The following is a 71,667-nucleotide window of genomic DNA, read 5'->3' as shown; positions in this document are numbered from 1 at the left end:
GCTCCACTTGGACCGGCCGAGCCCGTGCGCCCTCTTCACGTCGTTCCAGTCGGGCGGCACGAGCGACACGGCGTCCTCCTCCAGGGGCGTGGTGGACACGGGCGTGCGGGGCGACGCCACCACCACGGGCAGCGGCCCCGTCTCGTCGCGGAGCTCCACCACGTGCAGGCCACTGCGGTCGGCGGCCTGCTGGTGCGTCTCCTGCACGGGGGCACACCGCGTATCGTCGTCGGAGTCGTCACCGTCAATACATACATTTTCACGTGAAAAGCCACCACCACCGTCCCCAATTTCCACGACCACCATCCCCAATTTCCACGACCACCATCTCCAACGCAACAACTATCACCATCATCGCTGCCACACCCACCACAATCGCTACCACCACCGCCTCCGATACCACAATGGCCGCCACCAGCACCGCTTGCCATCGTCGCCCCACACCGTCACGGCGCAGTGCTCCCACCTGCGTGGTGAGGCCCAGGAAGAAGGCCTTGGTCATGTTGATGAGGTTGACGGAGCCGGTGACCTTGGCGTACATGTCCTCGATGCCGATGAGGCGGCACATGGTGATGATGGCGCGGTGGCAGTGCAGCCCTTGGCCTGCTCGACCGGGAGAATGGGTACGCGTCACAGCCAACGTCGACAGCTGATAGCTCCCCCCCCACAACTACCTTGAGTTTACCCGTGCCGCTCACTCCGCCCCGTTACGCGCGCACAGCAGCCGATGCACTTCGGGATGAGGCTGTCCCTCCATGCCGTGCTGCGGCTCCGAGAGGTTACTGGACCAGCATAGAATTACAACACGGCACTGACCTCTGCTGCCTGTAACGTAGGCCCCGTAGCAGCCTACGACAACCTGCTAGGCATGGTGGTCACCCGTGCAAGCAGTGTTCAGGATCAATCCTGGTTTGGGATTTGGTCACGGATCTAACGAGATTGGAGTGCATTCCGGGTGATTTGGTCATTGGTTATTTTGATAATTAATCTCCTACAATACAATACCCTTCTCCCATTCACAGATAAAGACAAAGATCCCCCGTATAGCCTGAACAGACTGCTGGGGAAAGTGCTCTCAGCGAGCAATACCTATGAAGGCCGGAACATCACATGAGGGCGTGGGTGGCCAGCACCATGCCTGACCGTCTTTGTCTCCCGTGTGGCAATATTTATTACACACCGCACCAGCTACACAATTAAGGCTGAGTCGACCTAGGCGAGGCCCAGGACCAATTCAGATAAGTCAGTGGTGTTGGTGGCCGTGAGTGGGAATTGAACTCGTGTCTCTGCTGGGTTCGTAGCGCAGCGCACTAACCACTGCTCCACCGCTCCCCACTAACATTCACAGACACACACACAAAAATGTACGCGCACACAGGAATCAGTGTCGTACCGCGCGGCATCTTCTTCACCGTGATGGCCGTGTGACGGTACGTCGTGTTGAAGTTTTCGTAAACTGCAGCACAGACGGACGGGTCAAACGCTCGACTCAAAACGACAACAACGACGACATCACCACCACCACCACAACATGAAGCCATCAACTTGCACAACGAGGCAGCGACCTGCACCGGCTGCGACGGTTGGCAGCGTGTGAACAAGAGAAAAATATCATGCCGCGGAGCGTGGCGCTACGCAGTAACGCTATGCAACACGTTAGGCTGCGGTGAAACCACGGTGGGGGGTGGGGGGGGGAAGCTTTGGATAGGGAGGACACGGGCAAAGCTTTTTTATTAACATGGCTGGTATCCTTCAGGGCGAGTCCCGAACAACGACGCAGCTTTCCGCCGCTAAAGTTCTGTTCATACTTGACCACCTTCCACGTGCCCCTTTGCTAGTGTTGAAAACAAAACCGAAGAAACGAACGGCTCTTATCTTGTACAGGTAATTATGTTTGGGTGAGAGACTTGCCAGGGAATACCAGGTGTTATAGACTTGGGGCTCTGACGTGGCATTCGGGCAATAGACTCACAAATCCATCTGTGCAAAAACTCTACCCCCCTCGTGCGAGCGGGTTTTCTCTGGCTACCCCCTGTTTTTCTACCACGTGTCAAAAATACTAGTTGGTGAAAATTGGCCAAACATCCTCAATGGCAGGACTCTATTGAAATAAAAGTCTTGGGACTCGGGAGAGGTGTTTCCAGATAAATGAAGGCATTATTAATTATTTTCGATACACACCGAGGCTGTGGGTGTGTTGTGATGTCTGACAATAGTTTTCGATGCTTCACCAATTAGAAAACTCGCTTAAAGCGCCTTAAACGTAGCATCCAAAATCGTGGCACTGTCCAGCTGCTTGTAGCTGGGGTAGCGTTGTTCTCTTGACGAGCGCCTCCGATTAGAACGGTCGGCTACGTACGGTGCAAAAGAAGTTCAACATACGTACTAACATACTATCATACGTCCATGCATACCAACGAAGCGCGTGGCCTTACCTGTGTGGTCGTTGTAGCGCTCGATGTAATAGAGGTAGTGGATCGCCATGTTCTTCGCCTGCACAAGGGACACGGCGGTGAGGAGTGCTTCGGTGAATCGGGCGAGCGAGCGAGCTCATAACGCAACGCAGGAAAAGATACTCCTCCCCAGGGATGCGGTGATTTGAGACAATTCGGTGGTCGCCAATGGATCCTCTCAATCCGCCTCGGTTTTTACCGCCTCGTTAGTTTTCGACTCGCTTCTACCGTTTTGTCCGACCCAGTGTGCCTTCAAGTGATGTGAGCATACCAATTTGCGAAAATTAGAATCAATTTGATGAATCTATGCATCGTTACCTGTCAGGTACATACCAGATACCAGTGAAAAACAACTCGGAGGGGGAGTGTTAATCGTATCCCATCGGCCACCTACTCACCCATTCACCCACCCGCTCAAATCACCCATGCAGCAACTCACTCGTCCACTCACTCATTCTCCCAGCATTCCACCCGTTTTACCTTTCTCAGTGCCGCTGTCCTTTCCGGAGCTTTTCCGATCGCGAACCCTGCAGAGGAAAACATTTTAGAATGCTGCGAGTAACAATCCACCATGGCGAACCGTTGGGCACGAACACCCAGCGCGTGTGTGGCTGCTGCGCTGCTCTGTGATGACGGGGGCTTGCGCGTGCATCTTTGTGGGCAGCGGTGGCACGGTGATTGGCACCCTGCACGAAGAATCCAGCGACCCGAGTTAAGATTCCCGCTTACGGCCAAAGTCGTTGTCGATTATCTGAACCGGTCCAGTGCTTACGCTAAATCGACTCAAGCATTAAATGAGGACCTGGTGCTGTGTAAACATTAGCACTGCAGGGACAAAGGCGGCCGGGCGTGGTGCTAGTCACACCACCCCTCTTGTGTGCCATGTTGGCCTCCATAGGTGGTCGCCAACAGCACTTTCCCAACTTAAGTTAAAGGCTACCTGTGGGATCTTTATCTTGTGTGTTGCCGTCAGAACGTACCAGCTGCGCCCTTCTTGTTGCCTACAACCACGAGAGCCCGGCACGACTTCTTGCGCCCTTCCTTGCCCGTCATGTGAAACACGTTTCTCACCTACGCAAGCACACAGAGATGCACACGCAGAGATATGCACACGCGCGCACACACACAAACAGTGGGAATCCCAAGGCATGGAACCAATAGGACATGCTACTTTATAGGCAGAAAGAGGCCATCACAGGCAAACGAAATAAAGAAGATATTGAGCTTGAAGAGAGGGGCAGGGAGTCAACAGCTATGGGATGGGAGTTCCAGACGACGGACTGCAGGGTGCAGCGTTATGCAAAGAGCTTACCTCGATAACCCTGGAATCAAAGTCTTCGTAAGTGTCTGAAAAGAAAAAAAAAGACATTCAAAAGGAAACGTTAGAATCTCAAACACGGGAAGAGTTTTTAACAGTCATTCTCATACACAACTCTTTCGAATTCGAACTAACGGTACCCTTCCGGAGCACAATTCTCCGTTAGAGGAAAAAGGGATTCGAATCCCCTATCAAAACCGATCGGATCGGCTACACCAGGATGTGAAGTTTCATCCATCACAGCACCCCCCCATCATCACCACCACCACCCACCTCCGTTGGGGCTGGGGTCGGGTGGGCCGAGGCTGATGCCACCCCAGTTGCGTCCGGACCAGCCGCGCTCCGTCTTCAAGCGGAAGCGCTTCTTCTTGTCCCACTCGTCCCGCTTGAGGAGCATGTTGGCCTGCATCTCCAGCTGCTCCGCCGCGCTGCGCCGACTCGGCTTCTGGACGCCGTCCTCCAGACGGATCGGCATGTTCAGGCCCGGCCACAAGAAGCCGCCCTGACCTGCGATAAAATCGCTCGTTCTTTCAATCGTTCGGCACTCGTTTCATTGACCCGTCATAGTTGATTTGCAACCAGGTGACAGCTCGTCGAGGAGAAACAAAAACAAGTTTTGCAATTCGTTCAACGAAACGCCGGTTCTGAAAATGTAAGTATGCATACATTTACTGCAATGTGAGCGACAAACATTACCCGAATCGCAGGGCGTGCGCTGTGTGTGTGTGTCAATTGACACCCCAGACATCCTTGCACGGAAGATGTTCCACACCAAGTGTTTTCCCAGATGAAATATTTTAATTTTAAAGAGATGTGGGAAAAGTGCAGCGCCCCCTCGTGTTTGGATTACAAAAAAATCACTTGAACGGATCTCAGAAGTAGTTGTGATCTCCTTCATCAGACAATTGTTTAACAAACAGGATGATGCAGTGCTTACTGCGTAAGTTCCTCAGGGATACGTAATCGTATGACATGCTGAAAATAGCACAATTGGAATAAATTTGGGGAAAGGACAACAAAATAATGAAAACAAAGTAGCACATGAACAACGGTCTCCGACCGTCCCTTCCGACAGTTGTAATCCTGTGGACCGTCTGCTAAAGAGATGAAGTAATGAAATCAGCTCATGTGGCGGTGCTAGGTAGAATATCGCATTGCAGGATCATGAAATATGGCGATGGCTTGGGGAGGTTTTCATCCAGCAGTGGCTGATAATGATAATGTATATGTTTCTCTTTACTGCGATTCTTAAATGTTGTTCTTAGTTTTAATGTTAGGTTAGTAACAATTAAGTCTGTGCTTTCCAGTTGCCTGGGTAACGAGCTAGGTTTTTCCCAATCCTGGCCAGCTGGCTTAAGAACTTAACAAATGAAACGACAATCAAGGGGATTGCCCTGTCCCCAGACGACCTGCTTGTCAGTTTTGATGTGGTTTCCTTGTTCACCAAGGTACCTGTGCCTGACACCATCGCAATCATTGAAGACTTGGTTCATCAAGGACTGAATGCTGGGGTACCCCCCCTGGTGAAACACTGCTTAACCAATACATACTTCACCTGGAATGGAACCTTCTACAAGCAAATTGAGGGCACCCCAATGGGCTCCCCCCTATCTCCGGTTGTAGCCAACATCTTCATGGAGAAATTTGAGACGGACGCTATCCAGACTGCCACTCTACGCCCGACCTTATGGAAGAGGTACGTAGACGACACTTTTGTCATCTGGCCACATGGCCGGCCTGCTCTAGACCAATTTCTCGACCACATCAATTCCATACACCCAGCCATCAGATTCACCATGGAAGTCGAAAATGATGGCAAGCTACCCTTTTTGGATGTCCTAATCAAAAGGAGACCTGATGGTTCAATGAGCCACTCTGTCTACAGGAAAGCCACCCACACGGATGCTTATCTAAAACCGGATTCCCACCACCATCCATCCCAGAAGAATTCCCTCATCAAGACTCTATATCATAGAGCCCAATGCATCTCCGACCATGAACACATTTCCAGTGAACTCAAACACGTACGCCAAGCTCTTAAGGCAAATGGTTACTCCGACTATACAATCCGCAAAGCCATCACTCCAACCATCAAGAAGGATCCTGTTGAGGAGCCTTTCAAGACCATCACCTTACCCTACATTGCTGGGGTCACAAAAAAGATCTCCAAAATCCTGATTAAACACAAGATCCAGGTCCGATTCAACACAGTACATAAAATCCGTGATCTGGTACCGTCTGTAAAAGATGTGGTTCCAGACATACAGTACCCTGGCGTCTACAAACTAAGTTGCCTCTGTGGTAGCAGTTACATTGGGGAAACCAAACGACATGTCTCGGACCGCATCCGTGAACATAAAGCTGACCTGAAACACGGTAGGACAAACACCTCAGCCGTGGCAGATCACTGTTACAACTCAGTGGGCTCACATGATATCGACTTCTCCAAGACAGAGGTTCTCTGCAAGCCATCTGGCTATCATGAGAGATTCGTTCATGAGGCGATCCACATATACAAACACATAGACAATTTTAACCGAGAAGATGGATTCTGGCTCAGCAATCATTGGAAGGACGTAATAAACCATTTCGATACACATTAGGGTGTGTAGAATAATACATAGTGTTATATTAAATGTATAAGATATAGGTTGGTTTACAGCAATACAGTATATAATTTAATGTTGGGTTTATCTATGGCAGTATATAGTACGGTATATGCTCGTGTGATATAAGAGAATAAGGTTTAGATGGAAGCATATTATAGAATTTTTACGAGGTAGAATTGTAATGTATTACTTGCTGTTAGTAACTCAGCTTATTATAGAGTATAGTAAGTATACTGATGGTGCGATGCAGTTTATACTTTAGTTTTTTATGTAGTTTATACTTTAGTTTTCTACGTGGTTGTTGAGTAACTGCAGCTACATATCATTAACATTCCTTTCCTTTGTTACTGCTAATCCCTGCACCCCCCTTGGTTGCTGCTGATCCTGCATAATGCATGGGCATAATATGACTTTGACACCCCCCCGCCCAACGCCTACGCATTTTCCATGAATATGCTAAATTCCTCTTCACATGCACATTCTTTTTGTTAAGGCGCTCTTCAACCCCCAATGCAGCTTATATATAAGCTCCTAGTTTGGTAGTGTCTCATTCTTCACCTGAAGACGGCTGCTTGCGTTGTAGCCGAAACGTCGTGAGAATTGTTTTATTATGTTTTATTTTTATTATTTTGTTACTTCCCTTCTACGTGACTTTACCGAAAGAAACAAGAAGATAATTTAGTGCTATTTCTCAATCCACTGCTGAATGATGTCCTCCTTACACCACGTCCGTCACGTGGGTCATTTGAGATGGTGGTGGTATGCAGAGGCCTTCATCCAACAGTGTATTGACCGTAGTGACATGGCCATGAATTATAGCTCAATGAAGTGGCTTATCACCTGGACATTTATAGTAACCAAATACTCTAAACGCATGTTGATTCTAAATTGGGAGGGGAAAATCGGAGGACCCAGAGAAAAATCCACGCAAACTCCACAAATATACAAGAGTCGGGGTTAGGAATTAACCCACGAACTTCTACATAACCAGGCGAGGTGGTTAACATCTCGCAACCGCGGCGCCCAACTATAAACGCTGTGGCAATGCTCCCATGGCACGCAAGCGCGACACACCGGTGCACGAGCGAGTCACTGCATACCTTCCCCGATGGTCTGTCCAAAGTTGAGGTTCTTCTTGAACTTGCGCTTGGCCCTCTTTCCTCGACCCTTGCGCATCGCCGACCCCGAATTGGCCACGACGCCTTTCCACAGCTCGTCAGCCGTCACTGCAACCCAGCGGACAAGAGCGTGAAACCACAGTGGTGGCAACGCAAAGTGTCTTGCAATCGGAAACCCGGTCTCTTGCAAACTTAGTAATCTGCAACTACTGTACGTAGGTTGTTTTGCGGTGGTGCTGCGTAGTTGTACGATGTTTGTTCGTGTTGTAGGGCGTGCAGTTGGGCATGATGTCGGGCACTGTGCTGGATAACACGGGGTACAATTCGAAAACACGTCAGAAAGGTAGTGATCTGCATCTAGAAACCCAATCTCGCGTAGACGGATACCCAGTTTCTTCACGCCAGAAAGCCATTCATGTAACAAGAAGCCTAGTCACCTACAATTGGAAAAATGGTCTCCAGTAATTGGAAGCCCTGACACCCATATGTACTGTGACTTAAGATCCATCTTGTCTTATTCAATTTTGGATCGTACGATACAATTGTAAACTGCCATACCCACTACTCTGTAGACTGGTATATTACAATATGAACAGCGCATTGAAAACGCGTACAATTTCAAGGACTGTTTACAAAGTGTGTTCACAAATCCACACTAAGTAACACTATGATTGACAGAGGAGCGTTAATTATTTTTGCGATAGTGCATTTAAATAGAGGTACTGCAGGTAAGTAGTTTTCAGTTTTAAAGGCACTAGTTTAACAAGACAACACACTTGCCACCATCCTTCAAACCCACCGGTGAAAAAGAGCAAAGTTTTTGTTTACATTATAATATGTTTATGCCTAGAGCCGGGGCTCTTGCATAAACACTAAGGTCAATTTAGGAAAGCACTGCAATTACAGCTCGTAGATAATGTTCAGTCCTCTCGGCCCCCCCACCCTCCCCCGGTTGACCACAACTGTCAGCCAACACTGGTATAAACAAGGGCATTTTCGTTCTCTTCTATCATGTGCACCAACAGGCATGTCCACGTACACGTGCACCCCGTGCTCTCTTTTAGCCCCCCCCCCCCCTTCCAATACGTCATCATGTGCACCAACAGGGACTTGCGCACAAACACGTCGACGTCTACGAGCACCTCGTGCTCTCTTTTAGCCCCGCCCCCCCCTCCCGATACGTTCCATTCATTGGCTACCACATTCTGATAAGCTCCCCCTCCCTCTCCTCCCCCTTAACTTGTATTTAAGAGCTTGCATCTTGGAATCCCTGCCTCACTTGATGCAGCAAATCTGGCTGTGACGGTCCCACTTGATGACGGAGACTTGTGTTGCCTCCGAAACGTCGTGATTTTATTATTTTATTTTTATTAATTTTCATTTCATTTTTTACCCACGTGACTTTACCGAAAGGACTAAGAGTATGAATCCTTGCAGTCACGAAAGCTTCAAATCTAGAATTGACCACAACTGCACCAGTCGTCCCCTCCTGCTGCTGCAACTATTGCTCACGTTTGTTGAAAAAGCTGCCGTGACGCCGTGGCTGAGTGACGACGGGGGCGACCGCTGCACCCCGAGGGGTCAGGGTCCCCAGGGTCACGGTGGAGAAGAGCGACCTGGGGCATCGCTGAGCCGCACAGACGCCCTCTGTGAACGAAACAATGAAATGGCAATCAATGTTAACGAACGACAATTCAAATGTTCAATTATATTTTTTTTAAACCCTGAGCTACCATAGTGGTGTAGTGCCTGTTTGGCATGGGCCCTTGATGCAAGGAATGAAATGGGGACCCCTGTTTGAGGAAGAAATGAAATGGGGACCCCTGTTTGACTTCGCACCCAGAGCCCATGACCCCCTACGGGTCCCAGTGCATCTCCAACTGCGAGTCGGCTCGCTGGGTGGAATGTCAACTGCGATTGTCAAAAGTGGGGGAGTCAGTCTCCCGCCATAGGAACGTGGAATTTCCACCAGTGGCTCAGGACAAGCGGAGCTCGTTTGACTGGCACTCGGCCACACGCCTATCGCTAGTCATCATGAGCCGTGATCAATCCACTGCTGGATGAAGCCGTTGCTGGTACCTTTCACATCTCGCATGCAAAAGAGTTTATCAAACATTTCATCGCAAGCCGCAGAAACAACAACGCTCCGTAACTAGGCGTCACACCTGCGAATCGATACAATTGTTTTCCAAACGCGTCTCGTTTAAATTAAAATCATTCAGCACATTCTTAGGTTTTTTTCGGCAAAGTCACGTAGGTAAAAAATGTAAATTAATCAAAAGTAAAATAAAAAATGTAATAAAAATCACGACGTTTCGGAGGCAACACAAGCACTCCGTCTTCAGGTGTAACCGTCACAGCACGATTGCTGTACAGTATCAAGGTCTAGAATCATTCAGCAAATCTAGAATCATTCAGCAAATCTAGAATCATTCAGCAAATCTAGAATCATTCAGCAAATCTAGAATCATTCAGCAAATCTAGAATCATTCAGCAAATCTAGAATCATTCAGCAAATCTAGAATCATTCAGCAAATCTCGAATCATTCAGCAAATCTCGAATCATTCAGCAAATCTCGAATCATTCAGCAAATCTAGAATCATTCAGCAAATCTAGAATCATTCAGCAAATCTAGAATCATTCAGCAAATCTCGAATCATTCAGCAAATCTCGAATCATTCAATCTCGAATCATTCAGCAAATCTAGAATCATTCAGCAAATCTAGAATCATTCAGCAAATCTCGAATCATTCAGCAAATCTAGAATCATTCAGCAAATCTCGAATCATTCAGCAAATCTCGAATCATTCAGCAAATCTAGAATCATTCAGCAAATCTAGAATCATTCAGCAAATCTCGAATCATTCAGCAAATCTAGAATCATTTAGCAAATCTAGAATCATTCAGCAAATCTAGAATCATTCAGCAAATCTAGAATCATTCAGCAAATCTAGAATCATTCAGCAAATCTCGAATCATTCAGCAAATCTCGAATCATTCAGCAAATCTAGAATCATTCAGCAAATCTAGAATCATTCAGCAAATCTAGAATCATTCAGCAAATCTCGAATCATTCAGCAAATCTAGAATCATTCAGCAAATCTAGAATCATTCAGCAAATCTAGAATCATTCAGCAAATCTAGAATCATTCAGCAAATCTAGAATCATTCAGCAAATCTAGAATCATTCAGCAAATCTAGAATCATTCAGCAAATCTAGAATCATTCAGCAAATCTAGAATCATTCAGCAAATCTAGAATCATTCAGCAAATCTCGAATCATTCAGCAAATCTCGAATCATTCAGCAAATCTCGAATCATTCAGCAAATCTAGAATCATTCAGCAAATCTAGAATCATTCAGCAAATCTAGAATCATTCAGCAAATCTAGAATCATTCAGCAAATCTAGAATCATTCAGCAAATCTAGAATCATTCAGCAAATCTAGAATCATTCAGCAAATCTAGAATCATTCAGCAAATCTAGAATCATTCAGCAAATCTAGAATCATTCAGCAAATCTAGAATCATTCAGCAAATCTCGAATCATTCAGCAAATCTAGAATCATTCAGCAAATCTAGAATCATTCAGCAAATCTAGAATCATTCAGCAAATCTAGAATCATTCAGCAAATCTAGAATCATTCAGCAAATCTAGAATCATTCAGCAAATCTAGAATCATTCAGTCAGCACGCCAAGGGGTCAAACGAAGGCGTGGAGGAGGAGGAGAAGGGGGGCCCGCAGACAGGGAGAGGCCTTATTCTGTGGCCGCAGCCGCTGCCACTGACGATGGCAGCGCCGTCTTCTCCCTCGGCCGCGAGCGGAGAGCGAGAGACTCTGAGCGGGGGAGAGATGCGGAGTGGCTGTGAAGAAGGACGACTTCGACTCACCCCGCAGAGCGACCGCCCTCAGCAGACACGAGCCCAGCCGCCAGGAGGCCGCCATGATGAGCCCAGAGCCGTGATTGCATTCCCTAGTGCGGATAGGGGGCACCGTTTGGTTTCCATAGAGCGGATAGGTATGCGCGCGGTAAATTATCTAGTGCGGATAGGAGCCGCTAGGGGGCACTGTTTGGTTTTCATACAACTTATAAGTATGGATGTGCATTGTATTCTCTAGTGTGGATAGGAGCCGGTACTGGGTAGTTTAGTTTTCATACAACTGATCAGTATGAACTGTACAATTAATTCTCATAGTGCGGATAGGAGCTACTAGGGGGTACGGGTTAGTTTCCATACAACTGATAGGTATTGATATGCAATACATTCCCTAATGCAGATAGGAGCCACAAGGGACATTGTTTTGTTTTCATACAACTGATAAGTATGGATGTACAATTTATTCCCTAGTGCGGATAGGAGCCACTCGCGGGCATGGTTTAGTTTCCATACAACTGATAAGTATAGGCGCACAATACATTATTGAGAGCGGATTGGAGCCGCTCGGGATAAGATTTGGTTATACGGTAATGTATTGCTCATAATAAAGGTGTTTGGGGTTAGATCGTGTCAATATGAATGTGTCGTTAACCCACCGCCACCCGACACAGCCAATTAGTCAAGTTTGTCATTTCAACAAAGCCCACAACGTTTGCAATTTGAGTACGACGTTTCGCTGGTGATTACAACAACCAGCTTCATCAGGCGATCTCGAGTTCAAGTTCATTTATTAGGTATAGCCCTGTGAGCCATTCGGCTCTTGAATCGGGTGCAACCGCAACAAACAAAAAACAAAAACATGAACAAAAATCATCTTAAAGTGAATATGTGACTAAGTGCAAACAGAAAATCTAAGAAAAGACAGCAACATATTGCAGGAAAAAACACCGTACACCAACGCTGTGTGCAAACATCCCAGTGGGATGCAAGTCAAACAACAACAACAACAAGACAACTTAGATTAAGGCCATCAGTCTAACTCTGTACTACAACAAACAAACATGGATAAACCAATACACTTTTTGAAATCACCAAAATAAAGCCATGATCTGCCAGGATTGTGAAGAAGTCTTCCCGTTTTTGGTCTTAAAGAGACCACGGTGATGTTATGCCTGTGAGCCGATCAGGCGCGAATATCAGAGGGGCATTAAGGGGCCGTCCATAAATGACGTCACGCGATGTTTGACGATTTTTGACCCCCCCCCCCCTTCGTCACACGGCGTCACAAGAAGTCAGACCCCCCCCCTCAAATATGACGTCACAAAGCTCTGCCCCCCCCTCAAATATGACGTCACAAAGCTCTGCCCCCCCCCCCTCAAAATATAAAACATGCTTCAAATCGCTTTAAACGATTGTCATTGTAGTGCGTATTTAATGTGGCGCTGCACTCTGATGTTGTAGGAGAAAACATTTATTAAAACGTCTATTTAATCAAGCAGAACGTGTTGTCTATATTTATTTAAAGTTGCGCATTTTGATGTGACGTCACAAATGTCTGACCCCCCCCCTAGGTGCGTGACGTCATTTATGGACGGCCCTTAATATATAATCGTATACATTAATCTGAGAATATGCAATGCCTATTAGCGGTTGGGTTAGTCAGTTAATCAACATATGATAGTCTGAGAAGGCATGCAATTAACGAAGCAGCGATTTGAATCAAAATGTTGGTATCGAATTTTCAGCCTGTGCTATATTTGAACATTACTTTCCATATTTGATCTAAATGCTTCTAATTAGGCTGGAAACTTTTAGTTTTTTTTATGAACTTACTTTTGCCCAATTAAATATTTTTTACATCGGTTTAAACGTTGGTAGTGGTGGCAGCAATTTCAAATAACTTCACGTTAAAGGGCTGTAAATTGTTAAATGGTTTACAGAAGCGTTGTTCATGCAAGGGGCGACGACCGGTGATGGAGAAATATCTGTGCCAGCCAAAGAACGGAATGTGTCGGAGAGTTACGTCTACCCAGGAGATGGAGCAATGAAATCGCACCTTCGATTAGCACGGTTGGCTACGTACGGTGCGAAAGAAGTTCAATACGCGTACAAATCCATTATTCATCGCAGGATCATGAGAGATGGTGACAACTTGAGAAGGACTTCATCCAGCAGTGAATTAATCATGGCTGCTGCTGCTGATGATGCTCATACAATGAACAAGGCATTGCCATAGATATCGAGTGTGAAGATGCCAGACGGAGGCTGCTTGAAAACGGATGCCATAAGAAACTGGGGGTGCGAATTACACCTCGGAGTGAATCATTTGAAAGGTAGATTTCGAACACTTTGCCATCTGCGCTCGAAGCCTGGCACCGTTCCTAACGTAATTATGTTGATGAAATGCTACAGCACTTTATGACTCCAGCATCTGTTCTGCCTCGTAAAGCAAGCCCCTGTCACGATCCACGTGCCGGTTATGGATGCGCCACAGTCACGCGATCAATGATGGCACAGGAAATGCGAGCAATGTGTTGCTCGTGCGTATTTTTGTCATTGAATTAAGCACCCAACCCTCTTGTGGAATAATAAAAAAACAAAACTGCTAGGCAGACCTCGACATTAGCACTTAGCTCCTGAACATATTGCGGCCCTACGCAAAAATATAACTGGCAGTCAACATACACAAGCCTTTATGTTCCTCGCACTAGTAATTCACTAGTTTATGCAATTATTAATTACTGCACTGCATTGAAATCATCCATTGCGCGCAGCAATAAAATGAGCCATCTGTGCCTCACTGCCATACAGTATATGTTTAAAAACCACAGTAGATCACGTAAGCTGTGTCTTGTGTCAGATTTCATAGTACGTTCCCAGAGAATTTACAACCAAGCTAAACAAAAATGCAATGCAACACTTTACAGCTGTATATCTTCACAGGGAGGGCATTTAGCCAGCTATAAGATGACATTTGCAAATGCATCTGAATATAAATAGGCCTTAATTATATTTGTAAATCAACGTGGCACTATGGCAGAATTCTACATTGAAACTATTTTTTTTAAACATAATTTCACATCCTTGCATGCACCCTGAACAAGGTTAAAGGATTTGCTGTGTTTTAAAATGCCCGATGGTTTTTGGATGACATTTCACTCGGCGCATTTCTTCAGGTGCACGCCACCTCGTGTCTCGTCGCTTGTGTGCTACTGATGTTGCGTTTTTTTGTTTTCACCTTGGCATGCGCCACATAGTTTTTTTTTCTAAAGCGAAAAGGACGTGCTGGTGTGCTTTAAATATCAAATGTCAACCCTTTCACCGGAACAGTTATGAACAAGTGCTATTTCAGAAAGCTAAACGTTACATTTGCTATTTAAAGCGGTTTTGTTGATTTATTTATTTGCACGATTATTATCAACATAGAATTTCACTTACCATTGGACGTTTAAGCCGCAATGCGTTACAGTACTGTGATCCATATTTGTCTTTGGATAGGCCACGTGGTAGCTTGCCAATTATTTTTTAACTCACCCTCCACCACCCGACAAGATTGTACAACGACGTTATTTGTACGTGCCATGGTATCGATCAAATTCTGATCGATCAATTTCTGATCGATACAGCTCCTCTCGCCGCTGGCTTAAGGCTTTTCAAATCGCTTTGAGCTTCATCAGGTGGTGAACTCGTAAATTGAGTGCGGCTGCTTCATCTGACTCTGTGCTTAAAGTATCCGCCGGGACATCTTCAACGGTCGTATCAGTTCGAGTTGTGGGGGGATTACTGCATCCAATAGTGGATTGATTATTGCTTATGAGATTGACGTATCGAAGACACTGGTGTGACCGTCAACCTCCGATTAGCACGGTTGGCTACGTACGGTGGCGAAAAAATTTCACCATACATCAGAATATGCATTCATACTAGAGGAATCCGATGAGCTACAACGCTCTACTTCACAGATGTCCAGCAGGGTGGCACGTGGTCAGGACGTTACACACAATCTCAACAGGCAGATGCCCACATCTCCATCACGATTGTGGTCACACTACACACACTATATGGACCATACGGTGAACCACTGCGGTCTGCGTTTCTTCAACGGAGGAGGAATAGCAAAACGACACGAGCCCTTCTCTCCTGAGGGCCCTTTCGTCGCGGATAGCCAGGGATCAATTCTAGATTTGAAGTTTTCGTGACTGTAAGGATTCATACTATTTTTTTTGGTTTATTTTCGGTAAAGTCGCGTAGGTAAAACATTAAATAAATAGCCAGGCATCGACAACCTGGGCTTGCGGTCGGAACCGCAGAAACAAAGGCAGTATACGCCGGTTGTCCTCATTCATACTCTTAGTTTTTTTCGGTAAAGTCACGTAGATAAATAATAATAAATGAAAATAAATCAATTAAATCACGATGTTTCGAAAGGCAACACAAGTCTCCGTCTTCAGGTGGGAACGTCACAGCTAAATTTACTGTATCAAGTGAAGAGAAATCCAAAAGACAAGTTCTAAAATACTGGTTAAGGGGAGGGGCTTATCTAAATGTGGCAGTCAGATTCAAGATCTTGTCTTTTGGATTTCTCTTCATTTGATACAGTAAATTTGGCTGTGACGGTCCCACCCTGAAGACGGATACTTGTGTTGCCTCTGACACGTCGTGATTTAATTGATTTATTTTCATTGCTATTATTTTTTTACCTACGTGACTTTACCGAAAAAACCTAAGAGGATGAATCCTTGCAGTCACTGAAAGCTTCAAATATAGAATGTCCTCATTCCTGTCGACCCATACGATTTACCCCATATTATTGTACAGGGGAGATTTTGTAGGATGAACGTTGATAATTGGGTTTTTACCCTTTTATCTGGCAACAAAACTGACACCTTTTTAAAATCCTTTATATTAAGTTCGCTTGCTTGCTTGCTTGCTTGCGTGCTTGCTTGCTTACGACCGTGCAAATCTTTCGGTCGTTTTTTATCCCACTTCCCGTGATCCAATCGAGCTGACATTTTGCACACAGACTCGTTGTGCGAGACAATTAATTTTCGTGAATTTTTTTTTCCAAAATTTTACACTGTTTAGGGAAAACAAATTAAATAATTAATTACCAATTGCTTAATACTGGCAGACAATCATCTGACCCATAGGTGGCAGCCATCTCAAGCCAGAGGACGAGAGGACTCTAGCCACCACGCATATAAAGGATTTATAGTGAAAAAGTTTGTTTTTACGGGTTTACTTGTGACAAGGAGTCATGTTTGCATTGACCACAATACCAGCAGTCGGAATGCAAACAAAAAACATAACTCTGATAATGAAATGTATTGGTCCACACCCGAGACAGCTTTCTTTAGAGCCTAGTCTTACATGGTGTTGGACCAGATGACGCCAAAAGGCGCACAACTCAAGGACAATGCACCATCAGAGTATGAGAGCTCGGGCTAAGCATTTACACCATTGGAACATGAAATTTGATATTTGCAAGGGGTGACAAATAAGGTCTGAATTGTTTTGTAATAAAGTAGGCGACTCATAATGATTGATGAGTAAGCGTCCTTATATGAGGACTAATCGGCAGTAATCGCCACCAATGCTACTTTTCTCAATGGGCGTTTTCGAATTTCCCGCGTATTATGCAAAGTTATGCTAATTAGAAGGCGGATTGGCCAATCGCAGTCGCCCATTTGAGATGTGCGGGGACCCGTATGCAAATTATATTGGAAGAGATCTCGCAGGGTCACGTGGTGCGTCCGCCATTTCTCCGTCTTCACCACCCGGGGTATTGTTGCGATCGCCCAAGTGTCGATTTCCAGGACAAATGTCTTCTTCGCGCTACTACGAGGGCCACCAGGCCAAGCGCCAACGCACCGACGACGGCCACAACGGACGGGTGCCTATTTTTTTAAAATATATATTACAAAAATGTTTTAATTGTGTTTCATTTCCCGCGGTCCGTCACGCCGCGGCCTACCTCAGGCTTCTTTTAGGGTCAGGCCTGCATTGTTTGGCGGGACGGATACGAGAGAAAGATTATACGCGCGTGCCTTTGCCATCGTGTAAATGTTGATATATCTACGTGTAATTGCATTTTTTATTATCCTTGTGTACGTGGGACGGTAAATGAGTGAGGTTTTTTTGTGTGTGGGTAAGCCTCGGGTGTGGTGAAGGACTTGAATCGGACCAGGCCGCGCTCCGTAACACGTGTTGATGCAGCAGCGGAGAATATACGATTGTTAAACAACTTAACCTTATTTTAATCGTACATTTGGCATCGCATCGTGCAAACACTATTATTTGACTGCAGTGATGGGCCATGTAGTGTATCGCGCCGTGAACCGTGGTTATTAATACTCATGCGATGGCAGACAGCGGAATCTTACGTTTGTTCGGGTCATAGAATTGTGGAAGGACTGCAGAGATCGTAAGGAATCGCAGATCGCCCTAACTTTGCTCTATATATAAGATATTAGCTCTAATATAATGTGTTTTTCAGAAATCAACGATTCTAGCGCCTGTTCGCCGCGATCAGTCTCGGAACTTTAAATTATGTAATTTTAATTGGAAAAGGTCAGGGCTCAACATATGTCGAAAGCAACCTTCATACTAATGGTGAAACATGCTCTGTATATTTACAAATCTGTTTTAAGACGCACTTAATGAGTGAAAAGGCATAAACTGCACAGCTAATGGGGGGAGCATACTGTGAACATATATAAAATCACTCCATCTACATGGGCTATGAGATAAATCCTTAAGATATCACTAGACTCGTGTGAATTAAATATGGCAATTCCGATCGAGTGTATCTTTGTGGAAAGGCAGTAATTAAGTATATATTTTATTTTTCTACCTACGTGACTTTACCAAAAGAATCAAAGAGTAGTAATTAAGTAATTCCGTAAAACACACATTTGGGTAGATTGGACGATATGCGTTGAATGGCTGAATGTGATGAAGTATTTTTAATGTGAACAAAAGTTAACGAATCTTGAGTTCCACTATGAATATCCGTCGCTCGCAAAGTTTCCCCACCATCCCACAATTGTAAGACTTTTTAGTTACCCTGAGCGTAACCAAAAAGTTGCTCCTGATCACGGGACCCGGTCGTTGCTGGGGTGCGGCTTCGCGAGGATTAGATATATCTTTGGCCACTAGTCTTTGAGGATTCCTATAATAATAATAAACAGCAGTAAGTTCGGACGTGGGGCGCACACTTGTAACACAACTGCCGGTTGTGTGTGTACCTAGTGATGCTTTGTAAGGATATATGTAGTTCGCATGCACGTGATTATAATATCGAACGCAACGGGTTGGAAAAATTAAGAGTTCACGTGAGTAAAATCGATACAAAGAGTTATTCTTGAATATAATCGGTACTTGGAATCTGGTGCCGAATAGGTTTTTTTTGTTCCTGTTTGGGGACAAACGCGTATATACCGTACTGTGTAAACAATTTGCGTTTATGCAAGGCTGGTTTAAGATTAGTTCGCATTGGTAAAACTGTTTGAACGTGCAAGACGCGGTTAAGATAACACGTGTATCGATAAGGAATAACACGAAAAACGTACACCCAATATTTACATATGGCAAGTGCCGTGCATTTGGCAAATGTGTTAACACTACAGGTCCAAAGTGCCCGCACAAATAAAAAAGCAAGAGTTGTTTAAAGTGGAAAATTGCAAAACCTCTAATCTTGGCCATGGATAGTTAACATTAATTTAATGACTTGTACATTGCTCTACTGTGCATTAGATATTTAACCTGAAGACATTAATAGTATCGAGGTACATCATTTTGTTAATATAAATACGCAATTCATATGTAACAAACAAAGCAAAAACATTCCGGCATATTTTTGCTGCCTGTGGCTATTTAACGAGCGACTAAGTTTCTCCAGCCATGCCCATGTCTACATGCAGAAAAGCTGTGGGTGTGTCAGAGGTCGCAAACGGGTTTTGATTCCTTACCCGTACCCGGCCGCACCAGGGTCGCAAATGGGTACCCGTACCCTACCCGAAATGAGTGACCAACGGTGACTCACCAGTGACTCACGGCCTACCCGTACCCGGCCGCACCAGGGTCGCAAACGGCTACCCGTACCCGGCCGGGTACCGGTAGCCGGGTATCGGGTATGGTACGGGTATCGGGTACCCGGTTGCGACCTCTGGTGTGTGTATATTAGAGCAGCTGCTGTTCCGTGTGAGTTTTAACCCTTGGTGCACGTGTGTGCGCGTGCAGGAGAGCTATGAAGACCCGTTAAAGCCATCCCCCTCCCCCGTGGTGCACGTTCGTGGCCTGGCGGAGCATGCTGTAGAGACCGACCTTGTCGAGGCTCTTCAACACTTTGGCCCCATCGGGTACGTCCGTGACATCACACTTTCCATTTTCTCGTTGTTCTTGAACTTTGTTAGTGTTGCACACCAGGCCTAGTGTTAACTTTTGGGTTTTGTTTCTTCTTAAAGAATGTGGGTGTGTGTGTGTTTTAAGCTGGGTGACATTGTGGCAAGAGTCTGACACACAATTGGAAGATTGCAAGTTTAAATCCCTGGCAGGGCACCACTGCGTGTTGATCCTCTGGGGTTAGTCGTGGGTGTTCTTTGGACACTGGCTTCCTACATATAAATATGGAATTTCCACAACTGGATCGATCAAGTACGAGCACCAACCACACCCATCGCTTATTTGAGCAGGTCGGCATGACTTTCTAAATAAACTTAACAGGAAAGGGCCTCTTTCTGTGCCAAAAAAATAAAATTCAACTATATCAACCAAGGGCATATTTGAACACTTTTTTACAGCAGCTTTTGTTGTTGCAGGTAAAAGTTTTACTGGTTTGACTACTTTGGGTCACATTCACAGGGTGTGGCCCATTCAACAAGCATTGCTGGGTTTTTTGTGTCAAAGACTAAAAACACTCCATTTATACGATGGGGGGCCCATTCAGTGCACTATGTAATTTAGAGTGACTTTGACGTGTTTCTTATTATACAACTCTGGTGTCACATCCTCTGTGGTCACAGGTACGTGGTGATCATGCCCAAGAAGAGGCAGGCCCTGGTAGAGTTTGAGGACCTGGAGAGTGCTCGCAGCTGCGTCACGTTCACCGTGGGCAACCCCATCTATGTGAGCGGCCAGCCGGCATACTTCAACTACTCCACGAGCCAGAAGATCTCTCGCCCAGGCGGTGGCGAAGATAGAGCATCCTCTGCCAACCACATCTTGCTATTCACCATCATTAATCCGGCTTACCCCATCACTACTGTAAGTTTGCGTGGCAGGTTGCAACACATTCCTCGCGAACATGTGATGTCTTGTGCGAGTGATTTTTAGGTGTCCGTGGTGACTAAAGCTGCTCATTAAGGGAAGGTGCAACCGTAAAAAATATATTCATTGGGTCTTTCGGTAAAGTCACGTAGATCAGGCTGAAAAAAGAAAAATACTTTACCGAAAGACCGAAAGAATATGAATTACTGCAGTCGCGTAAGATTTAAGTCAAGATGTTAATTTTTTTTCAAACTATTAAACATTTTGGGTTATTTTAAAATTGGCTTGAAGCTTTGTTGCACAGAAGAAAACATGGAAAGTTATTTTTAGGCTGGTTGTCTTAGTTTTCTCACTAATGGTGTTTCAAAATGCATATCAGTGATGTAAATGCAACAAGTTGTGGTGCAGTTAATTAAACTTCCAATTTTTTTATTACGCTTTTATTCTCCTGTTTTGATAGGTTGGTATGTTGTCTGGGGGTTTGTGTGAACAGCCGGTAGCAACATATCATTGTAAAAATGAAAAATGTATGTTGACATGTACTGTAAATTTTTACCCATCTATAGAACAACTGACAAAGTTGGCACATATTTCTTGTATTGCAGTATTTTGTTATCTTAGGTCGATGCATACATTTTTTTTGGGTTTACCATACATAATGTTTAAATTCTTGGTTGAATTCTTGGGCTTTATATAATTATGGGTGTTGAGTAATGACAAACCCAACTCAGAAATTGAGTTTTAAAGGAGATATTTTATTTTTCGTTATCCATTTAAACACCATTTTTGCAATATTTATTTTCACTAACTTTGTATTGAGGACATTTTTATCTCGTTTCTTAAATCTCCAAGTTGCCTCTCGTTCCATATCAAAGACGACTGGTTCACACTTTTGTGATGGCAAACTTCAATGTGATTCTCGCACAATAATCGCTTATTATTTTTGTTCCAGGATGTGTTGTACACCATTTGCAACCCGTGTGGCCCTGTGCAACGTATAGTCATCTTCCGCAAGAATGGGCTGCAGGCCATGGTTGAATATCCTTTTTTTGCACTCACGAGTGCTTGGTTGTGTGGTTTGTACCTTTGTCAATGAATATGGGAGTGAAATGTCCAGTGCACGTGTGAAAAGTTTTCCTTAACATATCCCACATTTGACTCGGTGCAGAGTGCACAGAGGGCAAAGGCCTCTCTTAATGGTGCTGACATCTACTCAGGCTGCTGTACTTTGAAGATCGAATATGCAAAGGTTTGGAATTCACATGACCATGTGTTTCTTTTTGTTTAATATTTTTGTAACTTGACACTACATTGCATGGAGCAGTGGCATTCTGTACCCGGTATGTGAATGTCATTTTAATGTCTTTTGGAACAGCCGACACGCCTTAATGTGTTCAAGAATGACAGCGAGACTTGGGACTACACCAATGCAAACCTGGGAAGGCAAGGTGAGACTTGGCAATGTCATAACTACAATAAAACACATTTTCATTAAAATGCTATTCATCATGACTTGGGCTCCCAGCAATCACTCTGCATACCAAAATTGATATGTATACCATTTATAAATGGTTCAACACAAAGTTTTTAATGTTTTGGTAAATGTTATTTAGTCCAGCAGTAGCACAATAAACCTTAGTTGCTAATTAGCTGTATACTATGTGGGGTGATCTGCTGGGAGTTAAAAAAAAAACATTTACATCTAACTGCTGCTTTTATGGCTTGCCTTTTAAGTTGTTTCCAAATCACAGATCCACTGAGGTTTTCACACCAGATGTACATGGAGGAACCACTTGAGTGGGATGCATTGCTGCCACCTTTTAATCTTTAGTCCTCACTTCAATAGCTGGCACTTCCTGAGTCACAGGTTCGCACCTTCAAGCAGGAGGGGAAGGGGGGGTTACAGATCTGCACCTGGAGCCCGGCCCTACACCTCTCTGCCCCCCCCTCACAGCCTACACCTGCACTTACCTGAAGATAGCGAGAAGGGCAGACGCACAGTCTCTCATGCTCTTGAATGGGGGCGGCAACACCACCCCGCGTGCCGTAAACACTGGCAGAAAAAAACATGGGGGCGCACGTCTGCACGGGTGGGTGTAAGGCGCCCTGAAACACAGCACCACAGAAGATGGAGGAGACGCGCTATCGCTGTCGTAACGTTCACGCTTTAAACAACCACGCCCGGGCTGTGGAGGAACCACGAGAACATCTGCACTTCAACAGGATACATTCTTGACAGCCCGCACTGAGACTCCAAGAGACTAAGATCCGCCTGCATACGTGCACTACTTGCATACTAAGCTGGCACAATGTGCACTGGTGCTGCACAGTATTTCATCACATCTTGTCTTCCATGAAGCTTTCAGGTTTTTAAAATAAAAACCTCACTGATGGCATTCTTCCTCCTAATGCTTCTTGGCATCTGCGTACACCGAAGACCACCACTAGGCTGCACATGGCACATACGAGAGGAGCGCTATCGCGTGAAGCTAGAGAAATCCTTTCTCAGGCTCAACATCCACTACAAAAAGTGCACAGCTTCCTGCGTGGTCCACGCGCAGGACTGTCCGTTTGTTATTTTTCCTCGTGGAGAAGGCATGTGACATGGCGGCAGCGCACCCGAAACACCGCTTAAAGAGCTCGCTCAAGCCTCAGTCACCCCTTCCGGGCCACGTCACCACAAGCGGGGGAGCCACACTCACGCAGAGAGAGAGGGGACATCACATCCCAGAGTGGGACTGACTGCCAAGCAGAAACTGACTGCAGAACATCAAGTACTGATGACGCATGGAACATTTTATTATTATTATTTCGTTGTTCTTGTGTTTTAGGTTACGTAAGAATTTAATGAGTTAAATTGTAAATCTTTAAGTATGTTCGACTGTTTTATAATCTGTAGGCAGTCTGAAGCAAATAATTTTTGTTAGATTAATATATTTGCATTGTTTGCTTAATATTCAGACCTTAATCTTGTGTAGAAATGCTTTAAAATGACAAAGTCTGTTAGAATAATAATGAAACAACTTGTTTAAATTTGAGTAGAAATTACGTTGAATATTTGAGTCTTAGTCGTAAAGGATGTGCAGTTTTGCTGACTTTGAACCTACCTTGATTTCCCTTAAATTTAATGTATTTTTTACATGTACAGTTAAAATGTAGCTTTTATACCTAACTGTAGAATGGCATTGGGTATTGTTTACCAACATGATTTGGTACTAGTGCATCCAGTTGTTCATCTTTTACTGCCAACGCAGCCATTCTGCATATCCTTTGTTGTTGTGCAGTGTCTTATTTCTGAAAATAGTATTTTGATAGCTAGTTTTTTTTCGGATGGTTGCCGAGCAGGGTCTGTATAATAAGTGTTGCTGGTGTGACGCAGGAGAGAATGGGCTACCGCCAATCTGTTTGTGCTGGGGGACCGCCCTTTCAGCCACATTATCTTGCTGTTGAGGCCTAGCTGGGTAAGGCACTGTCGCAGATATACCATTTGTGGATGGTCATGCACAATCCCTGCGTAAGTAGTGCATACGCATTCCACCACCAGATATGGGAAAACCCCCTTTGTCCATAGAGCGCTACTTAAAAGCGGACCTGTATGCAATCGCCACTGTACACCTTCATATATCATGTATATACCAATAAAAGATGACCAACTTTGTCGCGTCTCTTTTAAACCGCACACTGCCACCCGTTATGTGCGCAGTGTAAACCGTCGTATTTCTGACCTTTGCGCCAGATGCACCCCCACTCTGTTTGCACTTTGTTTTTTCTAATCGGTATTTCAAAAAAAAAAAAGTGAATTTAATTTTTGTTGAGCAAATGAACATCTCCTGTGCACGAACATCATATGGGTTTCGTTTGCAAGTTAAATCATCTGAACCAGTACAGTTTGACCCAGTGGCCTTGTGTAACGCTACGTGTGTTTCTCGACGTAGATGACAAACGGCAGAGAACGCCAGCGCTCCTCGGAGACCATCCCAACAACGCTTATGGAGATTACGCAGAATACAGTACGGAGACATTTTGTTGCACGTTTGATATCTCTTGACATCTCGCCCTACTCTACCATACGTGTTTTTGTTGCTTTGCCGTTTATAGACTCTTTATTAGAGCCCTTAGGCTCCACCTTTACAAATTAAACCAAGCGTTGTTTTTTAATGACTGCATTTCTTTTTTCAGATCAAGGGTACCAAACAGAGGAATACCCTCCTGGGACTGGATATGGTGAGTTTGTTTTAATCTTTTCCTGCCATTGATGTATCTCCTACTTGAAGTCGTTTGGCACATTGTTTTTCAGATTGTTAGGCCTTCTCCCATGTACTTGGATCATCTGAGGGTGAATGACAAGTGTAGTACATGCACAGTGTTGTATACCAAGTCAACTGATGTAAAGCGGCACTGGGGCTAAAATTGTAGCTGGGCATAGAACTGATTGCACCCTTTCTGTGTCATGTCCGATTGAGAATGGACACCTTGCTCTGATACTGACCACCGAAGGGTCAATAAGGCTAAGGCGGGTGTTTGGGGGTTAGATGTCTAATATGGCCTGTGTTCATGTCCATTGCAGACTACTCAGGGCAGCATCAGGGTGGTGGTGGTGTTGGTGGTGGTGGTGGCGGCGGTGGCGGCGGCGGCGGCGGCGGTGCCTACCAGGGCTACCAGGGCTACGGCCAGGAGGAGATGGGGGCGCCGGCACGGATGGGTGCCAACCGCATGGGCCGTGTCGGCCCTCCCCCCATGCACCACCAGCAGTCGGCTCAGGCCACCAGTAAGGTGCTCATGGTGTACGGGTTTGACCCGGAACGCATCAACTGCGACAAAGTCTTCAACATCCTGTGCCTCTACGGCAACGTGGAGAAGGTGAATGGGCGGCCGTCTTTTAAATTGCGTCTCTCTCTCTCTTCGTTCGGCAAACTTGGGTGATTTGGAAATATTTGCGTGTTAATTCGAGGGTTGTGTGTGCTTGTAACGGATGATATCTGTTACCTTTTTTTAGGTTTGTCAAATGAGCTTTTATATAAGATTTGTAGTTTTTGATTGAGATCCTTTTAAATGTTTGCGTCAAGTTTCGTATTGGACAAAGTGGTGTGAAACAATGCGTTTTACAATCCGTGCAAACACCTTGTTTTTGTAGATAAATGGGTGCTTCAAGATAATCCACTTTTATTACATGGTGATAAATAAATCTGGTTAGTGTAAAAAAACAAGTTAATACTTTGGCTTGATGTATAAGCATATATATATATATAAACACCCAAGTTTGTAATTAAAGCTGCCTTTTACTGTGGTGGTGTTCATGATGAATGTGGTTGGGGCATACGTTGGGTACAATGTTCACCTAGCAAAGCATTTAAAAGTTTAATGCTCCAGTCTAATAGCTGCTCAAACCTCTTATGCCCTTTACTAACTTGTTCTAGTGTGGAGTACAAGAATCAAAGCTGGCAATGAACAGTCCAATTAGGTTCTCATGTTGACAAGTGCACTACAAGTATTCGATTGTTTGCATTGGCATTCATCAAGTAATTTTGCAGCTGGTTGGGTGCAGTAAAAACATTGGCATTTCCTTTTAAGAAGTAAAATGTCAACCGGTTGCATCGGTGCGCCAATTTGTCACTCGCTGTATCTTTTGCATTATATTATGTCTTTTTGCGCTGAGAATTAGCCCAAGAGGGTATTGACGGTGCAAGTGAAAATCCTTGAGGTCACCTACGAGTAGAACTTGTTTTGCATGACCTTTCTCTAACCGACATGGCAATTTCACCTTTTCTCGGTTATGCCTGGTTGTTGTTGCATTGCTTGCTTGCGAAGTCGTCTGTTTCCTGGCCATTGCATAGCATTCTTAACACGTGGTGATTTCCCCGTTCGCAATAATAGTAAATTGAATATTATTACATTCATAATTCATGTTATAATGGGACCTCCTTTGCCAGTACCAAAATTTGGTAATAGGTTTTTCCCCTTTTTTCTGGCAACGAAACAGCTGTGTTAAGATGTTAAAACACCAAACTGAAACCTTTTACAAGGAATCATGTCTGCATTAACCACAACACTTGTGGTCAGAATGCAAACCAAAAACATACTCTGATAATATATGCATTGTCCTTGAAACGGATTGGTCTACCACAAGCGTTGTGGTTAATGCAGACATGATTCCTTGTAAAAGGTTTCAGTTTGGTGTTTTAACATCTTAACACAGCTGTTTAGTTGCCATAAAGGGGAAAACTCTATTATACATTCATGTTATGTTTCACTTTTTCATTTGTAGATGAACAATTAAAACATTTTAGTCTCGTGTTCCAAGGGATTGATGTTTTGACCAGCGTTCGTGTGATTTTAATTACCATCAATCGTGCTACGTTTCCGTGTGCGCTGGTGTTTTTCGAGCTAATTGACTCTTGTCTTGTGGTGCCATGCACGCGTGCTCAGATTAAGTTCATGAAGAGCAAGCCTGGCGCGGTGATGGTGGAGATGAGTGACCCATTTGCTGTGGACAGAGCCATTCACCACCTTAACCAGGCCTCCATCTTCCAGAAGAAGATAAACCTTTGGTAAGTGTGCCAGTGTTTTGCCGACCACTCGGCTGATGCGGACAATTCTGCGGACCATTCAGTGCCACCACCTCCGGTGAACATGCATTCTCTTGTCCTCCGCACCTCCTATGAGCAAAGGTCGGAAACGTATGGTACGAAAGAAGTTCAACATACATAAATTCTTGTAATGCAAAATTATTATTATTGAAACAGCTATAATAAAGGTTTTATTAGGTGGGGGTCATTTATATCTGAGGGTTAGGATAGTTTAATCAGGGTGGTTTACCTAACTAAATTTTTTCATTAAATGAGTAAAATATTAATGTCTGAAACAAAGCATAAACGTAATTGTTTCTGGATAAACCTGCATTTGCATCAGAGCCCCACGGACCACCTGGAGGAGCGTTGTGGGACTGGGGACCGCACTCATGGGGATCCACTTACCTCGTTGGTGTTCTGCAGATCTTTACACGGTTTGCTCTTCCAACATCGGCTTGTTTTTTTTGGTTGCTTCCGGCAGCGTGTCCAAGCAGCAGGCCATCATGCCCAGCCAGTCGTACGACCTGTCTGACGGCACGTGCAGCTTCAAGGACTACACGGCGTCACGCAACAATCGCTTCAGCAACCCCGAGAAGGCGGCCAAGAACCGCATCCAGCTGCCGTCCAACATCCTGCACTTCTTCAACGCCGCGCCCGATGTCAGCGAGGAGCGATTCAACGAGGTGTGTTGTGGGTCTGGCCTCCTCAATGTATGCATGTGTATGTTGAAGTTCTTCTTGGTTCTCTCAAGTAAAGTCGCGTAGAAGGGAAATAATAAAATAATAAAACATAATAAAATACAATTCTCACGACGTTTCGGCCACAACGCACGCAGCCGTCCTCAGGTGAAGAGCAGGTCTGTCGGAAAGACAGCGTCTGAATGAATGACAGACCTGTTCTTCACCTGAGGACGGTTGCTTGCGTTGTGGCCGAAACGTCGTGAGAATTGTATTTTATTATGTTTTATTATTTTATTATTTCCCTTCTATGTGACTTTACCGAAAGAACTAAGAAGATGAATCCCTGCAGTCATGAAAGCTTTAAATCGAAATTTATGTTGAAGTTCTTTCGCACCGTGTGTAGCCAAGCGTGCTAATCGGAGGTGCGTGGGAATGACAACAAACTAAACACAAAAAGCAGTTTTATAGAAATGAGTTTTCAGTCTCTTTGTACAAGCCAGAGGATTAATTTAAACGAGGGTTTATTGGGCGCGAAGAAACCTTTCATTTACCGAGGGCCAAATTGTTGGTAGATATTGCGCAGTTCGTTCATTTATTAGGTATAGCCCTGTGAGCCATTCGGCTCTTGAATCGGGTGCAACCGCAACAAAAAAAAACATCTTAAAGTGAATATGTGACTGAGTGCAAACAGAAAATCCAAGAAAAGACGGCAAAATATTGCAGAAAAAAACACCGTACACCAATGCTGTGTGCAAAAATCCCAGTGGGATGCAAGTCAAACAACAACAACTACAAGACAACTTAGATTAAGGCCATCGGTCTAACTGTACTACAACAAACAAACATGGCTAAACCAATACACTTTTCGAAATCACCAAAATAAAGCCATAGGAACTGTGATCATAGGAACTGTGATGGAATGTTCACAATAAGTGTTATAAACAACATGTACTACCAAAACCCTGCAGCCATAGCAAGAGGGGGGGAAGAGCCCCTTGCAGTGACTAAAGTAAAATTAGAAACACACTTGCCAGCTCAAATGTTCCTCTGTTCGTGGCTTTGATGTTTGCAGCGACAGGCATTATTTTGCGGGATGTTTAAAATGTGTAGGCCACGAATCTTTTAAAATTATGTTGCGAGCTGTATTTCCCCCCCATCTCTTTTCAAATAATCGAGTCTAGCTACAGTGGGGCATTCCTGATGTGTTGTCAAGGCTTTTCTTGGTTTAATGAAACCTTGCTTTTGGCTACATTTCACATTAAAAAAAAAAATTTGTGGTATTAAATATCCAACACCGATGAAGGCCTCTCCACACTTCCAGTCGTGGGGTTTGTATGGTTTTGAAGGCTGAGAGTCGAACTCAAGTTGCTCTGTTTCCAAATCGCTGCAACCACCGCATCACCACTCCTCCACCCAATGCTTAGCTATATGTTTAGTTGCGTGGAAGATGTATATTTTTTTTATGAGTGCTTAACATCTAATAATTGGAATTGTGGTTTGTCGTAAAAGACTTGGAGTTGTGTCGTAGTTAATTCTTTTAACCATGTCTTTATTGTTTTTATTTAACAGATGTGTGATGAATTTGAAGTGAAGAGGCCCATGTCTTTTAAGATGTTTGCTGGAAAGAGTAAGTAACAATGCAGTAGTTCTTATCCTACCTAATAAATGTGTGTTTTAACACGATGGAGTACCGTTGTGTAAAAATGTAACATTGGTCATGTGGTGGAGCACTACGAACGTAGAATATCCACCAGTGGTTCCTGACTTCTGCGTTGGCTGAAAAATATGTTCATATCGATATTATGGTTATTTGAGTATTTTCAGCATCCCGTAATTATGGGATATATGCTTAACTTTTGACCGTTATTCCACAACAATGAATCTTAGCACTTTTAACTAATTACAAGTTTGATTTCTGTGGAACAGTCATTTTAACCTCTGCGGGTAAGTTTAAGTTTACCTCTGGCTATTTTTTCAATTACAGAGTTACTAACATAATTCTATACTGGAGAAGTTGCGTTTACAGTATTGCTTACTCTATAACTTTAATATGTGAACATTTGAAGCATTGTGACAGCAACGTGCTTAACTATTTCAGGTGACAAGAGTGCATCTGGCCTGCTTGAGTGGGATGATAAGAATGATGCAATGGAGTCCCTGGCTCTCATCAACCACTATCAGATGAAGAACCCCAGTAAGTCCTGATTGATACACCATGCGTGTGTGTATGTCACGCATGGAACTCGCCGCGTATACCCTGTCTTGTTGAAAAAATAATAAAAATGTCTCCAGATTAAGATCCTGTTTAATTACAACCGGAGATGTACGATCGTGTTGAGACATGTTTAGCAATTTTATTGTGATTGTGGCACGTCATAACTTCTAGGAAAGGTTTGTTGTTTTGGAGCTCGGTCATAACCAACGGTGGGTTTCAAGAACTCGGAAGTTGGAGAAAAACCCCGAGTCCTCGTTTCACGCGATCAGTGTCTTCCCTGAAAAGTTCCGCATTAAGCGTACTATTTCCCCAGAAGTATCGCAACGATAAAGATTGGCGAGATCCGATGTGTGTTGTGCGCACACGCAGTGAGATGGTGGGTACAAATGGCTGAGCGGTGTTACCCTATCGTTCCATGTACCCTATCGTTCCACGTTCGGCTGCGCAGCTCAAGAAAGTAGTTCGTCGTTGACCGCTCACAAACAGCGTTATAACGGCGCGCGTTCCGTGTTATAACGGCGCGCGTTCCGTGTTATAACGGAGCGTGTTCAGCAAAAAGTATTCCAGAGTGGATGGAACCGCATAGCAAAATCGCGTTGTGTGCGTGTGAACACGCGTTAAGCGAGGATGTGCCGTACTTGCCATATGGTGGCCCATTGCCACATCGGTTCTCTAACTTGTATCTGTTTGCGTGTGTGTGCGTGGTGCAGCTGGACAGTTCCCGTACACACTGAAGCTGTGCTTTTCTACATCGCAGCACAACGCTGACCATGCCAAGGAGCGTTAAAGGAGCCCGCAGCCCACCGTTAATCATTGCTTTCTGTTTATGGTGACTGTTGAACAGTGATTTAAAATGTGCTTTGCGTTTAAGCTGATATGCAGACATTGAGACAATTGTCCCCACTTTTTTATTGATGTAATGTTTGTCAGATTGCTGAAGAACTAGACAAGCAAATAAAATGCATAATTAGGTTTTAGTTACATTGTCAGCTTCATTTCTTTAACCTTTTTAGTGTTTCGTTATGCCAAATCATTGCATCCATCAACAACCAGGACCTCCCCTCTGACTGCACAGCTTATTCCCCCATTTAATACTGGTCTCTGCTCCTCATCTGTCCCCACCATCTCCTTCCCTCGATCTCCCTCCTGTGTCCTCTGCTCACAGCCTCCTTGGTGGTGTCACCTTCTTACTCTTCACTCGCTTTTTCCCACGCCACATCACCGCCGCCACTAGCGTCTACCGCTTTCACCAATTGGGCGTCCGTAAACGCCGCAAAACTCTCCTGGCTCGTTCGATTAGTACGGTTGGCATCGTACGGTGCGAAAGAAGGTCTATATAAATTCTCTGATCTCTACCCATCTGTGATTCTGTAATTCTCTTCATGGTGCTCTCCCTGCCTCTGCCCTCGCTTCGCTTCCCTCCCAAAAAATACAAGAAATGCTTCAAATTATTTTAAATCTCCCCCTATAATTCTCACTCGGCCTTTGCACTGGTTTCCCATTAACTTTTCTCAAATACTTGACCCCGCCAACCTTTAGAGCTCTTAAAGGCCTTGCCCCACCTTATCTTGCCTCATCTTCCTTGCCCCCCATCCCTCTTTACTAGTTTACTCTCTCCTTGTATCCAATCATGTTTTTGGTCATCTTTCCACCCTTCCTACAATAAACTTGTATGTAATGAAGTCCCCCCCCTCTTTTAAGACCTCTCTATGGCCAGTTCTATTCCCGTCCCTCACCCCCTCCACTCATTCCCATAGCTCCCCTTCCTATTCGTGATCCCGAAGCATGTCTTTATAGCTCGCTCTCATTCCCCGATCCTTGCATGCCCACCACCACCATCCAAATCATTCTGCCACCTGTTTTCTTTCTTGAGCGTGTTGAGTGATCGCGATCTATAAATTATATTAAATGAACTTTTTGATGTTTATGGAAAGATCACTCAAATGCTGACATGTTTCATACTTTTTAAGTATATGTATAAATTACAAAGCATCTGTTGCCTCGTTCTTTCTGTCTGTTCTTTGTTTAAATGCCACACTGGGATTCGTGTAGCTCACTGTAATTGCATTACTGTCCGTTTAAATGGCTTTTGGAAAGCGGTGGAGAAACGTATCGTACAAGCATAATCACGTGACCCTGCAGTGTTAGAATTAACCAAGACTGGTATCACGAGTCCTCTGGTGACCAATGGCCCATCGGGTTTGCTTTGGAAAGGTTCAACATTGTTGGCTGTTTGCTTTGGAGAGATTCAACATTGAAAAGCAACCTTAAAATATTCACAATACGAACATGTACATGGCTATATCTACCAACACACCACCATCGTGAAGATAAACACGCAAGCACTGAAGATTGTCAGCAGTGTGATGGCATTTGCTCGCTTTGGCCTTTTAGGCGTCCTATCAATGTGGTTACGGTTCCCGACTTGCGACCAAAATGTTGAAAGTTCAAGTCTCTGGTGTGGAAAGTCCACCATTTTTGGGGGATTCGTTAACTTTAGGTCCGAAAGCAGTGTACAGGTAAACAGTGAGATTAGTTGCTATACAAATTTCCTCCACTTTGTCAAAGTTGCAAATTTTGAGTGCTGTTCCACACTTGTTTTGAGGAAGGCATTCGGAAACGGGGTTTTACTTTTCGGTCAGTTTTTGTGCATTTCACTGTTTATAATTTCCGTGGATCTGAATGTAGGGCACAGGAGGAAAACCTAAATCGTGCTAATGTGTGCCGCCTTGATCCCGCTAAGCTGTAGCAGACGGCACTTGAGTCCCATCTGTTTCCTCACCCCGTCTATTGTGGGCCTCGAAATCCCCAGACTGGATGGTGACTCGTGCGCGCATTTTGGACGTGAATAGCATCGAGGGCCATCGGCGATTCGTTTTACACCTTGTAACCTGGACACGTATAACAACTTATAACAATTGCATTTTAAACCTCGAAATAAGTTTGTGAAATGTTGAAGTTGTCTCCCTGTTTTTAATCGAGTGATGTGGGCAGTGCTGCGTTGGCTGTCCTGAGTGAGTAGAGGAAATTCCACATTCTGAGTAGATCCGTTTTCCTTTTTTTTTACAGACAAGTGGATTCTTTGCAGGAAATGCTGATGCTTCTGTTTATACTCATAAGTGTAATGAATGAGCATGTAGCTAATGCGTTGGTAGTTGCCAGATGGGTTGGTGTGACTAGTTACTGCGGTAGACACAGACAAGACCGCTGTCATTTGTGTTTTTTTTTTGCAAATTGCTAACGTTTTGCTGGTTTTGTATCTCGGATATGTTGAATCTCCTGGTCTATAAATCCCAACACGGATTTCTTCAAGTGTTCGGGGTACGAATGTGATTTCACGCGCCTTCTACCTCCACTCTTTGGACAGTTGGGCCTCGTAGGAAAATAAAACATTTGATGTAAAATCGCGTGTTTACAGGACTGTCTGAAAACCCCTATTTTTGTGCACCCGAATACATTAAGACGTACACACACTACCCCCCCATCTATTATTAGGTTCCAATAGGATTTATGTCGCCGTTAATATGATTTTATTTTCCAAGCGTGCACCCTAATCCCCCCCCCCCCACCACCTCTATCGTCACTGGATTAATGCCGCTCAAAACATTGCGTTGCTGCTAAAAGGATTTGATGTGACAATCCGTGCCGACGCGTCTAGCCTACGTGCCTTTTCCTCGCCTTATTAAGGCAGCAGTAGCGAGCGTGCGATGCTCATTGACACAAAACATTCCTTGACATGCCAACTTTTACTCTGCAGGGTTACCCTGTCAACCTTATTAATTGATTCTGATCTAGCTTCATGGTGCCATTCTACCGCGGTGTTTTCTCAACTTGCCATTGGCGTAGAGTAGAAACGCTCGCTTCTAAATATATACACACACGGCCGTAGGAATTGAATTGGTTTGGGCAAACTGGCTGTTGAATATTCCCATCGCCTGCTCTCTCTGTTCAACCGCTTCCCCGCCGGTACATCGCTTTGACGGCTTGTGCCCAACCCTACCACTCGCCTCGAACACCCTGCTACGATGCCGTCCGCGATGGTTGCGACGAGGGGACACTTTGTGAACGCGACCCCGCCGATGCTGCTCGGGCTCGCGGGGGTGGAGGGCTCTCTGGACAAGGCTGGTCCGTTCAGCCCGGAGGCGTACACCGCGCTCACGTTCGCCATGGCGATGATAGCGCTGTTGGGCGTCTGCTGCAATGCGCTTGTGCTAACGCTCTTCGTCAAGTTCAAGGTACGGTGACGGGTGTCTGTACAATCGATGGTTCGTCAACGTGCGTGGGTGGGTGCTTGTAAATCTAACTCTGGAAGGAAGCGGGGAGGTGGATCGGTCGGCTGGAATGTCACGCGATCAGTTGTTGGGAAGCTCGTGTCGTCTTTCAGAGCCCGCTGCTGATGCGCATGTTGATATTTTATGCAGGCCAAGTTTTCTAGCCGTTTTAATTGTAAATGTGTACGGTTTTTTAAACTTTTTTTTCTATGGAATACCTGCAATAATCTCTGCAGATTATAATAGCGTTTCATAGTTTGCAAAAGGCAGCGAGTAATGGTGATTTATATGAATTTGTATTTTTCCAGATTCTTATCGAATGTATGCGCGAGGTCGATGGTATGTAGATAAACCTTTCCTAAACCCATCTTGCTCATGTGATTGGTTGCCCTCTACATTATGTATGTGTTGTGACAATTTTAGTTTTTAATTTTGAACAATTCTGTATAGAGTAGAGCCCCTCTTAACGACCACCCCTGTTAACGACTAATAGCTTAACGACCGGCCTCCACAGAGCCCAATGTGTAGTGTAGTGTATAGTGTCGTATATAGTAGTGTAGTGTATAGTAGTGTAGTGCTTCAATAAAGCCAAATATGTTCGCTTACCGACCATTCCCCTGTTAACGACGAATCCATTGGTTAACCATGTTTCTTTTAATGTGTTGATAATGTTAGTCTATTTATGTATTCATATCCATTGTTAAAATATTATAAAGTACGTTTTTTGGGTGATAAAGGGTAACTTTCGTTGCTATCGGAACAAATTAAGCCTATCACGTGTGTCTCATATACTCGCTCAACGACAAAATCACTGAACGTGCGGCATCGTGGAACCAATTGCCGTCGTTAAGAGGGGATCTACCGTATTACGTCCGTGTGATGAGAGACTAATCAGCTGATAGTTATTCCACGTCCGTGTTATTACCACTTGAATATAATGAACAAATCATTACACGAAGGCATACATATACATGGAGCATTATAACTGTCAGCTTCACTCATAAACCAAAAACAACTGTACCTACTGCTATATTTTGCCACTGGTAAAGGAGGTCTCAGTGTAAATGCTTACCCCGAGCTCTCAATACTCTGATAGTGCGCTGTTTTTGAGTTGAACGCCTATTGGCGTCATCTGGTCCAACACCAATGGAGACTAGGCTCTAAGAAAAGCTGTCTCGGGTGTGATACAATCAACTTCAAGGACAATGCATATCATTATCAGAGTTGTTTCTTTTTGTTTGCATTTTGACTGCTTGTGTTGTGGTTATTGCAAACATGATGCCTTGTATAAAGGTGTCAGTTTTTGTACCAGTTGAAAGGGTAAAAACCTATCACATCTGCAGTGAATTATTAGTGACGACGTATTTGCGAAACGACATAAACACGTGGCAGACGTCACAGGTGGATTAACGCTGCGGACGTGCTTTAGGAAACGCACGTTTTTCTTTGACCTACATCAGGGAGGTGAAAGCCCCCCCCACCACACACCCCCCACCCCCCTCCTAAGCCTTGCGAGTCGAACGCAGTCCCCATGAATCAATGTCGCCCAATTAAACAGACGAAGGGCGGCGGGCGGGTGGGGGTGGGGGCATTCGTGTAATCCAATTTACGAGCGAAGGAGACCGCTTTATTGAGAACGATGATGGATCGTGCCCTTCAAGGCCTGCCGTTGTCCCACCGCTCGCGCACACGGAAGACCACGAGGCCAGCCTCCCCTGCGTGGGCCTCGTCCCGCACCGCCGGTGCTGGGCAGAGGTCGCAAACTGGTTTTGATTCTAGATTTGAAGCTTTCGTGACTGCAAGGATTCATATTCTTAGGTTTTTTCGGTAAAGTCACGTAGGTAAAACATTAAAATTAATAAAAGTAAAATAAAATAAAAATCACGACGTTTCGGAGGCAACACACCTTACCATAATAATAAAGAGTGGGCCATTCCTGCCCCTTCCCCTCTCCCCCCCCCTCAACCATTATATAATCGGAGTGGTATCTCCTGTAATCTCTCATTTACTTGATACAGCTGTCGAGCTGTGGCGGTTCCACCTGAAGATGGAAGCTTGTGTTGCCTCCGAAACGTCGTGATTTTTATTTTATTTTACTTTTGTTAATTTTAATGTTTTACCTACGTGACTTTACCGAAAAAACCTAAGAATATGGTTTTGATTCCTTACCCGTACCCGGCCGCACCAGGGTCGCAAACGGCTACCCGTACCCTTACCCGGCCGGGTACGGGTAGCTGGGTATCAGGTAGGGTACGGGTATCGGGTACCCGGTTGCGACCTCTGGTGCTGGGCCACGGAACGACGCCTCGGGCGAGCAGTACTGGCAAAGGAGGTCCCATGATGATGATGCATATGTTATCAGTGCACGGTTTGTGTGCAGTGCCGGATTAGCTTAGGAGCAAAAGTAGCTACAAATGCTACGGGCCCCGCACTTTCAAGGGCCCCGCGTTAAATGCTTTCAAGCTATAAATTCCGTTTCAGTGATTCTGCACTTGCTCTATTACTAAAGTACTATACTGCCTTTAACTTTTATGAACGACTGCGGGTTTAAGGTTAGAGATTTGTCGTATTATCTGGCTGTATAGGAAATGAAAAAATAGAATTACTTTACAATGCAAGTTAAAAAAAATTTGTTTTCATATTTAAGTGTTTTTTAGGGCCCCTTTCTAACACATGCTACAGGCCCCGCACTAACTTAATCCGGCACTGTTTGTGTGTGTGTACGTTTTACCACAAGCACATTATGTGGTTAATGCAGACTTTTTGATGCCTTGCGATAAAAGGTGACTTAACACCGCCTGTGTCATAGCCAGAAAATGGCTAAAGCCGATCATTATTTTCATTAGCGCGTTTGGCTACGTACGGCGCGAAATAAGTTTCAGCGTACAAGTTAAAAATACAAAGGGAGTAGCACCTATAGTGAAGGCCAGCACGGCACACGAGGGGGTGAGTGGGCCAGTATCATGCCCGGCCACCTTTGTCTCCCTAGTGTCGATGTTTTACACACCGCACCAGGTACTCATTTGAGGCTAAATCTACCTAGCAGAAGGCACCGCACATCCGTTTAGCACGGTTGGCTACGTACGCTGCGAAAACGTTCTGCACACGTACATTTAAGGGGCCGTCCATAAATGACGTCACGCGATTTTGGACGATTTTTGACCCCCCCCCTTCGTCACACGGCATCACAAAGCTATGCTCCCCCCCCCAAAAAAATAAAACATGCTTCAAATCGCTTTAAACTATTGTCATTGTAGTGCGTATTTAATGTACCGCTGCACTCTGATGTTGTAGGAGAACACATTTATTAAAAAGTCTATTTAATTAAGTAGAACGTGTTGTCTATATTTATTTCAAGTTGCGCATTTTGATGTGACGTCACATTTCTCACCCCCCCCCTCCCCCCTCGTCACACATCGTCACAAATGTCTGACTCCATAAATGATGTGCGTGACGTCATTTATGGACGGCCCCCTTAACTTCCCCTTCGATGCGTCGATGCGGTGTCCCGTGCGTCTCGTGTGCGCGTCTCATCCCCATCCCCATCCCCCTCCCCTCCCACCGCCGTCTTCCTACAGAGGCTGCGGACGCCCGCCAACCTCCTGGTGGCCAACATGAGCCTGAGCGACCTGCTGGTTTCGTTGTCAGGCAGCGGTCTCTCGCTGGGGGCCTGCGTGGGGCACGGCTGGAGCTGGGGGCCCCTCGCCTGCATCTGGGACGGATTCGCCAACACTTTGTTCGGTGTGACATTCGCCGTGCGTGTCTTCGAAGTCAGCCGCCGTTGCCGCGCGGATGTTTGTAGACGTTAGCGTCATCGTGCAGTCGTGCGTCAAAGTTGAAGCGTCATCACTGCTGCCCTTACTTCCGATTTTAGGGCAGTCACTGGGAGCTACGTATTTTTTAAATCGTCCAAATTGAAAACTCATGTCGTTAGAACTGATTTTGTGTGGTCGGGTCTTCTTGATTCTTTCGGTAAAGTCACGTAGAAGGGAAGTAATAAAATAATAAAAATAAAACAATAATTATTATTTCCCTTCTACGTGACTTTACCGAAAGAACCAAGAAGATGAATCCCTGCAGTCGCGAAAGCTTTAAATCGAAATGTGTTCGGTTCGTTCGTCATTCCCCCGCACCTCCGATTGGCACGGTTGGCTACGTGCGGTGCGAAAGAAGTTCCGAACACGCGTAGAGTGCATACGACGCCTGCTGTGGAATGTCAACATCGGCGCTGGGTGGGGGGGGTACAACAGGGGGTGGGGGAGTTGCTGCCCACTCCGATGCCCTACCCTGACTCTCATGGTGGTTTGCCAACAGTACTTTGCCCATCTTCTGCGCTGGTATAACGCAGTTCCTTGTACGAATGCATGATGTGTGTTGAACTTCTTTCGCGCCGTACGTAGCCAGCCGCGCCGGGGAAGGACAAATCAAAGTAAACACAAAAAACATTTCTGATGGCATGGATTTTTCGATCGAGATGATTTAAAAGTGCCGGAGCTCCACGGTGGCTTGCCAATATCGGAAGGAAGAGAGCGTTCCAGACGGTCACAGAAGCGCACCTGAAAGCGCCGCGCAATGCCGTGACCCTCTTTGTTCGACGGTGTTGTTTCTTGAGGGGTTACAGACCGCGGCCTCAGATTGTGATGCCCCACCCCCCCACCCCACTCTAAACTTATATATTGTTCCCTAACATTTCGATTTAAAGCTTTCGTGACTGCAGGGATTCATATTCTTGTTTTTATTGGTAAAGTCACGTATTCTCCTTCTCTCCCCCCTCCGTTCCGAGCATAGATGGACTCGTCCGTCTGAACAACCGCCAGTTGCTGTCCGTGGTGCTACCGTTAAGAAAAAAACGCCACTTTTTTAGATTTTCTTGCTGTGGTTTTCACACCTGATGATGATTGCTTGTGTTGCAGTCGAAACGTCGTGATAATTTTATTGTTTTATATTTATTATTTTATTATTTCCCTTCTACGTGACTTTACCGAAAGAACCAAGAATATGTTCTCTAACAGTTAAAATGCCTACTCGAACATGATGATAAATGCTGTAGGTAATTCAACGTAGGCGCCGGCAGGTCACGTGACAACTGTGTGTATTACTACCAATCGTGTGTGAAACAAACACATATCATCGCAACGTGTTCATTTACAAATTGTTAATTCCATTAATAGAAGAAGAAAAAAACCATCCAAAAGTGTGAAGTAACCAAGGTGAATAAGAGTGTAGCGTTTGGCATCGGGCACGGGTTGTCTGGTAAGACAGTCGAGGGTAGGGGATTCAATTCGACAAAGAGGGGAGACCCAGGTACCCCCACCCACCCACCTCCCACCCCCTCCTCTCCATCACACTCAATCGGTCGCCACAGCCGACGGCCACTGTGAAACCCTGGGGGGTCCGTTTCGTTTGTCGCCAGGACTCGTCTCAATCGCGTCGCTGAGCGCGCTGGCGTGGGAGCGCAACGCGCGCCTGACCAACTCGGACGACGCGACCTTCGACCTCTCATGGAGCTTCCGCGCCGCCCTCGGCACCTGGATGTACGCCCTCGCCTGGGCCTCGCCGCCCACCGTGGGCTGGAACCGCTACGCGCTGGAGGCGCATCGCCTCGGCTGCTCGGTGGACTGGCGCTCCAGGAGGCGCGCGGACTGCACCTACACGCTGCTGCTGTTCCTATGCTGCCTGGCGATGCCCGTGCTGCTCATGACCTACTGCTACGGCAACATCGTCTTGACCGTTCGCAGGGTGGGTGGGAGTTTTATTTTTAACACGTAAAGGGACGTACATGAATGACGTCACGCACTGGGGGGGGGGGGGGGGGTTAGATATTTGTGACGATGTGTGACGAGGGGGGAGGGGGTGTTTGAGAAATGTGACGTCACATCAAAATGCGCAACTTTAAATAAATATAGACAACACGTTCTACTTAATTAAATAGACTTTTTTTTATAAATGTTTACTCCTACAACATCAGAGTGCAGCGCCACATTAAATACGCACTACAATGACAATAGTTTAAAGCGATTTGAAGCATGTTTTTTTTGGGGGGGGGGGGGCAGAGCTTTGTGACGTCATATTTGAGGGGGGGTCAGATTTTTTTTGACGCCGTGTGACTAGGGGGGGGGGGGGGGGGGGGTCAAAAATCGTCCAAAATCGCGTGACGTCATTTATGGACGGCCCCTAAGGCTTTCGCGACTAATATTGTGTTTTCGTTGTTGTTGTTGTTGGGTTAGATCGCATAAATGTGAAATGTATTGCAAGCCCACCTCCACCTGATAAACACATTTAGGAAGGTTTGTCTGTTTGACAAACCTAATTGGCACGTAACGTGCCAATTCGTTGCTACACACCGGTTGTGTGTGTCAGAGAGCAAACCCACATGAACATTTACCATTTGGGTACGACGTTTCGCTGGTGATTACAACCAGCTGCATCAGGCGTCATCAAATTGTTAATCTTGTGGGTTTGCCGTCTAACACAGAACCGGTGTGGTGCTGAAGTAGCGACGAATTGGCACGTTATACTCCACGTGGCAAAACTTACTCATTTCCTGTGTCGGGTGTAAGTGGGTTTACGACACATTTTACAATTATGCGATCTAACCACCCCCAAAAAAGACTACAAGACGCAGGAGGGGGGGGGGGGGGGTGAGGGTTTGTAATTCCTGGAACTGATCCCATGTTTGTGTTTAGCCTCTAATCATCCTGATATGTGCGCTTGGACAGGCGCACGATGTATCGATAAGACGATCGGCGGTTGTCGAAGATGTGTTGATTGGAAACATTTCACAGAGAGAGAGAGAGAGGAGGCTGAAGAGTGCACAGAGAGGCTTTGCGAAGTTGTACGCTCGGGACGACCCTTGAGAGCCAGGGAAATAAGGGCAAAGGCGCGAATTGAACTCAAGTTAAAGACATCGCAACGACTCCGAGTGACCGTCCACTTGTGCTGAACACCTCGCTGGGAGGGGTCGATACCCAGCGGTCGAGACTCCTTTTGGCATCTTTGAACTCATCTTCTTTGTTCTTTCGGTAAAGTCACGTAGAAGGTAAATAATAAAATAATAAAAATAAAACATAATAAAATAATTCTCACGACGTTTCGGCTACAACGCAAGCAGCCGTCCTCAGGTGAAGAATGAAACACCACCTGAGGACGGCTGCTTGCGTTGTAGCCGAAACGTCGTGAGAATTATTTTTTATTATGTTTCATTATCATTATTTTATTATTTACTTTCTACGTGACTTTTCTGAAAGAACCAAGAAGATGAATCCCTGCAGTCACGAAAGCTTTAAATCGAAAAATCTTTGTACTCGCCTAAAACAACGACACCGACCGCAGCCAAAAACACATCGTGACGCCGATTGCAGTGTTCGCGCAAAAAAGAAAACTCCATGCCCTCTCTGCCCCCCGCCCGCTGTGCCCTACCGCGCAGTTCCGCAAGCTGGAGGTCCTGGAGGCCCCTCAGGTGCTCAAGGCTCGGTGCTCCGAGAGGAAAGTCTCCGCCGTGTGCCTGCTCATGATGCTGCTCTTCCTGCTGTGCTGGTCGCCCTACGCCGTCGCCTCATTGCTCGTGGCTTCTGGGCTCGAGCACCTGGTGACCTCCCCCGTCTCCATCGTGCCCTCCCTGCTCGCCAAGTCCAACGCCGTGTGCAACCCGCTGCTCTTCCTGCTCATGAGCGGCAACGTACGTGCGTGCGGCAACGTTTTTGTTGTTGTATATATGATGTATATCGAAACGACGTAACATCAAAGCGATGTACAGGGTGGGTGGAGGCGCGAAGGCTTCGAGGGCTTATGGACACGAGAACGGACGATGCTGCCGGCGACGTGAGCGCGAGTTGAGAGGCGACGAAAATCGGGAAGTGGTATTCATAAAGTGATGACGTATTTGCGAAACGACTTAAAAGGGTGGCGGGGTGGGGGGGTGTGGGCGGGGTGGGGGGGGTGGCTGGGTGGGGGGGGTGGCGGGGGGGGGGGCGGGGTGGGGGGGGTGGCGGGGTGGGGGGGGTGGCGGGGTGGGGGGGGGCGGGGTGGGGGGGGTGGCGGGGTGGGGGGGGTGGCGGGGTGGGGGGGTGACTGGGTGGGGGGGCGGGGTGGGAGGGGTGGCGGGTTGGGGGGGTGACTGGGTGGGGGGGCGGGGTGGGGGACGTAAATCTGCGTGTTATCGTATGCACATCTGCGCTGTTACAGGATACAGGCAGACAGGGCCCGTCCATGGAGGGTTGTGGGGTCACAGGGCAATTCGCACTGTGTGGGCCCCCCTGACGCCTTAAAACTAAACCACAAGTTTCGATTTAAAGCTTTCGTGACTGCAGGGATTCATCTTCTTGGTTCTTTCGGTAAAGTCACGTAGAAGGGAAATAATAAAATAATAAAAAGTAAAAATAATAAAATACAATTCTCACGCGCACCCCAAGGACAGCTCTGTAGGTAGACTTCGCTTAGAGCGACGCTGCAGAACGCCGGTTCATTAAAAGCGCTCGTTGGCCGCGACAGAATGACTGATACATTGTGGGCATGCTCAGGGAAGCCAATGGTCGTCAGTGGGTCGGCTAACAGCCCAAAATTCCACCAAATGGACTGTTTCGATCCACAAATTGTGTGATAGGAATTTATGTTGCTGATATATATATATGAAAAAAAGATCGCATCTGCTGGATAAAAAAAATGCCTCTGCTTGATCACTGCTTCATGTCATAGCTCGATCACTGCTCAATCACATAGATGCACGTATTAAAATTGTGCGGTCCCTACTTCATCAACTAGACACACGTATGAAAAATGTCATAGTGCGCACAGTTGTTGTTTCAGTTTCATTCATTAGGATTTACCCTGTGAGCCATTCGGCTCTTGATTTGGGTGCAACCGCAACAAACAATAACATTACAAGATACACCTAAAATTCATTGTACACAAATCTAAACATCACGTACATAAACAATGAAATACTACAGAAAAAGCACCACCCGTCCATGCTGCTGTATGCGTGCAGTGTCGGTTCCTGATCATAGCCAATATTAGTGGCCAGCACCACACCCGGCCGCCTTTGTCTCCCTCGTTGCAACATTTACGCATCGCTCCAGGTACTCATTTGAGACCGAGTCGACCTAGGCGGAGCAATCGTCACCGCTGTTGGTGGCCGTGAGCGGGAATCGAACTCGGCTCTCCCGGCGGCTCTCGTTGCTAACCCGCCGCTCCACCCACAGTTCTGCCGCTGCCTGCGGACGATGTTCTTCACGCTGCGCTGGAGGTCCAACCTCAGCCGAGTGGGCATCGTGTGCCCGCAGTCGCAGCGCCACCCGCGGCAGCGCGACGCCACGCGACCCAAGAAGAAGGTCACCTTTAGCTCCAGCTCCATCGTCTTCATCATCACATCGAGCGAGGAGAAAGACCCCACTGACGCCGCGGGAGAGAACAGTGCCGCGGCCGCGCTCGCAGTCCCGGCGGACACGTGCGTCGTTCACGTGAAGCCCACGTGACGAGCGAGAACTTGGGCTCGCGCGTTGGGCTTGGACCGCGGGGCGTTTTCAGGGCACGCACGCGGAGCGCGAGTCGGACCGTCGAAACCATCCGGGGAAGATGTTTCTTGCGCCCAACGACCCCCCCTCCTCGCCTCTGTCCACGTGGAGCGAACCACTCGAAGTTGACTCGGCGCCAGTGTTTTTTGTTCTTTCATCTGTGCCATAGCAATGTGGATTTCTCGCCAATGGCTCAGGGCTGTCAACGGACGAGCCACCACCCTAATTGTTCGTTTGAGCGGCGAGAAATCACATTGACTTTCCCTCTACCCCAGTACGAACACGCGCGCTGCGATCGACCTGCAGGTCGCGTGCGGTGGGATGAAGCGTGGGGCACTTCCACCTCTTCCGAGATAAACGAGTAGGCCGAAACATCCGATGGGAGGGAAAGCTCGAGATCTCCGTCTCGTGGAGGCTCTTTCGCCGGCAGTAGCGTGAGCGACCTTTCTCAGGACTGCGCCTTTTATATTTACACGTCAACAGGTAGCCTGAAAGCACGCATGCATGCATGTATGTTGAACTTTATTCGCACCGTACGTAGCCGACCGTGCTGATTGGAGGTGCGGGATAGTACACGCGGAGTCAAACGATGCGATAGAAAGTTGCCATATTCTGAAAGGATCTGCATGCACAGACACCCCAAGGTTGTGAAAATTTCAGCGCGAGGGCAAAGGCATACCACGCGGTGACGATATCCTCCATGCGGTTTGTACGTCCGCGCGCGAGCCAATCAGTTGCATTCGTGACTTTAATTCCGACGGTGACCGGATTTTTAAAATCCTTTATATTAAGTTCACTTGCTTGCTTGCTGGCGCGCTTACGACCGTGCAAATCTTTCGGTCGCCTTTTAACCCACTTCCCGTGATCCAATCGAGCTGACATTTTGCACACACTCGTTGTGCGTGACAATTTATTTTCGTGAAATTTTTTTTCCAAAATTTTACACTTTTTAGGGGAAAAAAATATTTAATTACCAATTGCTTAATGGTGGCAGGCAATCATCTGACCCATAGGTGGCAGCCATCTCAAGCCAGAGGACGAGAAGACTCTAGCCGCCACGCATATAAAGGATTTATAGTGAAAAACTTTGTTTTTACGGGTTAATTTTTCTTGAACGAGGTCGTTGATTCTGAAAACGTCGACAGGTTTCACCGGTTTAAATCATTCAACGACCCTAATTAGTGTGAGCTCGTCTGTCGGGAGTGAACTCACTTGGTGTTCAAAGACACGTGCGTGCGTGCATGTATGTACGAGGTTTTACGATATTTCTGTATGAATACATTTGGAAATGTACAATCTATTTAGAATCAGAATTATTCTTGAATAGTCTCCATTTTTTGCGGTACACCAATAATAACTGTAAAGACGCAAAAGGCAAATCTTAAATCCAGTCATTTGAACTCTTGGCAGCTACTTTCATGACTGATGCCCCTTTTTTAAAATACAGTATGCACATTATACATATACAGAATGTGAAAATGTTTCATATACAACATTAACGCACGGTATTGTACACTGTATTAATTTCCTTTAGTTTTTTAAAAGTGGTTAATATTTTTTTACACGTGTTTACATCTGAAAAACCAAATCAGCTGGCACGTTTGCCAATGAGGTGACAACTTGATTCGATTAGCTATGTGAACGATTAGAGTTGAATTGGCATTGTACATACACGACCATCAAACTCCAAAATAAACAAATTACGAATCGTAAAATTGGTCGTGAAAGCCCTACGTAGAAACATGTTGTTGCCTCTAAAATTTATCCACGGGATTTCAAGAGGATGCGTCTGTAAATGCCACACTCTAGACCAGTGGTTCTAAACCTTCATCACAGTATTTTTTAAATAATATTAATACATACATAGGGTTTTTATTAAACAAAGTATTTGTTTTTTACGTGCCCGTGTTTAATTTGTTTCGATCATTTACCTGCCAAACAAATCTGGCAGCGTCTCGCACCCCAATTTAAGAAGCACTGCTGTGTAGACGGTACACACAGTATGCTGTGTAGACGGTACACACAGTATGTTGTGTAGACGGTACACACAGTATGTTGTGTACACGTGGGCGCATCTGTACATATCGTTCGTCACTAACTCATTCCTGTTTAGAGTTAAAAAAATAAATGTCAGCACTTCAGCAGCGTACTGTGTCTGACCTTTGTTACCCTGAAACAGCGGCCTACGCAACAACTGTTATACCCAAGGTGGTCACCCTATCCAATCGCTAATTATCCAGACCCAATCGTATACGAAGAGCGGCCGAGATCCGACGAGATCGAGAATGTGAGCTTTACGCAAGAAAAATATTTGACGCATTTATCCATCTCGTGACGATACCACTTTGTGTTTGAAAGAAAGAATGTCGTTTCTAATTAATAATCGAGCTAACCGTCTTAACCACGTGCCTCTCATTGAATTAGGAACACGATGAGTCACACTGCCAATCGCCGGGGAGATTTCGGTCATTAAACAAAGACGAAGACCCCCCGTATAGCCGTAACAGACTGTTGGGCAAGTGCTGTTAGCGAGCACCTATGAAGGCCGGCACGGCACACGAGGGGGGGGTGGCCAGCGCCACGCCCGGCCGCCTTTGTCTCCCCAGCGGCGATGTTTACACACTGCGCGAGGTACTTGTTTTGAGGCTGAGCCGACCTAGGGGAGGCCCAGGAACTGTTCAGTGTTGTTTGTGAGCGGGAATCGAACTCAGGTGGCCGGGTTCTTAGCGCAACGCGATAACCGCTACACCCCCGCTCATTGAACACACACGCGCACGTGTATTAATTGAATGTAATTGTTATACGACTAGAAATACACGTTTCGTATCATGTGCAAAAAAAACAATCGTCATCATGTAGGATCGCAACGTGATGTGTGTGCGCTGAGCGCATTGCTTACTTTGTTGGCAAGATTATTCATATCGCAGTAAACCAAACTACACAACGAAGGCATCGTCCGAGAATGAATTGTACAATTTTGGACCGTCGGCGAAGGTAAGTTTCCTCTGTAGACGATAGAAATGTGTGTGTGTGACTTCTGGTGCGGGTGAGACTAATGCAGCCTCGAAACATCTACCGTAATATAAGACGCTTGCTTACATCTGCATAACAAGCATGCAAACACAACGCGTCTGATGTACACGAATCGGGTCGACCGCCCCAGGCCCAGCGCCTTGGGGGAGCCCACGGCGTGATTTTGCCCTGCCCCCCCCCCCCTTCCGCCTCACGGACTACGTGCCTCCCTTGTTTATATTATTGAGAAGCCGGCCCTTAATTCCTTCACTTGATCGTGCTTTGAACGAAACGCGTGCGACCATTAGCTGCACGTAAGCTCATCATCCGATTTGCAGAGCTGAATCGAGGTCGTTGCCACTCCTGGTCCGGATGCGCAACGATTGACGTGGTTTGTCGAGAGCAGGCAGACGTTTTTAAATCCTTTATATTAAGTTAACTTGCTTGCTTGCTTGCTTACGACCGTGCAAATCTTTCGGTCGTTTTTAACCCACTTCCCGTGATCCAATCGAGCTGACATTTTGCACACAGACTCGTTGTGCGTGACAAATTATTTTCGTGAAATTTTTTTCCCCAAAATTTTACACTTTTTAGGATTTTTTTTTATATTTAATTACCAATTGCTTAATGGTGGCAGGCAATCATCTGACCCATAGGTGGCAGCCATCTCAAGCCAGAGGACGAGAGGACTCTAGCCGCCACGCATATAAAGGAATTATAGTGAAAAACTTAGTTTTTACGGGTTATACTTGTTCTTTTTTTGACGAACGGGATGTGTGTGCGCGTGTGCTTGGGCTGAGCCGTGAGTCTGTCGCTGGTAGGCGCCTCTGCGTGTTGCGCACACACCCAATGCGCTCACGACATTCTACTCATGTTAAGGGCGCGTGTGAGAAAACTTTGTTTTTACGGGGTTTTTTTTCCTTCCACCCCCCACCACCCTCTTTTTTTCGGCGCTCCCGCTCCCAATTCTCGGCCCCAAGCCAAATAAAAAACAATTGGTGACGAGTGATATTTATTCTCTCACCATTCGTGTAAAAAAAATATATGAAGGTGTAATGCTTAAACGTGAACGATAGCCACGTGTTCTATAGCCCCTGCCACGCGTGCAAACAAGCACGTATATCCACTCCGGTGAAACGGTATCCTGAAATAAACTTTATTTTATTTGTTGAACTGCCTTCGAGATTGAAGATCGCGGTCATACCGACAGCCCGCTTCGGAGTAACAGCGGCTCTAATGCGTCCTTGCAAATGCTAATCGGATGCTCACGGCACGATGCCGTGGAAAGGAAGATGGGCATTTAAAGTGGGATGCTTTAGTAGTTTCTAGCGAACGCGTTGTGAACGTCGGAAACGCGACTTGCTGCTGCTAGGCACTGCGGCGGAATTCCCAAGTTGCGAACCAAAATCACTGGAAAATAATATCCATCGTAATTTATATGAATATATTAACCCCCCCCACCCCTCCCCCTCTGGTCTTCACACGTGATCATCTCACAAGTGACGAGCATCTCGTTTATCTGCTGTCAATTTAAGACTGACACAGAAGGAGGATTTCTTCACAAATCTGGATATGCGCCTGATGATGCTGGTTGTAATTAGCGGCGAAAAACGTCGTACTCGAGTTGTTAATGTTGTTGGTTTAATGTAACACGCAGTAGGCTTAGATCGCGTAAATATAAATGTCGTGAAATCCGCCACCACCCGACACGGCCAATTAGTAAGGTTTGTCATGTAAACAGAACACGCCAATTCGTCACGAGTACAGCACACTGGTGTGTTGGAGAGCAAATGAATCCGAGTGCATTTACAATCTTGTAAATGTTGTGGGTTTACTCTCCAATACACACCGGCGTGCTGTACGAGTCGCGAATTGGCACGTTCTGTTTACGTGACAAACCCGACTCGTTGGCTGTGTCGGATGGTGGCAGGGGTTAACGACACGCTTATATTTACGCGATCAAACACCCCCCAAAAAAACCTCATGGACAAAACCATTATCGTGAAATGCGACATTTGTGTTTTTTCTTCAACGTATTTCTTCCGTGCACAACTTCTACATCCTCTTTGGTTCTTTCGGTAAAGTCACGTAGGTATAAAATAAATAAAATCATGACGTTTCGGGCGCAACACAAGTGCCCGTCATCAGGTGGAAACAACCCCAGCAATAAACAATTAGCTTCAAGTTTCATTTATTAGGTATAGCCCTGTGAGCCATTCGGCTCTTGAATCGGGTGCAACCGCAACAAACAAAAAAACAAAAACATGAACAAGAAAACATCTTAAAGTGACTATGTGCAAACAGAAAATCCAAGAAAAGACAGCAAAATATTGCAGAAAAAATTAACCCGTAAAAACAAAGTTTTTCACTCTAAATCCTTTATATGTGTGGCGGCTAGAGTCCTCTTGTCCTCTGGCTTGAGATGGCTGCCACCTATGGGTCAGATGATTGTCTGCCAGCATTAAGCAATTGGTAATTAAATATTTAATTAGTTTTCCCTAAACAGTGTAAAATTTTGGAAAAAAAATTTCACGAACATTAATTGTCTCGCACAACGAGTCTGTGTGCAAAATGTCAGCTCGATTGGATAACGGGAAGTGGGTTAAAAAAACGACCGAAAGATTTGCACGGTCGCAAGCAAGCAAGCACGCAAGCAAGCAAGCGAACTTAATATAAAGGATTTTTAAAAGCACCGTACACCAACGCTGTGTGCAAAAATCCCAGTGGGATGCAACTCAAACAACAACCACAAGACAACTTAGATTAAGGCCATCAGTCTAACTCTGTACTACAACAAACAAACATGGCCAAACCGAAAAACGTTTCAAAAATCACCAAAATAAAGCCATAAAAGCAACGAAACAGTGGTCATAGGAACTGTGACCGAATTTTCACAATAAACGACGTAAACAACATGTACTACCAAACCCTGCAGCCATAGCTGGCTGCATGAGTCACTCCACAACAGCAGGAGGAGCATCAGTCGGAGTGTCAACATTTGTCAATGCACCTGAGCCTTCTTGTCCCGTTGTCTGTTAAAAGCTCTAACAGATATGTGGAAATCCTCCCCGTAGAGGTGGTTCAATCTAGATTTATTTTACCGAAAGAACCAAAGAGTATGGATTCGTGCAGTCACGACAACTTCTACATCACAGGTGCATTTATCACCGCCACCTTTCTGAACCATCGGCAAGGGCCGTGTTCGAGCATTCGATTTTTTTTGCACGGAGGGGCGCCGGTAAGCGCCGAGGGTGTCCGCGCACAATAATTGCATTCGCGAAAGCAAAGCTACGCAGCGACAATCGTTACCCTCTGCTGTGTGTTACCCCCCCCCCCTTCCTCCTGCTGTGCGGAGCGTACTCCGCAGATGGCATCGCTGAGCGCTTCAGGGAAACGCATGAACGTTTTGCCGTGCTGCAAATCGCTTGTTTGTTCTACAACCAGACCCACTCAAAGCTGTCGTCGTGTTTTATCGTTGTTCTGCGGGGTTGTTTTTTTTTCTTCTTCAAGGCAACCCGGTTCAATTTCGCGTGGCAATGGCTTTGCAAATGTTTTTTGTGTGATCACGAAATGAATTTACGGATGAGTCATCGTCGATGTGCGCGCGAGCTCCTCTTTGGCTTTGGCTTATCGCCTACGTAGCTCTAAAGCGGGTAATGCGTGTGGTAGGGAGACAAAGGCGGCCGGGCGTGATGCTGGCCACCCACCCTCTCGTGTGCCGTGGCCTGCCTTCATAGGTGCTGCTACTCGCTAACGGCACTTTCCCCAATATTTTGTTAAGGCGATAGGGGGATGGATCTGTCTTTGGTAGGGAGACAAAGGCGGCCGGGCGTGGTGCTGGCCACCCACCCTCTCGTGTGCCGTGCCTGCCTTCATAGGTGTCACTACTAACAGCACTTGCCCCAACAGTTTGTTATAGAGGAAGGGGGATCATTGACTTTGTGTGTGTGTGTATATATTTTTCAGTATAGGTGTGCTGGTGGGTTGTGGATTTATTGAATTAAATCTCCCTGAAGATGAACCAACCACTACAATCAACTCCCCCCCCCCATGCCCCCACCCCCAAATATGTCTCCTTTGCCCATGAATGATTTATTTACCAAAAAAAATGGGCAGTGCACTTGCGCTCTTTGCAATCCCCGTCTTTGTTTTTATATAGGTAACAGAAAAAAATGAGATCAGTATTTTACAAGAGATAAAACAAACGGCTTTATTAGCACGTCGTATACACGGGATGATTTAGGGCTATTAATCAGGGCTGTAATTAAGATGGAGCTTTGGATTGCCCGCATGTTCACGCGCGCGCGGTGTGCAGTCTTATCTCCCCCCTCCCATCTCCTTCGACCTATAATTAGAAAATAGATTTTTTTTTCCCCCACTACAATGCCAGGTGGTAAAACACGGTGACTTAAAAAAATATTGGGGGAGGGAGGGGGGGTGATGTCTTCATAAATAAATAAATAAACACGGCCAACGCTGCGTGACGTTCTATGACCTGTGAAACAGTCGGCTTTTAAATTGCCAATTTTAAATCCACCTCTTTAATTGCGCACATCAATTGTGATGCTTCAGCATGGTCAGCAAACGTTTTTTTTTTAAAATCGAGGTTGTACCTAAAAATCGTGTAAAAATATATCACCTAAGCTATTCTTAGGTAAAAATTAATAAAAGTAAAATAAATGAAAATAAAATAAAAATCACGACGTTTCGGAGGCAACACAAGCTTTCCGTCTTCAGGTGGAACCGTCACAGCACGATAGCTGTATCAAGTAAATGAGAGATTCCAAGAGGTATATATACGGGGTAGTAGCTCTTGGAATCTCTCATTTACTTGATACAGCTATCGTGCTGTGACGGTTCCACCTGAAGACGGAAGCTTGTGTTGCCTCCGAAATGTCGTGATTTTTATTTTATTTTTTATTTTACTTTTATTAATGTAACATTTTTACCGACGTGACTTTACCGAAAAAAACCTAAGAATATGAATCCTTGCAGTCACGAAAGCTTCAAATCTAGAATCACCTAAACTACTTTCATTTGACCAGGTAAGGCCCAAAAAAAAAAACTCAATCGAGTGGCTTATCACGTGGACATGTAGAGCAGCCAAATATTCTAAATGTGGTGGGGGAGGGGGGCGGGTAGGGGAACCGGAGGCCTCGGAGAAAAATCAACACGACCACGGGGAGAGCATCCAAATTCCAAATCTACAGGCGTTGGGATCGCACCCATGACCCTCCTGTATACCAGGCGAGGTAGTTAACATTTCGCCAAATATAACCCGATCACCGTGTGTCTTGCAGAGCCCGCGCCGCTTGCCTCAAGAGGGGGGGCACAATCGAACTGACAACCAATATTGTTTTGAGAAGGAGGGGGGGGGGGCTGTCCTGGGGTCTTAAAACGCTTTGAGTCACCCACGTTCGTTTTGATTTACGGCTGCTTGCGTAATAACGCAAAGAATACATGGAACGCGACCGGGGCGTTTCGTAATTGTGCCGATCCACAACTATCTTACGCTATAATAAATTGAGGGATTTTTTTTTCTCTCTCTCCTGTGAAGTGCTGAGAGCGTGGTCATTTGTTATCTTCAATAATGCAGACGAGCATTATTGCGTTTTCATTCTTTCTGAAGGTTTAATAAATAGTGTTTTTTTCTACCTCCCGTGGCAGCTGCGGCATTACATTAATCGTCGTAATGTTTTATATGCTTATTAGCTATTTTTACAAACGTGTGTGTGTTTTATTCTTCTTATAAATTTCCAAGTAATTCTGTTGTTGGGACTTGATCAGAAGGCTTTGTGGGGCATCTGCAGATTTGGCGAACGTCAATTTACGGTTAAGCCCGATGATGCATCGTTTAGTCCTTTGGTAGATATCCCATGGAAACCGCGACCCGTGTGACTCCAAACTAATCGGTGCTTCGTGTGACAACACCACCGTACAGGCCACACACTACCTTATCCTGGTGAGATACTCCCTTCGCTTGGTCACGTGTAAGCTTGAAAACTAATGGGAATGTTGTAAATGTGCTTCCTCCCCAGTGATTTTTTTTTAGATCGTTTCCCACAAGTCGGAAGCACGTTTCTATTCAAGAAATAAATAATTGTAGTCTCGTGTGTGTAAGCCTATTTGTTTTGTATTGTTCGTTTCATGTGTACAGTCTTGTTCGCTACATCATCCTAAACATCACATTGGAATATTGCTTGCATGTAATGTACATCAATTATAATCGAGTTTCTCTCTCTCACACACGCACACGTATCATGAGTGTAAAAAATGGACTTGTTGATGATCCTCATTGAATCGTTACTTACTTAATAAAACTACATCGGTTTAACACGTAGGCTTTCGCGATCAATATCATCCATAACACAGCTTTTTTTTTGGGTTGGACCGCGAAAAAATAGAAATGTGTCGTTAAACTCGCCGCCACGTAAACAGAACGTGCCAATTCGTGACTAGTAAAAGACGGCTGCTTGCGTTGTGGCCGAAACGTCGTGAGAATTATTGTATGTTTTATTTCTATTATTTTATTAATTCCCTTCTACGTGACTTTACCTAAAGAACCAAGAAGATGAATCCCTGCAGTCACGAAAGCTTTAAATCGAAATTTACGACCGCTTGTGTTGCGATCGAAACATCGTAGTTTTTTTGTTACTTTCTTTGAACCTATCTACGCGACTTTACCGAAAGACCCACAAATATGAATTCCTGCAGTCACGAAAGCTTTAAGTCAAAACATAGATTAGTTCTTGTTGTTGACGGTGCGATGTTAAGCTGTCTGCAGAGGGCAGTATACCACTGCACGACGCGCCAGTGTCGGACCCAGTGTGAGAGCCCCGACTCCCTCCTGCTTTGTCATCCACAATGCAGGGAGGGCAGGCAGGCAGGCAGTCGGCCACAACTGTGCACGATGTCTCGCACAACCTTGCAAGGGTCGGCTCTTTTTATTTATTTTGGGCTGACGCGTCACATTTTGCACGATTGCACTAATGACTCTCTCATTACCAGGTGATCGGAGTAATTCCGGCCTGGCTATATTACGCATTCAATTAGGATCATCCCTTTTACAGTTTAAGCAGAGCAAATGGCTAATTAATTTAAAACACATTTAGATAACTGCACGGGGGTGTGCTGATGCGTGCTCTAAAAAGTGCATTAAATTAACCGTTCTATGAATTAATGAGATTTGTTTCTTTGCTATAGACGGTAGAAGCTGAAAATTGATCGCATTTTAGCCACCACACCAAAGCAATGATTTGTTAGGCTCTCTATAGGTTGTGGCAAGGGGAGGGATTCGTGGTGCAGCGGTTAGCGCACTGCGCTATGAACCTCGGGGCAATGCGAATTTCAATGCCAGCGACGACTGATGTCAGTGGCGAGGTGATCATCGGCACTTGCCTTGATCAACCCGCGCTGAGCAGCTGAGCAGAACGTGAATGAAGTCACACCTGTAAATGTGTGACCCAAAGAAGATCGGGATATTTTTTTTTAAATAAAATTAAGTCATAATATTATATAATGTGCAGCTTTCATTATTTTCTTGCAATGCCACTCCCGGTAGAAAGGTCTTCGCCAGAGAGCTCCAGGTAGTCTCTCTCTCTCTCTCTCGAGAGAGTGTGTTTGATTGGCCAACCAGCATACGCTGACCAGACGTCCCAGAAGCGATGTGAGTACCCACACTTTACCCCACCACACTCGACCAGCCGATGGACTCGCTGTGATGTGTCCATTTCATACAGAAACTTCCGTTCGGCTGGAGGAATCCATTGAGCCTACGAAGCTCTCCACAGATGTCCGATTGGGACGGGTCTGCAAAACTGGGTGACCAGAATTCTGGAATGACTATCAAATTAGAATCTGAATGTGTCATTTAGACCGGACGAATCCGATGAGCTATAAAGCTCTTTCACAGACACGGAAACTATCCCCAGTTTCTGCTACAGCTGCCGAGAGCTGGAATCGAACTGGTGATCAGTGGAGTTGCCAGTCCAGTGAGTGCTAACATGTATGTGCACGTGTTGAGCTTATTCCGCACTGTACATAGTCAATCGTGCTAATCTGATGTGTGTGGGGGAAAAGACGACAAACTTAACGCGCAAATCGGTTATAAAAAAAGTTCAATTTGGATGTAAAAGTGCACGGCTCCAATGGCTTCGTAATATCGGAGGGAAGAACGTTCCAGACGGCCCAGAAGCGCGTCTGGAAGTGTGTGCGTGATGCGATGCCCGTCTTTGTTCGACGGTTCCCCTAAATGTCGATGCTTGAACAACGGGGAAAGGTGAACGAATGAGATGAGTGAACGAGATTGAATGAAAGCGTTTCGTCACCCAGGAGTTGGGGGCAGCTTGGGTGGTCGGTGGCTAAAAACCAAGTTTGAAAAGCTCTGCTCTCTACATCGTCAGGCATTGGACCGTTGCAATTTAGTGGATGCAATTTTTTAAATAATTTCCCGTGGTGTTTTTGCAAAATGTAAGTTCGTGAAAAAGCTCGCAGCAACCACGGGGCGAAACGTCGGTGATAATGCCGCACCACCCAACGACGTCCGGTAACAACCCGAGCAAACACATCTGAGAGCGGTACAGCACAATTCCCAACAACAAGCCGGACGCGGTGGCTACATTTGAAGGTTGCCATCACATCCACGTGGCTTGTCTATTACGGCGGCTCGCCCATAGGCACCACGGGGGAGACCCCCATCTCTCCAAAGAAACCGACGATCGTGTCCGCCACGGCTTCGAGGATTCCCCCGTCGCTCGCCGCGATGTGGGTGCCCAACAAGACCTCCTGCGAGCCCGTCTCTGCGGGCTCTAGTTACCCGGCGGGCAGAGTTGGCCATTGCTTACGGCGTTATTAAAGGGGGGCGGTGGCGGGGGAGGTGCAGAGGCCCAAACCCCAATGTTGGCTCGAGGCGCGGAGTGATGTTAATTCAGCACCGCGGCGTCCGCTTGGCTTTGCGTTTTAGCCTCCAAAAATGCGTGGTCTTTGTTCGGAAGCTTTTTGTGGGTCTCACCGTTGTGTAATGACCGTGTTATTATTCGATTTAAAGCTTTTGAGAATGCAGGGATTCATCTTCTTGGTTCTTTCGGTAAGATCGCGTAGAAGGGAAATAATAATACAAATATAACAATACAATAATTCTCACGACGTTTCGGTCACAACGCAAGCAGCCATCCTCAGGTGAAGAACAGGGCTGTCGGAAAGACAGCGTCTGAATGAACACCACCAAGCTTGGTAGCGTATATTTAAGCTGGTGGTGTTCATTCAGACGCTGTCTTTTCGACAGACCTGTTCTTCACCTGAGGACGGCTGCTTGCGTTGTGGCCGAAACGTCGTGAGAATTATTTTATTATGTTTTATTTTTATTATTTTATTATTTCCCTTCTACGTGACTTTACCGAAAGAACCAAGAAGATGGACCGTATTATTGTCGTCGTCGTCACAGCGGTCGTGACAAACGCCTAACGTGCATTTCCCCACTTTTTGTTAAATTTACTTTGGCGAGGCAATTTACAAAAGGTAACGATCTCTAAGCGTGGAGATGTTCAACAGAGCGGTTGGGGGCAGTGATTGCCACAATGCCTTCACAGCTGCCTGCCCCCGCTGTACCTTTCTTCATTATTGATAACTTGCAGCTCGGCACACGGCAGATGCCTGTGCAGCGCGATTCACGACCTCCTCTCTTGATACCAAGATCCAGGATGGGCATGTCCATGCGCCGCTTCTGAGTGCCAGCCCCAACAGTCTGTAACGCCGTCACCCCTCTGCACATTCGCAGCATCACCTAATAATAATTCTCACGACGTTTCGGCCACAACGCAAGCAGGACGGTTGCTTGCGTTGTGGCCGAAACGTCGTGAGAATTATTTAATTTTTATTATTTTATTATTTCCCTTCTATGTGATTTTACCGAAAGAACCAAGAAGATATGAGCAATGTTTTTTTTTTAAAATATTCATTCCACCGTCTCTGACGCCCACGTTAGAGGGTTTGTGGAACTTCACGTGTCATTCATTGGTGACTCCCTTTTAAAGAAAAAAAATTCCGTCTCCATACGGAGGAGGGCTGCTTCGCTCGTCTGCCACGATGTGAATCTCCCTTGGGGGGTTTTAACCCTCGCGGCAACCACGTGGGTGAACGTGGCGGACGAACAATAGTTTGGCACCCAAACTATACCTGCAAAGGTAAATTCACAACCCAAAAAAAATCCATTTACAATATTCGAAAAGAAAACATTGCCAGATGAATAATCCCGCCTCCCCAGACGCGTCGTCTCTTGCCTTTTTTTAACTCGCAGCAATTTTTCTCTCTCGCAAACCCACGAAACGCCGCATGCAGTTAGGGTACTGAAATGTGCCCAGCAATTTCCCATCTCGCAAAGGTACAGCAGTCGGAGAAATCGGTTTGACCTCCCTAACTCGGCCCTTCTCTGTCTATTGCGAGACGATGGAGCCGGTTTGTCCTCCTGCCCTGGCTTTAAAAAAAATATATTTCTCGTCGATACACGCGCTCTGATGTCAATCATCATTCCGGCTCTCTCTCGCGTTCTCTCTTTGTGTTTTTAGGGAGCAGTGGTTGTCCTATGATCAGGAATGTGGAATTTCCACCACCCGGCTCCCAAGGTGATGCCACCAGAGATGCGTTATCTCCTCGGTGTCCGCATGGGGGGGGGGGGCTAGGAGGGTGGGGGGGGCTAGGAGGGTGGGGGGGGCTAGGAGGGTGGGGGGGGCTAGGAGGGTGGGGGGGGCTAGGAGGGTGGGGGGGGCTAGGAGGGTGGGGGGGCTAGGAGGGTGGGGGGGGGGGGGGCTAGGAGGGTGGGGGGAGGGGGATCGGGGTAGGAGGAAAGGGGGGCACTTTGGTTCTAGAATATTTTTTTGTTTATATTTTCCCCCACGGAAGGTCGTCTTACATTATCGCTAACACGGAAAAAAAAATCTAAATCCCCGTTGACCGGTGGGAAATGATGACGAGACGATACGAATGATGAACGGAGTGGTTGATAGGAATTTATCGCCGTGCTGTCGAGGCGGTAGTTTTTAAACCCAAAGGGGGGGGGGGGGGGGATGGGATATGAATTAGCGAGTGGATATGAGGCCACCCTTCCTCGCAGGATATTACACCAGCTTCGGGTGCAAATATCGTCGCTTGTGCATATATTTTTTAAAAATGTAAATTACTTCGAGATTCTGAACATCGCGTGCCTCGGTGACGTCTCTCTTTGCAACGGCGTTCGTCCCGTTAGAAGCTAGGAATGAAACGCGGCGTCGCGAGGAATGAAACGCGGCGCTATGCGGGGGGGGGGGGAGGAACGAAAGTTGTTTCAGGGGGAGGGGGGCGGCTAGGAATGAAACGCGGCGTCGTGGAGGAGTGGGGTGGGGGCGAGGAATGAAACGCGGCGCTATTCGAGGCGAGGAACGAAAGCTGCGTCATGGTGGGGAGGGGGGTGGGGTAGGAATGAAACGCGACATCGCGAGTGGTGGTGGTGGGGGGGATGAAACACGGAGCCACGGAGCCGAGGTGGGCTCTGAGACGCGCGCGCGTTATTCTGTGCCTGATGGAATGAAGAGCCCGCCCGCCCGTCCGCCCGTCCGCCCGCGAGGATGCCAAGCGATTTCGACTAGATGGCTTTTCAATTGATGTTGCGTGTCCATTCCTGGGGACACTTGTGACCTCAATTCTCAGGCTAGTGGGGTTCTTTATCTCCCCTTGTATTAACCTGAGCTGAAGTCTGCTGTTATTGTCTCCCCCCCCCCCCCCCCCTACTATCTCTTTCCACACCCTCCCCTACCCCGCGTACCCTTATACTATTATTACTACTACTACCACCAACACTTGACCGGTCACTAATTCTTTACATTATTCAATTCTGCTGTGTGTGTGCGCGCACACACATACACACACACACGCGCGCACGTGAAGCCAGTGGTGTCGTGGTTGGCGTACGGCGCTGCGAAATCCCACAGCTTGCGTTCGGTTTTTGCTCGTGACCCAATATCTGGGCCTCACTTCCACAGGTCGAGTCGGTCTCAAATGAGTACCTGGTGCGGTGTGCAAACTGTCGGCACTGGGGAGACAAAGGCGGCCGGGCGCGGTGCTGGTCACTCGCCTCGCGCGCCGTGCCAGCCTGTCGTAGGTGCTCGCTGACAGCTCTTGCTCCATCGGTCTTGAAGAGGCACACGGGATTATTGTTTTACAAGAGTCCATTACTTAGCCCGTGACATCACTTCACCATTATTGGATCTCAACTCCCCACCCCCCCCCCCCCCCCCCACATAATTGTATCATGATTTGGACTCCAAGTGTCTCACTTACTACGACAAACACATGTTTTTGGAACTCTCGCAGACCCACTTGCATGCAGCGGTGACCTGAATTCGATTCCTGACTCGCGGCTAACATCAGTGGCCAGGTGAGCTCGTAACCGTTTGCTTGGACCATCCACCCCCACCGCCTCTTGCTGGCCGATCGATCGCATTGCTCCTTGACAGTGCCCGGCGTCTTTGCGATCAACTGGTAGCGTAATCAGCATGGGGGGCAAGGGGTGCCTTGCCCCCCCCCCTCTCTGTTGGACAAATCTACCAATTTGGGCCCCCTTTGACGACTACCGTGTACATTGAGTAAAATAACATTGAACATAGAACTCCGTTTCTGCGATGTGAATTTCACTGAGACGCGCCAATTATATTGCAACGAGCTACTATTACCGCGCTGTCGTGGCTACATTTTGCCAAGAAGTAGCGCCCCCTAACAGCGTTAAATGTTCGAGACCGTGAGCGTAACGATGACGTGGTTTTTAGGCAAGAGTCCGCGATGTATAATAATAATAAATATCCCTAAGTGCGACCGTGCGAGACAAATAAAATATTGTGGTCCCCCCCCACCGTGAACCATTACCGCACCCTCTGAACTGATAACGTCGTTACTACACCACCTTCGATCAACCAGTTAATGTTGTACCACCCAGTGTTGTGTTTTTATCATTTTTAAACTTCATCCCCGTTCACCCAAGGGCCCGGCATTCAGAGATCCACGAACACCTATTAGCTAAAGAGTGTTGCGTGTATCCGCGCATGCAATTCCCCCCTCCCCCCCCCCCCCCCCCTAGAGGTTCGGTAGCAAAAACGCCCGAGTACATTTTGAGAGAGAGGGGGGGAGGCATTGTTGTAAAGAGACCGGCGCGTATACAAACACGGCCCCTCCCTGAACCGTGCCATGACCAGAGCCCACCTGGGCTCTATCCACACCCTTGTGAATGACTCACGTGTACACAATTGGTATCTGTCCAAGTTTTTTTTTGGTTTGCTCGGTGTGAGAACCATGAAAGTTTAATGAAGGCCCGTCTTGTTTCAAAGACTGTGGTGGGTTTTTTTTTGTTTAAATCCACCCTTCATCATTGGCACCCAGTAAGTCTCCCCCAAAAGCCTCTAGGCCACAATGTTTGAAGTGGGAGTAAGAATATTTGTCCAATACTAGGGCTGTCCCCATCGCTTATATTAAAGTCCCTCCCCGCACAAAATACCCACTACTTGTGCTTTCATTTACCGATTCATTTGTTATTCGAGGGTACGGCGAATAATGGGTCGAACAATCCATATAATAGCGTGGCATGGGGAAGCCGTCGTCCATCAGTACATTGACGGTGAGCTGTGAAGTCATCTTCTTTGGTCTTTCGGTAAAGTCATGTGGAATGGGAATAATAAAATGATAAAAATAAAACAATACAATAATTCTCACGACGTTTCGGCCACAACGCAAGCAGCCGTCTTCAGGTGAAGAACAGGTCTGTCAGACCTCTTCTCGACAGACCTGTTCTCCACCTGAGGACGGCTGCTTGCGTTGAGGCCGAAACGCCGTGAGAATTATTTTATTATGTTTTATTTTTATTATTTTATTATTTCCATTCTACGTGACTTTACCGAAAGAATCAAGAAGATGAATCCCTGCAGTCACGAAAGCTTTAAATCGGGAAGCCGTCGTCCATCAGTGCATTGACGGTGGGCTGTAAAGTGTTTTATTATTAATATTCGTAGACCGGTCACTACCGTTTAGAGTTATGGACACTTTCCCCATAAATGGGGAAAATTAACGAGAGTCCAGTTTGTGACTGGTGCGCCATCTCCGACCGTGCCACATACTCGTGAACCGACTGCTTCAATGGGATCATTCAATTGCAATCCCCAAAAAATCCATTTTACGAAAGAAGCTGAATGGAATTTTCAAACAATTGCCATTTTTTTGTTGTAATGTACAGCTATGAGTAATTCGGTAAACGGGAGAAATCTGAACATGTCCGAGACCTCGTCTATATTTATTCATTCTAGATTTGAAGCTTTCGTGACTGCAAGGATTCATACTCTTAGGTTTTTTCGGGAAAGTTACGTAGGTAAAAAATAAAATTAAAAGTTAATAAAAAGTAATAATGGAAATGAAATAAAATAAAATAATAAATGATTTATTATTTTATTTTATTTCCATTATTACTTTTTATTAACTTTTAATTTAGTTTTTTTCCTACGTGACTTTCCCGAAAAGAACCTAAGAGTACTCGTCTATATTAACTCCGGCTTTAAAAAGAAACGAAAGGACCTGGTGCAGTTTATTTCGTGATCCGTCGGCGCTTGGCAGACGAAGGCGGGCCAGGTGTGTGGCTCTGGCTGCCAAGTCCACTGTTGTTGTGTGTCGTGCCGGCCTCAATAGATGCGTTCTCTCTTACCGCACCCGTCCACCCTCCCTGCGTTCAATACATCTGGACGAGTTGGGGAATCCGCGTCCTTTTGTGTTGGCGATCGACGTGGTAGGGCGGCGGACAATTGAATCCCGAGCCCGAGATAAAAACCCAAAAATGGGGCCCTCTGATTTACATTGCATCTGTTGGTCCCTCCGCGCCCCCCGCGATAAAGGATCCCGAAAGAAAACCAGTGGTTGGGGTGTAATTTAACTGTCGGGCAGTAACACTTTGCACCTGCTCGCGGTCACACAAATAAATAAATAACTAACTCTAGATTTGAAGCTTTCGTGACTGCAATGATTCATATTCTAAGGTTTTTTCGGTAAAGTCACGTAGGTAAAAAATTAAAATTAATAAAAGTAAAATAAAAATAAAATAAAAAATCACGACGTTTCGGAGGCAACACGGTTCCACCTGAAGACGGAAGCTTGTGTTGCCTCCGAAACGTCGTGATTTTTATTTAATTTTACTTTTATTAATTTAATTTTTTACCTAAGTGACTTTACCGAAAAAACCTAAGAATAACGGTAACGTTGCATTACATACCTTCCTTTGTGTGTGTGTGGCGGGGGGGGAATATTTGCTTACCACTGATGTCAGCTGTGGATGGGAATCGCACGCAAGCTCTCCAGACTGGACTCGCAGTGCACTCGCCACTGCCACCACCTGCTAAGCTGCTTGTGCATCTGCAGCAATAATCGCACCCGAGATTGTCGAAGCGATTCCGCGTTCGAGGACGCATTGGGCTGCTCCATTTGTCGTTCATGGACCCAGAACTCGTGGGGGAAATTCCACAATCGTGCAGCGGAGGTCGCGGTGTCTCTGTAGAACAGACACTCATTGACATCTCAATGATCTGTTTTAATTTTTAGTTTTTTAATATATAACCTCGCATGGCTGATGGGCTGAGTAAGAGCCTCGAACTGGGGGGTTTGAACTTGTGACCGTTCCAGTTGCTCCGCACACGGCACCCAGCACGTGCTGAGATGGAGGATGTTATTCGTGGCCGATCATTTGCAGCGTCGACGCGATGGGATGTTCTGTTTGGGAACCGACGCCGAATCGTTTTGAACGATTGTTCAAAGCTGACCCACGGACCCGATTCACAAATACAAAGGAGACCATCACAGCGATGCCACTCCACTGCTCCTTGACGTGGTTATCTGGCCTTGGCCACCTCCAATGTGAAATTTGCAGTCGTTCCTCTGCATCTACAGCCGTACGACAGAAGAAGAATATTGTTCAAAGCGCGTATCCTTCGCTTTACTTTTATTCGTTTGCTTATTACGCTGGTCTACCACGGGCAAACCTCACGGAGTCTCGTGACTTTTTTTTAGGAGGGTCTTGCCAAGTTTTCGCCGTGTGTGGGGGGGAGGGGAGTCATTTACTGTTAAGCGTTATCCCAATTTAGGAGTGATTTTTTGCGGGCTTTCTCGATCTGTTGTCAAATGAATTTCCAACGACGATTTAATATTGGAATAGGATCTAATGTGCCAAGTTGTCAGCGGGGGGCAGTACAGCAACATTGATAGTTGTACTGTACTATGCTCGGTCTACGCTCGCCCACTTCACCAACCCACACGGACCAGCGGTGTGGTGAAGTATGTCCAAATAAACCCCACGTGGCCTAGGTAGGAGGCCCTCATCCAGCAGTGGATAGCCAGGATAATTCGCGAGTTTTGGAAATAAATAAAAATCCCCTTTTATACTCGAGCCTCCTATTTATTAAAAAATAATCTTCCTCGAATTATGTTCTAATGATCTGATGTTTAAATAGACATGAATGTTAGGTTACGCTCTCGGTGATAATAAGAACATGTTGCATGGGTGCGTTAATGGTGGTTGTGGAATTTATTCATCTAAAAAAAATCGTTGACTTCAAAGGAATGCGAATGAACAGTTGACACGCTTCCCAGATATGCGGGTATTTTAAAGCTTTTTTTTACGACCAATCCTTTTTTTGTCTTGTGGCTTATTAAGACATAAAACCTGCGCCACGTAATGCACCTTGATTGGGAGTATGCGTTACCATCTATATCTGTGTACAGGTGTGTGTGTTTGTGTGTAGTAGGGAGCGGTAGTGTAGCGGTTGGCGCACTGCGATTATGAACCTGGCCATCCGGGTTGATTCCCGCTCACGGTGAACCACCGGTGACGATTATTTGATTCGGTTCTGGGCCTCCCCTAGGCCGACTCGGTCTCAAATGAGTACCTGGTGCGGTGTGTAAACATTGCCACTAGAGAGACGAAAGCGGCCGGGCGTGGTGTTGGCCACCCACCCCCTCGTGTGCCGTGCCGGCCTTCACAGGTGCTTGCTAACAGCACTGGCCCCAACAGTCTGTTAAGGCTACACGGGAGATCTTTATCTTTGTGTGGAGTGCACATCGCTATTCGATGTCATTTTGTTAACACTTCCCACATCCCAGCAAATTAAAACACGTCCCTTATTTATTCTCTTGCAGAACAAGAACAATTCCAAAGCTTTAATCTGATTTCGGAATGGGGGAAGAACTAGACACGTATAATATTAAAAATGAAACGATCTTCAAAAGCGATCGACCTTAATGTGCGTTGCGTTTTAAAAATAACCTAAAGATTGAAATGCAATCTGGGCTCTTATTGAAATGCGCAAGTGTTTTTTGTTTCTTCTGCCAAGGCCGAGAGTCACACCATCATCATTCCGTTTTTGGCGGCGCGTGAGCTATCATCGTTAAGAGTGCTCGACACAACGAGCTGAAGAGTCTGGAAGCTCAACGGCCTGATTTTGGTCCGTAAGGTTCGAGCTTTGAGTTTGGCGCACCGATTCATTCGCCTGCGGAGCCCCCCCCCCCCCAAAAAAAAGGTAAGGGCTATTGTTGTTGAACTGCTCCCGGGATTAGGGGTGGGAGAGCAGGGAAAGCGGGGGAGAGGGGGGGGGCACGAGAGTGGAGCGCGCGCCGGTGGACTGTGATGTTGGGTCGCCAATAGATTGTCGGTGGCTTGGGAAGCTGTTGGATTTCCCGGCTGTGTTTTTTTTTTATTGGCAGATATAATCTGCGCGTCTCCAGCGGCGCTGCGTAGCCCGTGTTACTCTGCGATTCGCTCTCCCAAACCGGATGTTTGGGGTGTGTGGCCAAAAAAAACAACAACAATTCTATGGATTGGTCTGAGCGTGTGCGTTGAGGGTATCACGGAGGTGTCCACGCGAGATTGCAGCGGATGATGACACGAAGTCACGTGATGTGCATGAACCGTTTTTGGTTAAATTGTCACCGGCAGTAAGTTTACCAATTTACCGTTGAGAAACAAATATTGGCTTGCGCCTAATTTGGACAAATCTGATCCGTTGCTCTTCCCAGCGGGTAACTTGGGATTGCAACTTCGAATCGGAACACAGACGGGGAGATCGCATTGGCCTGACCCAAAGGTTGTGTTGTTGTTGTGTGTTCAGGCAGAACAATCGTAGTTCATCACACTATTCAACAATCTGTGGGCCATTGCCATAGCAGGTTGACGTAACGCTCCATGCCCCCTGATGTTCTAGATTTGAAGGCTTTGGTGACTGCAATGATTCATACTCTTAGTTATTTCAGTAAAGTCACGTAGGTAAAAAATGAAATTAAAATTAATAAAAATAAAATTAAACAGAAATCACGACGTTTCGGAGGCAACACAAGTCCGTCATCAGGTGGGACCGTCACAGCCAGATTTGCTGCATCAAGATGTGACGGTCCCACCTGATGACGGAGACTTGTGTTGCCTCCGAAACGTCGTGATTATTATTTTATTTTTTTATTAATTTTAATTTCATTTTTTACCTGCTTGACTTTACCGACAGCACTAAGAGTATGAACCTCCTGATGTTGTCTGCCCACCATTGTCCTCAAGTTGCCTTTTTGGACACGTGGCGCGAGTCGGCAGTTCCTCCGCTAGCCAATCCCGCCCACTACTCAACCACTACCACCTCCTCCCCCCACGTAAGCTCTTGCACAGGTACTAGATGGATTGTTGCATCGCGATACCACGAGGCATGTGATTGCTTGCTTGGAGACCTTCACTCAGCAGTGGATAGATCACGACCTGACGATCACACGCACGCATAACAATAAGCAAACGCACACGCATAGAGGGTACCCGTGTACAACACGCCTACACATGAATGCATATAACGCACGCAGACACGCGAACATTCGTCGTTAGGCTGAAAACGGCTCTTGCGTTACACACCGAGTGGTCTTGAGTCGGTGGTAAATGTAGACTTTTGCTCTTGAGTGTGGAACGTCTCATTAGTAATGACTCCTCACTGCACAGATTTTTTTTATTTTACTTCTGCACCGATTTAAAAACCCGAGCATTAACCACGGGCCCTTGCGTTCTAGCTACGGGGGATATACCCTGGCTCCAAATTAACCCAGCCACCCACCCACGATCTCCGAAAGTCATCAATTATCGATCGTCATAATCAATGCATTTTCCCAGTCTACTCGGCCACGCTAATCGTGAGCGAAAGTTGCAACACACGGCAATGCGAGACGCACACTTGGGCGACAATTTGCGTTGACGGTAAAAAAAAAAAACTGCATTGTCGCGTAAATGACGATGTTCAGCTCCTTTGTTTTAAAGGAATGGATATTTCGAGCAACCGTTGAAGGAGGTAAATCATCGTGGGCTTTCACCACTGGCTCCTGCTGTCTTTTATAACAAGCGTGCCTGATTGCTCAGTCCTTTGATACCAGTGCTCTTCACTAATTTTCACCGGGGGGCCCACTTTCCCAGATGATAAGACCTCATCAGTGGTGAGGGCCGCCACACATTTTGAAAGCATTGTTCGGCTTGACAGCAGCATGATGATGATGATGGGAGGCGTCTTCACTCTTTGTCAATTGTTGGAGGGGGGCACACGCCAGGGGCCGCACTAAAGGCCACTCGGGGCCCGTCGATGGCCTGCGGGCCTTGCAATGAAGAACACCGCTTTTAGAGCAAACGTTTGCACAACCAGAAATTCGATTTTAATTTAACGGAGATTGAACTACACGACCGAAATACCACACCTTTTTTGATGATATTGCAACAGTTAACATTTAGTAACGTGTAACATTTTTTTATTTTTTAAATATCAGACGTTCGTACGTATTTCTAGATTTGAAGCTTTCGTGACTGCAAGGATTCATATTCTTGGTTTTTTTTCGGTAAAGTCACGTAGATAAAAAATTTAAATTGATAAAAGTAAACTAAAAATCACGACGTTTCGGAGGCAACACAAGTTTCCGTCTTCAGGTGGAACCGTCACAGCATGCTTGCTGTATCAAGCGTGCTGTGACGGTTTCACCTGAAGACGGAAGTTTGTACGTATGTTGAGCTTCATTCGCTACCGCAACGCAGCCGACCGCGCTGATGGGAGGTGCGGATACACACAGGTCGGTCCCGCATTGTAGAGACCTCAATGCAAAACACTAGAAAATGAGTCTTGGGTGAGTGTGGAGGGGGGGGGGATGGAGGTTTTGGGTGAAGAAAAAAATCCAACTCATCACCTCCCTCGCCGCCACCACCACCACCAGCAAACCAGCAAGACCAATATAAATCAACGGACGCTGATAAAATCGCATTTCTTTTTATTTGTATGTGAACAATTTTCAAACCTCCCCGGGAGCTGTTTTTGGGGAGTTTCTCCCACCCCCCACCCCGCGCCCCGTAAGGTACAGAGCTTTCCTTTAAGAGCCACTGCCATTAGCTGATGATAAAGGGGGGACTAGCCAGAGAGGCATTGATCAATCGGAGATGCTTTCTAGCCACGTGGCATCTTTATAGAGTAGAAGATTAGCTAATGCATCACGGCACCGCGCACTGCACCTTCACTGCGCGGCTCGTGAATGAAGCATTGCTAAGTGCGGTGGACCTCGGTGGCTGTCGCTGTTATTTGTATGGTCATGTCTACAACAACAGCAGCAATAACAACCCAATATCCGACCAGCGAGTGTCTGCGTTCGGGTAGCTCGATTCTGAATCCGAAGAATGCCACGTATGTTGTATGGGTGTATGGATGAATGTTGTATGGATGCACTTAGCCAACCAAGCGCGCTAATAGGAGGTGCGGGAGTTGATGCAAAAAAATAATTCCGATCGGGGGCTGATTCGGCCCCATCATTCCTCCTAGGATGAATTAACTAAAATGGGTACCACTTTGTTTACAGATTCACCAGTGAACTGAATGTTACGTGGGGGGCCACAAAAATACTTTCTGTCATCAACGTTGAGGACGACATCTGTTGTCTGTGGCTTTCTCTGTTTAATTTTATTATTTGCCAAAGTCGGACAGTGGGAGGGGGCGGGGAGGTGGATTTTGTAGATCTAGATGTATGTGTAATAAAGTTCTACAAAAACACAGATTGGTATTGTTTTGTCCCACCACGCAAGTCTAGGTACATGTGACAGAGGGTTCTTATATCCGACAGATGTATTGTTATTTTTTTCTAACGAGCCGAGCGTTCCTCTCTGTGGATAGCACGGCTCGCTGTCAGGCTATGAAAAAAGAGCTTTTCAGCTCATCGGATTCCTTCCGGTATAAATAAATAAATATTCCGATTCATAATTTTTATTTTTTGCTCGCGAGCAATTTCCAACCCGTGTGACCATTTTTCTAAACCCAAGCACGTGAGTGGGGGTGGATGGCCTTAACGCCGACGACGGATTTGGGTCCCGCTCTTTGTGACGTCTCCGCCACCTCGATTCGCTTCGACGCGAGATGCGGCAACCCGCGTGGCCAACTGACACTTGAGCAGCCCCCCCTTCCCCCCCCCCCCATTGGCTGCTCGTCCAAACCTCACACCGCCCGCGCTATCCTCCGCGCAATAATGCATTTCTCCATTAAGCAACGTCGCCCCGTGCAGTATGGCGAGATAAGTCGACAATTTACGACCGCTTGACAAATTCCTCCCATGCCACGCCTTTTTATTTTATTTTATAACCGAGAGGTCGGCCGGCCTGGTGGATCTTTTATATATTTAACATTATTGTACCGGTTATATCCCAGCTGCTAATACTCTCTGGGACTGTCATACTCTAAGTAACAGCGCCATTAACTAACCGAGCATGCTCGCCCGCTGGCATAAATGTCCCCCCATCCACCCACCCCATCTGAGCTGCGACTCGATTTATCAGAGGCCATTACGTTATAATGCAGCATTATGCAACATACGCCGCGGCACCTGCCGGTGTGCCAGCAATCGTCCGGCGTCTCCCCCCCCCCACCACCACCTCCCACAGGAATCTTCCCGAGGGCACGCCGAGGCCGTGGGCTATGGCGGCCGCCACGTGGCACTGCACCGACGAAGGACATTTTCAAGGGAATGTGGCCACGACCAAGTCTCAGATTTTTCCGGCACGAATTGAACTTCGCCCGCGGATTTTTTTCTGTTGCTCCTGATTACAAAAGGCAACGTCACATTTTGAAGCTTGTGCTGATGGGGTGGTGCCTTGCCTCTGACCAGGTTTAGGCAGTGGTTTGAAATTCCACATTTTTACTGTCCCTGCATGCGATTTAAGCAAGCACTGTTGATTTCTAACGCCAAAGCGTTCATTTTATTCACCTTAGGAGGGGTGGGTAGGTGGTGGGATTAGTGGGTCGGAACGAACGTCTGGGTGGCAGAGAGGAGGTGCGTGGTGGTGCGAGAGGCGACGGTGCTCAGGAGCGATCTAGGAGTGAGTGTTTGTGCGTGCGGTGAGCGGTGGTGCAGCGGTTAGCACGAGTCGGGCGTTCCGAGTTCTATACCCGCTCCACGGCCGTCAACACCCAGGTGACGGTTATCCGAACTGGTAAAATCGGGTCGAGTCGGTGCGGTGTGGAAACAACGCCACCGGGGAGACAAAGGCGGACGGGCGTGGTGCTGACCACCCACTCCCTCGTGTGCCGTACCGGCCATTTCATAGGTGCTCGCGAACAGCTCTTGCCCCAACAGTCTGTTAATGTTTTAATGGCCTATTTCTCGAGCATATTAGTCACAGGGTGAAACGTGTTTGTTGTTTGGCAGGGCTGCAAATTAATTTCTTCATTCCAGTTGCATGTTGGCACGTAGATCATGGCAAATGGAGCACTCGTTATAATAACGATGATGCTGTTGCCGATGAGGATTGCATGCGCGGAGGGGGTTACAATACGTTTTGTTTAGGTTATGCAACGCGAATTTTTTAATGTTGTGTCGTTAAACCCGCCACCACCCGACACGGCCAACTAGTAAGGGTTCATCTTCTTGGTTCTTTCGGTAATACAATAATTCTAACGACGTTTCGGCCACAAAGCAAGCAGCCGTCCTCGGGTGAAGACCAGGTCTGTCGGGAAGACAGCGTCACGAAAGCTTTAAATCGAAATTTAGTAAGGGTTGTCGCGTGAACATAAAATGCCAATTCGTCACGAGTACAGCACACCGGTGTGTTGGAGAGCCAAGCCACAACATTTACAATCCGAGTACTGCGCTGTACGAGTAACGAATTGGTCACGTTCTGTTTACGTGACAACCCTTACTAGTTGGCTGTCAGGTGGTGTCGGGTTTAACGACACAACATTTATATATTTACGCGATCTAACCCAAAAAACTCTAATGGATGATATTGGTAGCGAAAGTCCACTACGCGTTTTAAACAAATGAAGTTGTCTGGCGTAGATTTCGGATATGTCACGGTTAATAAAATAGTTTACGTGGAATAACGCAGAACCTGTTTGCCGTAATAAAGTAACGCCTTATCTTCTAATAGCGTGCGCGCTTGGGTTGAATAAGCGTGGCGTCGATTGTGGTTAGTTTTTTCTTATTGCATTAAATATTTAAGCGTTGGTATACGTAAGCTCCGTCTTTTTATATATATATATTTTACTTTTCCAGCTTTCGCGACGTGCTTTAAAAAAAAAAACTCGACTAATTAGTTGATTAGCATCGTCTTGATTTGGGGGTGGCAATAAACGTGGATTTAAAAAGAAAAGACGAACGCAGCACAAAATGATCGGCCCCAAAATAAGTGGCATGTTTATGGAAGGTAATTTCCACTCGTAATTGAAAATAAACAAGCAAGACGATTTACGCACTGGGAGGGTTTGCATCTTTTTTTTTTCTTCTTAAAAAATGCATTGGCACGTGCGCGCGCACTGCTCCTTCTTGGAGAGGGGGAGAGAGAAGTCTTTATTTCGCTCAGGAAATTCGCGTCTCTGGTTTTATTTCTCTCTCTATCCCTCCACATGAGCAACGCCTTTTTTGGAAATTAAATTATAGATCCGTGTGGTTATTTTTAAATACAGGTTGCTTCAAAAAAACGTTAACACTTTCACGGAACTATCGGTATTGTTGCAAATTCTCGGAAGTGTAACATTTTTGTAAAGCACTCCAGTATTTGAAAATACGCGCCGTGTGACCGTTTAGTCTTTTGTTCGAGCACCTCCCCCTATCCCCCCAGCATCTTTTGCTGTCCTTGGCAACTCGCAGAGAGCGAACGGAACCCAAGGTGATTATTGAAGATGACGGCAAGCCTGACATATTTTCCAGGGCCAGGACCTCGCCCTGAAAGCATCGTGATGAAAAGCCGACATTGTTTCATTGGTGACTCTGCTCGAGACGCGTGAGCGAGCCACGGAGCGGTGGGTGGGGGGAAGGGGTAGGTGTGGGTGGGTGGTGGGGGGGTGGGGAGATAAAAAAAATAAAATAAAATCGACTCTACGAAAATGAATGTTTGATGGTGCGCTCTCCTATTATCAGGTTATCTATCACCTGCACCGATTGGTGATATTGAAGAGCCCTCTCGTGAGATGCCCACGGTACACTCACTTTGGTCGGGCGAGATAAGGGAAGAAGGGCTTGTTACCTTCGGGTGTTGGGGGTTGGGAGACAAATTAAATGTAATAAAAACCGCTTGACACTCGATGAGTGCGCGCCGCTCCATCGCCCCCTATAGCACCTTGAGATGGAGCATTTGAGGTCTGCCAAACATTATTAGGGGGCCTTGCGGAAAGGCACGCTCTCAATTCTTGCGGTGGAAATGGACTACGCGGATTATCTTATTTTATGTTTTTTTTTTTAAA

General features: G+C 46.2%; 3 protein-coding genes across 3 annotated transcripts in view; 2 read left to right on the top strand and 1 right to left on the bottom strand.

Moving 5' to 3' along the window:
* MRPS5 (mitochondrial ribosomal protein S5) overlaps positions 1-11,499 on the bottom strand; it is an 11,872-nt gene extending 373 nt beyond the window's left edge. Inside the window, exons 1-11 of the mRNA XM_061549815.1 lie at positions 11,390-11,499; positions 9,011-9,145; positions 7,481-7,606; positions 4,045-4,278; positions 3,766-3,800; positions 3,434-3,524; positions 2,934-2,980; positions 2,436-2,493; positions 1,394-1,456; positions 467-603; positions 1-201 (exon numbers count right to left, since the gene is read on the bottom strand). The exon at positions 1-201 is cut by the window's left edge and continues 373 nt beyond it. Coding sequence (XP_061405799.1) covers positions 1-201; positions 467-603; positions 1,394-1,456; positions 2,436-2,493; positions 2,934-2,980; positions 3,434-3,524; positions 3,766-3,800; positions 4,045-4,278; positions 7,481-7,606; positions 9,011-9,145; positions 11,390-11,444 — 1,182 coding nt within the window. The 5' untranslated portion in view covers positions 11,445-11,499. The remainder of the gene's footprint in view (positions 202-466; positions 604-1,393; positions 1,457-2,435; positions 2,494-2,933; positions 2,981-3,433; positions 3,525-3,765; positions 3,801-4,044; positions 4,279-7,480; positions 7,607-9,010; positions 9,146-11,389) is intronic.
* A 5,620-nt stretch (positions 11,500-17,119) lies between these two features.
* On the top strand, positions 17,120-31,080 carry LOC133341294 (heterogeneous nuclear ribonucleoprotein L-like). Its single transcript, XM_061549811.1, has 14 exons — positions 17,120-17,270; positions 19,619-19,737; positions 20,401-20,641; positions 21,597-21,684; positions 21,799-21,893; positions 22,020-22,092; positions 24,580-24,654; positions 24,824-24,868; positions 25,212-25,504; positions 27,071-27,192; positions 27,695-27,896; positions 29,463-29,520; positions 29,992-30,087; positions 30,819-31,080. Exons 1-14 carry the CDS (start codon positions 17,199-17,201, stop codon positions 30,893-30,895), a joined length of 1,656 nt encoding a protein of 551 aa, XP_061405795.1. The 5' UTR covers positions 17,120-17,198; the 3' UTR covers positions 30,896-31,080.
* A 2,570-nt stretch (positions 31,081-33,650) lies between these two features.
* On the top strand, positions 33,651-44,012 carry LOC133341298 (opsin-3-like). The gene is made up of 5 exons (XM_061549816.1): positions 33,651-34,343; positions 37,958-38,120; positions 39,793-40,118; positions 41,806-42,057; positions 43,580-44,012. The coding sequence occupies exons 1-5, from the start codon at positions 34,134-34,136 to the stop codon at positions 43,850-43,852; spliced, it is 1,224 nt and encodes a 407-aa protein (XP_061405800.1). The 5' UTR covers positions 33,651-34,133; the 3' UTR covers positions 43,853-44,012.
* Positions 44,013-71,667: the final 27,655 nt, after the last annotated feature.

Source organism: Lethenteron reissneri, chromosome 11 (assembly GCF_015708825.2).
Source record: "Lethenteron reissneri isolate LAM-NWPU_2019-01 chromosome 11, ASM1570882v1, whole genome shotgun sequence".
Taxonomy (NCBI): domain Eukaryota; kingdom Metazoa; phylum Chordata; class Hyperoartia; order Petromyzontiformes; family Petromyzontidae; genus Lethenteron; species Lethenteron reissneri.
Note: the sequence above shows the minus strand (reverse complement) of the source record. Positions and strands in the feature narration are given on the sequence as shown.

What these genes read in the sequence shown, in the direction of transcription:
- LOC133341294 (XM_061549811.1), top strand. Translation starts at nt 17,199, where the DNA reads ATGTCTTCTTCGCGCTACTACGAGGGCCACCAGGCCAAGCGCCAACGC. An exon ending in GCGAGGAGCGATTCAACGAG is followed by an intron (nt 27,897 to 29,462) that starts GTGTGTTGTGGG and finishes TTTATTTAACAG; the next exon opens with ATGTGTGATGAATTTGAAGT. An exon ending in CTATCAGATGAAGAACCCCA is followed by an intron (nt 30,088 to 30,818) that starts GTAAGTCCTGAT and finishes TGCGTGGTGCAG; the next exon opens with CTGGACAGTTCCCGTACACA.
- LOC133341298 (XM_061549816.1), top strand. Translation starts at nt 34,134, where the DNA reads ATGCCGTCCGCGATGGTTGCGACGAGGGGACACTTTGTGAACGCGACC. An exon ending in ATTCGCCAACACTTTGTTCG is followed by an intron (nt 38,121 to 39,792) that starts GTGTGACATTCG and finishes GTTTGTCGCCAG; the next exon opens with GACTCGTCTCAATCGCGTCG. An exon ending in TCGTCTTGACCGTTCGCAGG is followed by an intron (nt 40,119 to 41,805) that starts GTGGGTGGGAGT and finishes CCTACCGCGCAG; the next exon opens with TTCCGCAAGCTGGAGGTCCT.